Below are 60,948 nucleotides of genomic sequence, written 5' to 3'. Positions count from 1 at the left end.
AGGTAACAGGGCTAGTGAGAGACGGGGCTTCGAAATGAACTCAGCTAGAGGTTTTGAAGGGTAGGCCAGTCCGTCGCCCATCCACACTGCCTCCAGTGTGGTCCAACAGGCGGGGGAGGACAGGCCCGCGCCAAGGCCCTGGGCCCCTGAGCAGCAGGACAAATTCCCCACCCCCTCCGCGGTCCTTGATCTTTTTCCAACCACTTTCTCCCTGGAGACAGTGGGGGTGGGGCCTTGTTCCTAGTCGAATCTGTCCCGGGCCAGTGAAGACCGAGGAGGTGGCCCGAGTTGACGCCGCCACTGGCCCAGACCAGGACGAATAGGTTGAAGAGGCGGGACGCACCCATCCGTCCCAAACTCCGGCGGGAAGCGGGCTCTGGGCTCTAGGCGGAAGCCCGGGATGGGCGGAACCAAGGGGCTAGTAACCCTGTTGATTGGTCGCGGCAGCAGAGCTGTCTCTCTAGGATTGAGCCTTTTCCTTTCGAGAGGCGGAGCCGCGTGCCCCTTTCACCAATAGGATTCAGAGTATCCGCCTCCTACCGGTGCACTTCCGGCCGCGCTCCCCGCCCCTCACCGTCCGAGCAGCGGCTCCGAACGCCCAGCCCCGACGTACTCGGATCACTTCCGGGTTGTATTCCACGACCACGGGCCGCGATTGGGCGACTGTGGAAGGAGCACTTCCGGTGTCAGGTGCTTGGGTTCTTTGGCAGGAGCAGGAAGATGGGGCTCGGCGCCGCGGTCCGTGCTTGGTCCCTCTTGTGGCTGCTGCTGCCCTTGCTTGGCCTGGTCGGCGCCAGCGGTGCCCGCACCTTGGTGCTGCTGGACAACCTCAACCTGCGGGAGACGCATTCGCTTTTCTTCCGGAGCCTGAAGGGTGAGACTGGGGTCCGAGGGGGCGGCAGGTGAAAGTCTGGGGTCGGAAAGGTCCCCAAGCCCAAGGACATTGGCTGCTCTCCCTCCCGCTCGTTTTCCATGAGCTGGCTGTCCAGGTCTGACCTGCCTCTAGTGGGGCGGGAGGGTGGGGGCGGAGAACGGTCATGATCTGTGCAGCGGTGGTTTCCCTTTGCGTCCCCGTCTGCCTCAGCTCGCTGTTTTCTTCTCCAGATCGGGGCTTTGTACTCACATTCAAGACCGCAGATGACCCCAGCCTGTCCCTCATTAAGTACGGGGAGTTCCTCTATGACAATCTCATCATCTTCTCCCCTTCGGTAGAAGGTAAGGGCTGCCGGTCGCTCCCAGAACTGGGATTCGAGGCCCAGGACTGATTTATCCCTTTCTTCAGGATCTTGGGCATGTTCTGGGATGGGGTGAGTCGCCAGCCCTGGGCGCTGCTGCCAACAGAGAAGAGGAAAATGTTTACTTCTAATCTGGGCTTAGGAGAGGACATCTTCTTTCCAAAAGACACAGCTGAGGATTGTGGGATCAAGTGTTGTTGCAGACCATAGAACTCCGGGCTCGGGATTCCCTGGCGGTCTGGTGGTGAGGACTCTGTGCACTTTCACGGCCGAGGGTGCGGGTTCAATCCCTGGTCGGGGAACTAAGAGCCCACAAGACGCCTGGTGAGGCCAAAAAAACCCCCCCAAAACCCCTCCTGGCTCTGCTACTTAGGGAAGGGAGTTTTCTCTGTTAAAGGGCCTGATAAGAAAGATGGACACTCCCCCCCCCCCCCCCCACGCCATTGGGTTTGCCTGTGTGGAAAGAGGAAATGGCGTGCTATAAATATGGTTTGCTGTTAAGGGGCACTGATGGTAGTTGATCCTAAGAATTCAGATGGAGTCATAGTTAGGCTGAAAAGAACCTTTAGTGATTACCTAGTCTTACCCCCTGTTTGAGGCTGGGTGGATATGTCCAGGGCTTAGCAGAAGGCTGGTTGTTGATCAGAATGAACATCTTCACTAAATTTTCCAATTGACATTCCTGTGATAGAGAGCTTACTATCTTATGAGGCAACCCACTCCACCACTGGACAACTCTGTTAAGAAGTTCTTATATTAAACTGGAATTTGTCTCCCACTTCCTTCTTTGTTTATTTGGGGGCAGGGAGGGAAAGGGTTTCTGATACTCCCCAGGGCCTTAGAGAATAGGCCTAGTGCTTATTTTGCTTACAGACATAGCCTTCACATAATCAGGGCCCATTCAGTTGTTTCTTCTCCAGACTAAATATCCCCAGTTCCTTTGGCTGTTTCCCTTTTGTCGTGCTTTTGTGAGCATCCCAGTCATTCTCTTCTTTAGTGGCTTCAGTTTATCTTTTTCTCAGAGGACACAAGTTGTCCCTGTCTGGGGTAAGACAGTACTGCCATCTCTTCCTTCAGCTGATGAAGCTTAGGAAGGCTTTCACTTCACTGGCATCGACTTTATTCTCTGTGGTTTGTGTGAGACGGGGTTCTGCCAAATCCCTGACGTATTTTCCCCAAGTTCCCTTTACTTATCGAGCTGCCCCCACCTCCCCTGCAGCATGTGCCTTTGGAATTGGCTTTTTGGAGGCAAGTGTAGTTGAACCAGTTAAAATCTTCAAGTCACTAGGCAGGCGAATGGAGCCTTTAGCAGATAATTGGCATTTGCCAGGTTGCTGCGGTGGTGGAACTCTGAGATTGGAGCCTGCCCTTGAGGAGTTTTTCAGTCTGTCTGTGAGGAAGTAAAAGTAAATAAAAATAAGGACTTGAAAGGAGTTACCAAACCACGTGTTGGGATGTCCAAGATGGAGTGGAGAGGCCGCCCAGGTTGTGCTCAGGAGTGTCTCTGAGAGGCAGGGAAGCAGTGCCAGGTAGATTGGGAGGAGGCTGAGGTAGGCTGCTGTTGGTGGGAGAAACGGCAGAGCCTAAAAAACTGCTTCACAGATCGCAGTCAATTCCATTCTCCCTTCATGATTTTTACCATTTTCCATGTCATTTGTGCTAATAAAGTTTTTCTTCAAATTGACCTGCTTTAAAAAAAAACAACACTAAAACACCAGTTTAAAAGGAAACTAGTAATGAACCCATTATCACCACTGCAAATGGAAAGCCAGTGCCATCATTTGCAGTCAGTAGCGGGTACCTGTAAATAGAATGAATGCAGTGCCGTCAAGTTCTAGCTGATTCTCAGTCTGCTGAAGGCTTTGGGCCCGAGATGTCCTCTTAAAAGAGGAGGTGAGCTAGTTTAGAGAAGCGTTAAGACCAGTATTGGACTGTGACCATTCTCTTTGATCGAGAAGGCTGGAAAAATAATTGGAAGGGGAACAATGTCTCTGAGACGCAGTGCTATTTGAAGCCCTGCCCCACATCTGTTGTCACCCTGTCTGCCCTGCAGGGTGGGGAACGTTGTCGTAGGAAACCCTCCTGGGCGCCCGGGGAGGAGGCTACCGTGCTGTGCGCTGGGTTCAGGGTAAGAGTTTGGCCCCCACTCTGAGGGCCCTCCTGTGCTACCACCGTGGTCCCCTTAGGTGTGAGGACGCCGGCCTGGTTTCTGTCTCCATGTGGAGATCAGTGGGTTCCTTGCCCTCTCTGGGATCCGGAAGCTCCCAAGGCACATGCAGTAATGGCTACAGGAGAAGGATCCTTCGCACATCCTCTGCACCCAGGAAACACTGGGTTGTTTTACAGATGGGGAAATGGGCTCAGAAAGGTGAAGGGATTGCCTGGATCTAAGCCCGGGTATCTCAATTTCATAGCCTGTGTTACTATGCTAGAGTTTCAACGGCAACACTCTTGACGTTTTGGGCTGGACAATTCTGTGTTGTGGGTGCTGTCCCGGGCCCCTACGCATCAGACAGCAGTAGCCTCCTTCCCCCTCGTGACGAGAAACATCTCCGAGCATTGCTCTGAGCAGCACAGTCGCCTTGCTTGGGAACCACTGTGCTGCACCACGAAGCTGTCTTTGTGCTGTCTGCGGATCTGCCTGGCCTCTCTGGAGGAGGGTGGATGGGGCTTAGCGTGCTGTGAGGGGTTGAGTCTGCACACACAAGATGTTCCGTCTATGCGTGACGGAAAGGCACGACGCTTTTAGTTTTTTCTCCTGAAAATTACCCCTTAGAAAAGAGGGCCGTTCTCCTATTCAGATCTTCACAAAGTTATGTCGTGGACTCATTTCTAACTGCCCGGTGGATGTAATGGACAGACTTCTGTGTCCAGTCCCAGTAAATGGTACCTGCAACCTTCCAGTTGCTCAGGCCAGAAATCTTGGGGGGTTGTCCTTAGTGCCTCTCTCCCTCTCACACCCCACATCAGGCTTGGCCTTCAGAATGCAGGTGTAGGCCCATGCCTCCTCCCCATTTCCCCTCACCACCTCCCCCTCCACCCCTGTGGTCCAGTCACCACCCTTCACCGCCTGGGTGATCGCAGTGGCCTCCTAACCCATGACTCTGCTTCCACCCTCACCCCCTGTACCCGATTCCCCACCTAGCTGCCAGAACCATCCTTTAAAGATACAAACAGATTACGTTGGTCTCCTGCTCAAAGCCCTCCAGTGGCTCCTCCACGTGGCCATTGTCGTCACGGGGCCTACAGAGCCTGCAGGAACCGGCCTGCTCTGCTGCTTCTCGCCGCTTTGCTCTCTCCAGTGGAGACCTGCTCCCCGCCTCGGGGACCTTGCCCCTGTCCTTCTCGATGCCTGGGATGCTCGCGCCCGCATCTGCCCAGCTCGCTCTCGCACCTGCTCAAAGGCACTGTGCTTTCCCAAGGGCTTCCCTGATCAGCGTGCACGTATTACAGCCCCTCTCCCCCCTTTATTTTTCTTCTCAGCACACAGGAAATAATTTTCATGTAATGGATAAGTGAATTACTAAGCACTCCCGCCATTACTTTATGTTGAACGTCAGGGCGCACTTCGGGGAAGACTCAGGAGCCTGCGGTAGCCCCACTCAGTGCTAGTTCTGGATGCTTGCGGCTGTCCCAGCTGATTGACCAGAAAGGGTGTGCTCTCACAATTACAGGTGCTGGAAATTAGTGCACCTTTTTGGTGATCACTTTAAAACAGTATGTGAAGTGGTCCTGTTATGGCCGTCCTGGATCTAAATCTGTAGGATTAATAGGGAAAAAACCTCTCATGTCAGGCAAAGGAGTCCTAGTGTCAAGTGACAGCATCATCCTCAAATTCAAAAGGGCTGTTTCTCAGATGGCTTAGACGGAAGTGAAGTTGATGGGCCCTGGAAAACTGTTAGGTGACCCCAGAAGTGGCTCAGGTGAAGACAAAGATACTGATGTGAAAGGCGCAGGTGATAAGTTTGAATGAAATTGTTTCATGAGATGTGAGTGGGAAAATGCGACATTTCTAGATGAATAGTTTATGTGTGACTTGAAATATGTATGACTAACTTGACAGCTATAATTGGTAGGTGTTTGATTATTTCATTCATACTTCTAAAGGTTTATGAATTTGAGTCATTATTTTTGGCTCTTCACACTGGGGAAGCTGGGAGAATTGCCCTGTGTCGGGGTGTGCATGGGAAAGGTCCCTCTCGTTTTGGGCCTCCAGAGGGTGCTATCCTGTGATTGACTGCGGCTGGTCTGCGGGCCACCTTCCCCGCCCAGATGTCAGAGGAGCAGTTAGAGGAACCTTCTGGGTCACGAGTCTGGTGATTCTTTCAGATTTCGGGGGAAATATCAACGTGGAGACCATCAGTACCTTTATCGACGGTGGAGGCCGTGTCCTGGTAGCTGCCAGCTCAGACATTGGTAAGTCTGACCTGGGGAGTTCTGGTGTTTTCCACCATTTCTCCAGGGAGCTTAGAAAGCTTTACAAATGGAAGCTGACAAATTGGCGCTCACAGGGGAGCCTCAACCAGGGAGGGAGTGAAGGAACGCCAGTGCCATCTGGCCCCTCCTGTGCTTTCCTGTGACCAGAGCCCATGAGATGAGAAGTGGGTCCTTTTAAGGACTGGGGTCCCTGTTTGTTTGTTTTTCCCTTCTTCTGTTTTTGTCTTTTTCCTTTGTTTCTTTCGTGTTGTTTTGGTGGCTCTTCTCTTACGAAAAGAAGGCAAGAGGGGAGGTTTGACAGATTATTTTTGTGTTTCTTACATCGGACATTTTCAAAGATACGTAGAAGCAGGGAGAGGAGAGTTCCAGTGTTCCGAATCCCATGTACTTACCACCCAGCTGCACCAGTGAACACCACTGACCAGTCTTGTTTCATTCCTTCCAGTGTCGATAGGTTTTTAAAACCATATTGGGTGGGGTTCTTGGTGGGGCAATGATGAGGAAGAGAGAAACCTCGTAAGCCCAGGCTCATCCAGATCAAGTTCGCCCATGCCAGTTACTTCGCTTCCAAGGAGGTTTTTGCGCAGAACCAAGGTCACTGTGCTTGCGGAGGGACAGGGCCAGGTGGTGGCACTTGTCAGTTCAGGCTCCGACTCGCACAGGCAGAACACCGTGCTGTTGCCCAGGGGTCCAGTGGGCGCTGCGCCCAGCCTGCTGAAGCTGCAGGGCCCCGGGGCTGACTGGTAGAGAGCGGCTCGTGAGGACGCTAGGACGAGGGGCACTGCTTAGCCCAGGGCCCGCCTTAGGGTCGGTCAGGCATCTCTTGGGTCTGTACTGCAGGTGACCCTCTTCGAGAGCTGGGCAGTGAGTGTGGGATTGAATTTGACGAGGAGAAAACAGCTGTCATCGACCATCACAACTATGACATCTCAGACCTTGGCCAGGTAATCAGGCCTGTCACCTTCCAGGTTTCAGGGCCTAATAGCAAAATTCAGCCTAGAAACCGGGAGGGCATCCGGAGAGGCTCCGTGGCTTGGGGCGCCTTTTCCTGACCCCCATCTTCCCTCTGCCCCTGCAGCATACGCTCGTCGTGGCCGACACGGAGAACCTGCTCAAGGCCCCGACCATCGTGGGGAAGTCGTCTCTGAATCCTGTCCTCTTTCGAGGTGTCGGGTGAGTGAGCAGCGAGAGGCCCGCAGAAACCCCGGGGGAGGAAGGGATCGCTTTCTTTTGTCAGGAAACCGGCCCAAGCTTGTGACTCTTGGGGGCCTTTCCTTCCCCAGAGGATGTGGGTGAGGTGAATATGTGACGTTAAGAGTTAGGCTCCGTTGTGACAGCAGGAGGAGTGCTAGGGGATTGGCTGTTAGAAAGTAGGGTTAATTCTTAGGAAGAAATGGCTCCTGGAGGGCCCCAGGTCCTTTGGGCTGAGTCCCTGGGGTCCGGGCTGGCCCTTCTCTTGTCCTTCTCCAGGATGGTGGCCGACCCGGACAATCCTCTGGTGCTGGACATCCTGACGGGCGCTTCCACCTCCTACTCCTTCTTCCCCGATAAACCCATCACCCAGGTAAGGGGCCTTCGCCGCCGTGAGGCCTCCCGGCCCTGGGCCTGGTAGCAGAGCACTTTTTGTTTGAAAACGAGAAGCAAGGAGAGCACCCTTCTCTGAGGCAATGAAATGAGAAGTTGGTGGGAGGGGGACGAGGGCAGCCACAGCGGGGTAGCGGGGTGGGTCTCAGCTTCTGCCCTCAGCTGGGGCCCAGGCTGGCCCCTCGCCCTGGCTCTCCTAGCTGACGGCCTCGTGTCGTTCCCAGTACCCCCATGCCGTGGGGAAGAACACCCTCCTCATCGCGGGGCTGCAGGCCAGGAACAACGCCCGGGTCATCTTCAGCGGCTCCCTCGACTTCTTCAGCGACGCCTTCTTCAACTCGGCGGTGCAGAAGGCTGCGCCCGGCTCCCAGAGGTAGATGCAGGGGGTGCTTAGGGGTGAGGTCTGGGCGGTAGGTCTGCGTGGATGGGGAAGAAGGAGGCTTTTAGCTAGGAGTGTCAGAGGCTACGTTATCTTCAGGTGCTTTAAAATTATTCGAAGACTTTATATTGTTGATGTTGGCAGTCCAGACTTTTCAGGATAGTGATGGCTTCTCTGGAGATGTTTCAGTAATTGTGTATTTATTGTGCAGGTGACACCCAAAGCAACACCTCACACCTATCCTTCTGTGCTCCTGTTCACCAGCATCCCTAGATGTGTATGGCCTCTAGGCAGAAATTGGCTGTGTATGGTTTATCTTGGTGGATAGTGGTTGGTTTACCAGGCACCCCTGGAAGGAAGCTGGTCCCAGCGCTCCAGCCTCTCCTGTTTCCCCTTCTGCAGGTATTCCCAGACAGGCAACTATGAGCTAGCTGTGGCCCTTTCCCGCTGGGTGTTCAAGGAGGAGGGTGTCCTACGTGTGGGGCCTGTGTCCCATCATCGGGTGGGCGAGACAGCCCCACCCAACGCCTACACTGTCACTGACCTAGTGGTAAGAGCTCCTTGGAGCGGGAGGGCCCCCGGGTTTTGGCCAAGTTGATTCCGGTCAAAAGCACTTACTGAACATTTCTGTGTTGGGCCTGAGGGGCCTAAACAAGGCTGAATAAATTCATCTTCACTGTAAGAAAGTCAGTTGAGGTGCGGAGAGCCTGCCTAGTAAACCCATACCCTAACAGGTGGCCTTTGGAGGAGGTGTGCTTTTGCTGTGCGAATGCAGAGGTGGGAGGGGCTTTGCTGATTCACTCTGCTAGGAGCGGAATTCACATGAGAAACCACATTTGAGTTGGGTCTTGAGGATGAATCCGTCAGGAAGAGAAGTAGGGAAAGGCGAGAGCAGTGAATATGGAAGCAGGGATGCCCAGGAGTGCCCGGTGCTTTCGGGAAGGGCGGTGTTTGGGTGCGGGCTTCCACGGGCTTGTAAAGGGGTGCAGGTACGAGTCAGGGGGGTGAGCCGGCTGGGTGGCGTCCTCCATCACTGTCCAGGGGCGGTGGGTGGGGCTTGCCCGGGTTTTCAGAACGCCTGGTGGTTCCTGCCAGACTCACTGGGGATTCAGTGCAGCTGAGGGCTGGGGGCGTCCCCCAGTCCCCGGCCACCCCGGCCAACCAGCCTCTCCCCTCAGGAGTACAGCATCGTGATTGAGCAGCTCTCAGACGGCAAATGGGTCCCCTTTGACGGTGATGACATCCAGCTGGAGTTTGTCCGCATTGATCCTTTTGTGAGGACCTTCTTGAAGAGGAAAGGTGAGTGCAATTCTTGCAAGAGAGAACTCTGGGAAGCCTGTCCCTGCCTCGGGCCGGCTCTCGTGCAGCCGACAGACACTGTGGGAAGCCCCTCCTGGTTACGTGTCTCGGCTCTTCCCCAGCTGGCAAGTACAGCGTCCAGTTCAAGTTGCCTGACGTGTACGGCGTGTTCCAGTTCAAAGTGGATTACAACCGGCTAGGCTACACGCACTTGTACTCCTCCACTCAGGTAAGCCAGCTTGCAGCCCCGTCCCCAGCCAGCGCCTGCCCCACCTGGGCCTCCGCGTGGCCAGGGCCTGCCACCTCTGTTGTGTCGCAGGTGTCGGTGCGGCCCCTGCAGCACACGCAGTACGAGCGCTTCATCCCCTCGGCCTATCCCTACTACGCTAGCGCCTTCTCCATGATGGTGGGGCTCTTCATCTTCAGCGTCGTCTTCTTACACATGAAGGAGAAGGAGAAGTCTGACTGAGGGGCCGGCGCCCCAGACTCCTTCCAGCAGACGTGGAGGGTTTTTATAGGACTGCTTTTTCTCCCCTTTATGGTGGGTCTTTTTGGGGGGTTTTGTTTTTTTTAAAGCCACGGACAGTGGCACAGCTTACCTCAGCGGGAGATGGAACATTGAGTACCAAGGGGTGGGGGGGGGTTAGGGAATAATTTCTGAGTTTTTCCACCTTGAATGCTAAGTGTGTTTTCACATGTGAAGTCAACTCTCATTTCTAAAATAAAGAGAAACATCGCCCTCAAACTTCATCTGGCCCCCGTTGTGCTTTGCTGATGGTGTGGGTGCTGCTGAGAAATGACTGGATACAAAACAGTAAGTGGCCTTTTTTAGTTTTGCTGAAGACTGGAAATGACAGAGCTTCTAAACGTCAAGGGATAAAATAAGGTTAATAAAGGCCAGTAGGGAAATCACTGAAATTGGAAATCTAGGAAGTCAACAGTGCTTGACTTTATAACAGAATTATAGAACTGCTTGGTTGAAAAGAACCTTAAATTATGTTCACCTTGCTTTAGGCAATAGTTGTGTTCCTAAAAAGCATGTGTAAAGTTGTATGTAAAATCCCTTCCCCGTCATTGATCGTTTCTTGTCTTTGTGGCATAAGAATCACTCTTAGAGCCAAGTATTCAGTTCCAGGCACATACACGTTCTGCAGTTGTAAATATGCATTTAATTCTTCACAATTCCTGTAAGAAACACTAGTCAGAAGGGGAGAATTAGCGAGTTTAAAACACTGTACTGTTAATTCCCATTTCATCAGTCATGTTAGCTCCGCTAGACTCAATTCAGTAGCTGGACGAGCTCCGTGGCGATGCTTCCTCCAGAGCACCCTCAGAGCTGTTCCAGGACGCGTGACTGAAGTGCAGAGGCTCCCACATCTCAGGCCTCACTTCAGCGTTTTTCACTCTGATACCTGCATACCCTGACCTGTGCGAACGTTTGCCTTAGCGCAGGTAACACGCAGACTCTAACGTGGAACGCAGGTCTGACCCGCCTCAGCTCGGCCTCACCTGCTCGGTCACTACCTTTTCAGAGGTCTGTGAAGACAGGACACGAGCTTAAGGTGGGACTTTTTGGTCAGCAGCTTACACCCGAGTAGCCCCTCGCCTGGTACAGCGGGCTCATTCCTTTGGATTTGTACGCAAGAGCTAGTCACATATTTAGCGCTGATACACAAAGGGGCCTGGGGATTAGCCAGCGTTTCTTTTTAGCGTTAGTTAGGCCCTCTGAATTCGTCTAGACGAGGGGTTGGCAAACTTGGCCTGTGGGTCAGTCTGGCCTGCTGCCTGTTTTTTGTAGGCCTGCAAGCTAAGAACAGTTTTTACGTTTAAGTGGTTGGAAACAATTGAGACTATTTAGTGACACGTGAAATCCAAATCTCAGTGTCCCTAAATGAAGCTTTATTGGGAAGCCGCCACACTGACTTGCTTACGTATTTAAGGCTGCCTTTGCGCTGCAATGGCAGAGTTGAGTAGCTGCAACAGCCTGAGTACTGGCCCTCTACAGACAAAGTTTGCCGACCTCTATCCAGACCAGTTTCTTCATTTTAGAGGTAAGAGAACTTCAGTCCACACAGGTTATATGATGCATCAAAATCACACTGCTTGAGCGCGTCAGCAGCTAGACTGTGAACTCGAGCTGTTCCTTCCGCTTGCCAAACCCGAGGCCTTCTCTCTGGCTGACTGGCCCACCCTGCACCATCTTTTCTCCTGACCGACTCCCACACCCCTCACCTAGGAGCCCCTCCCTCAGCATTCACAGACCATCATGACACAGATACTGGAAGTTCTTTTAGTAATTCATTCACCAGCTCCATCAGCTATCACAGCGCCGCTCTCCACGAGCAGAGGAGGAGGGCTGCCTGACTCAGCGCTTCATACTCCAGGTTGGCCAGGAATAACATCTTCATTCTTGTTTCCACACAGTTCTTCTCTGCAAGCCTGTTGGCCAGCAGAGTGGCGGCTGACTGTTGGAGGAGCCAGCCAATCATCTTGTCTGGTTTCAGGTCCTTCAGGGCTAGAGTACGTTCACCCCAGAGGCTTAAATGAAGCAGGTTAGCAGCGACTCGGGCAGATGGCCTCTGTAACAGGAAGGGAAGCTGATGCTTAGAACCTGTGACAAAGTCTTCACCCACAGCCTGCTTTGTTAATGCATCCTCGTTGCAGGGCCGTCCCTTCTCTGACCCCGAGCAAATTCTTCTCCACCCTTCTCTCTCCTACAATGCCCTGCACTCACCTGACAGACACACACTCCTGGCTTTTCCATGGGTACAAATTGGTGGGGGGCGGGGGGCAGTGTGCATTGCTGGAAGAGCCTCCCCACCCTGGAAGGCCCAGGAGCCATGTCTGGGGTGAGGGGAGTTGTCACGACTTAATGACGGGCAGCAGCGAGCACCTACCGTGACCGTGACAGCCTGCCGCACACGGTGAGGGGTAAGTGGTAGGACAGGAGTTTGAGCCCTGGTCTGTCCAGGCTGTTGCCACTAAACATGCCACCTCAACCGGACCTGCCACTCCAATCCAGGTTTCAAATATGTTAGCCTTTGTAGTAATTTCACAATGTCCAGATCTCTTAGGAGACGTCATCACATCTGTCTGATTAGATCTCAGCTGCTTCTTTAAGCTACATCTTCATTAAACATTTCTTAAAACTGCATCTCTTTCCCTCTGAGTAACTTTAAGCAACTAAAACCAAGAGGAGTTGAACTGCTGGAATCCTGACTAATTTGGTGGCCAGCTCCCGTACTCCTATCTATACACAAGTCTCCTATACTTGGCCTTTACCTTTGTAAGACAGAGGAGCCGCCTGTCACTCTAGTGCTTGCCCAACCCTGACCTTTACTCTGGAACACGAACTGAGGTTTCCATCCACACAATCCCTGTAAACCTGGGGATGGCCTCACCTTGCTGGCGTCTCGCTGGAGCAGCGACCTCACCAGCTGTCTCGCCTCCGGAGGCACCGACTCGGGCAGTGCTGGCAGCTGAGCTTCTTGGTAACTGCGGCTTTCAAGGCGGGCCCTGCCCTGGCCGTAAAAGGGATTGGGGAGCCCGAAGATTTCGTAGGCGAGCGCTCCCACCGCCCAGGCATCAGCCTTGCTGTAGTCGATCACTGCCCGGGGGCCAGGGCAGGCTGTGGACACCTGCTCAGAAAGCAACCGGTGAGCACTCATGCTGCTGGTACTCCTAAACTATTCATGCTCCTGCACAGCACCCAACTCACAGAGTAATCTGAACTCTGTCCCAGGGAAACTAGAACCTGAGGGAACTGTAGCTCAGATGCAGGAGAATCTGCTCAGCTCTGCTTTGGGCTGACAAAACGCACATCTCCTGGAACATCAGATCCAGATTTAAGCAAAGAGGCAGGGAAGGGACTTCTGATACATTGTGGGTCAGAGAAGATGAAAGTGTTGAGTAAACAGGAAACCTGGTGGGAGAGGCTCTGCTGATGGCACCCGACACGCTCAGCAGGACTCACCTCAGGGGCCATCAGGCAGCCATTTCCACCACGGTCCACATACCAACTGGTGAAAGGCAACTGCAGGCCGACACGCTCATCAGCCAGGCAGCAGCCGAAGTCTGTGATCACCAACCAGGGGCAGCCGTCTGCAGACGGACAGGCAGAGGTGAGTGGCCGAGTCTCCCCCACCAACCCCCCCCACTGCCCGAGGTCCTATGTTTCCACTAAAGCCACCCTTTGGATGTGGGTACGAGGGGCTCACAGGGACTCCGTGTTGACCCAGGAGCACAGGCCAGCAAGGCCTGGACAGCTGCCCACTCGCCGGAGAGCTGAGCGGGGCCAGCCACACAAGTACAGATGTGCCTCTAGGAAATCAAGACCCCCACGCAAAGAACGGGATAAAATTTGTCCCAATCTAAATAATCTAGTAATTGGAGCTCTCCCAAGATCGAAGGAGCAGCTCTTGTTTTACTGATCAGGTGGTGCTGGCTCAAATGACCGCCAAGAGCCTTTGAACTTGAAACCTCAAATCCAAACCTAAAAAATAGGTGCGTTATGAATTATTTGTAAAAGGATTCATACAGACTTCCTTTAAAAAGCCAGTTCCCCTAGAACTGCATATTTAATTATCTCAAATCTTCTAGTTCAAAATTGACCAGCGGTATGGCTCTTTTACAGGATCCCCAGGCAAGTGACCATCCAGCTTCACTTGAGTGCTTCCAGTGACGGGGAGCTCACTGCCAGGGGCAGCTGGGCTGACATTCAAGTAGTGCTCACTGTTTGAAAATTCTTTCTTATATTAAGCTAAAGTCTACCTCTCTTTCACTTTATTCAAGAAAATGTCCACCACTGAGGTTTCTGTTCTGTTAGCGGACAACCGAAAGGAACCTGGGAACCGTTAACCACCACTCCACGGGTCCTACACAGAGAACAAAAACCTCCATCTTGAAGGAGGGAGTGCTCATCTCTTGTGTACAGAGCTAAGACATAACAACTTAGAACATAAAAATCAAAAAAGACCCAAAGGCTCCTAAACGTCCCCAGACCTAAAGTCCAGTGTGCCCTGGACTGCCTGGAGGTGCAGCGGGGCAACTACCTGCGTCTGGCTCCACAAGGACGTTGTCGGATTTCAGGTCTCTGTGTGCGACGCCCTGCTGCACCAGGTGAGCCACCCCTTCCAGGAGCTGCAGAGTCATCACGGTGGCCAGGCGGGGGCTCGGGCTGTTCCCATGAAGATACTGGCGCAGGGTACAGGAGTAGCTGGCAGAGAGGGCAACAGGGCCTCGGCTACTGTGCACCAAGGATCCCGAGCACCTTATTTCCTATTAGCGTGATGGCCTTTCCTCTTCTTTTTTTTTTTTTTAATTTTATTTATTTATCTTTTATTTATTTATTTTTGGCTGTGTTGGATCTTTGTTGCTGCACACGGGCTTTCTCTAGAGAAAGAGAAATGAAGGCAAGCGGGGGCTACTCTTCATTGCAGTGCATGGGTCTCATTGTGGTGGCCTCTCGCTGCAGAGTACAGGCTCTAGGTGTGCGGGCTTCAGTAGTTGTGGCTCGCAGGCTCTAAAGCGTAAGCTCAGTAGTTGTGGCTCACGGGCTCTAGAGCTCAGGCTCGGTAGCTGTGGCACACGGGCTTAGTTGCTCCGTGGCACGTGGGATCTTCCCGGACCAGGGCTCGAACCCATGTCCCCTGCATTGGCAGGCAGATTCTTAACCTCTGGGCCACCAGGGGAGCCCCTCCTCTTCTTCCTGAACATTTTGATTTCCTTTTTCCCCAAGTATCCTTTCTGTTCCCACCCACCATCTTGAAATTAGGAAGTAAGAGCTGGGGCCTCACTATTAAAAGTAACAGTACAGATGCTTGTTTCCTTAAAAACCCATACGGCAATGCCAGGGGTGCAGGGACGGAGGAAGGAGAACAGTTTATGTTAAGAAACCAGGTGAGGTAAGCATAGAGGGGGCAACAGCCAAAGGTACTAACAGCACTAGGGGAAAAGTATGTTCTGACTCAACACGTGTTTCTGTTTTCATGAAAAGTTGTCCTAAAGGGACAACTGGCCTCCCAGAGGGCGGGGATCCCTCTTCCCTGCAACCCCAGGCTCCAGGCATGCTGCTCACTACAGGGCCTGCCACACCCGACACTTACTTCTTCATCACAAGGAAGAGTGTCCGCCCGTGGCCCAGGCCTTCGGGGTGAAGGCGCGGGGGCAGCACGTCAGGGTAGTCGAGCAGGGCCCCTGGCAGCAGTGGCACAGACGACGTGAAGGCGCGGAAGACGCGGATGACGTTGGGGTGTGCGGCCAGTTGCTTGGGACCCCCCTTGGATCTTCTTTTTCAGCCAAGTGGGACAAACATGAGGCCAGTAGCAGATATGACACTTGGAAATATAACAGTCTAAGGCCTCATTCAATACCGACATGCATTTATGCGCCCAGCTAGCTCCTCGTATCAACTCTGCCCCAGGTGCAGAGCCTGGTTTTGGAAGGGAAACCCACAATGACTCATTGCATTCAGTGACTCCACCAGTCCGTCCACTGTCCATCCATCCCAGGTGGCAGAACACAGTGGAGGGAGGAGACCCTGGAATCAGACTGCCTCGGATTGAATCCCACCCCTGCCACTCCAAGTCCTTGGCCAAGTTGCTTAACTTCTCTGGGCTCAGTCTCAAATGCAAAAGGGGGATAAGGTGGTAACATACCTCAAGAAGTTGTTAATGCTTGTAAAGGACCTAGAATCTCCTCGATTCCAAGTTCTAGCATAACACTTGGCATGGAGTATGAGCCCAATAAACCTTTGAGTGAATGGATACACATGCAGTTCATAGTAGAGATGTCACCTGCTGCCATGCCCACACCTACCGCTCAGACACAATGGCCACGTTTGGGATTGCATGAGCAGGGCTGCAAAACCACCTGCCCCTGGCTCAGAGCTGCTGGGACTAAGGGTGAGCACCTACCCCAAGGGCAACAAGCCTGCAGTCATGTCTGAGGCCCAGTGGCTGGCAGGAAAAGGGGAGAGTCTCTCTTTGTGGAGTGAGTGAGTGAAGAAACGTGGCAGTACCCGGGCAGTCAGCAATGGAGCTGATGCGGTTACAGAGCAGGACCCTACGGGGCCTTTCCCCGTATCCTCTGCTTTAGCTCCTCTCCAAAGTACCTGGATAACAGTATCTGATGCACATTCCTGAGCTGTTTTACAGATGTGACAACCCCCCACCAAATGGAAGGTGCTAACTACTTGATGACCACGGGCTCATGGCCCCCAGACCTACTGGCGCCTAAGCATTGATAATGTTAACCCCTGTGACACCACCCTGTCACCTCACCATCAACCAGTCAGAGAACTGTGCACGAGCCGATCACATACCCTGTGACCCCCTTCCCTTCGCCTCCCCTGGCCTTTAAAAACGCTTTGCTGAAACCCTTGGGGGAGTTCGGGGGTGTTTTGGGCATGAGCCACCCTTCTTGCATGGCCCTGCAATAAATCTCTCTGCTCCAAACTCCGATGTTTCAGTATTGTTTGCCCTCACTGTGCTTTGGGCACATGAACTTGAGGCCTGAGGGAAGCCAGAGGTGTAGCCATGGGTAGGAAATAAGGACGCTGGGTGGCAGAGGAGGAGGATGGAGCAGAAGCCCAGAGACATCAAGACAACACAGAGAGTTCGACACATGCTCTGTCTTCAGAGCTGCCTCAGTTCCGAGCTTTGAAGCCGGTCCACCATGTGGCCTCGTACAGCTCCTCTGGACTCCACCCAAATGGGCCCCTGTCCTAGGCGATCAAAGGAATCAAAGCATTGTTCCTAGCCTGGGGCCATTAGGGCCAGTGGGAGAGTCAGGATCACAGCACAAGGCTGTCAGTGCCACAGTGGGAAAGCGCTGCCTGGCTGTCACGAGAGCCCAGAGGAGGCGTGTAGCTGTGCTGGGGAGACTCGTGTGTGTTTGTGTGTGTATATAGAACTGGAGCAGGACCGGAGTGTGTGTGTGTGTGTGTGTGTGTGTGCGTGCGTGTGTGTGGGGTGTGTGTGTGTGTCTAACTGCACACACAAGAGGCCTGTGTGCATCTGGTAAGGGCATATGAATTCACCACGGTGGAGCATAGGGTGTGAACGGGAGAAGATCAGAAATCAGGTGGGAGAAGCAGCCCCAGGAGCAGATCACAAGGGCTGAGTCTGAGGTCCCTAGAGGAGCAAGGCTAGGAAGAAATCCACCCAGTGCTCTCAGGGTCTTGGAGTCTTTCTCCTGAGAGTTGATGTCATCAGTACTTTAGGTAACAGACCTTCTACCATATTCATCTAATCATTCCGCAGACATTCACTGAGCTGTTGGCTGTACACAGTAAACAAACATAAAAGCCCTGCCCTCAGAGAGCTTTCAGTGCAGCCACAGAGACGATGAATAAATAAGACAAAGACATCTACGATTTAAGGACAGATGGAGATAAATGCTGTGAAAAAACTAAAGTGGGTAGAATACTGGAGAGTGACAGGTCTGCACGGCAGCGCCATGTCAGCTGGCTGACGCTTCCACCACAAAAGGAAGCACCAGAGGATAAAGTTAGACCCTAGGAACCAGCTGACACCCACCCTTCCCTACAAAGGAATCCGGAGAAGAGGAGGCCAGGGCTAAGCCCACCAAGCAGCTACTTCCCTAGGCCTGCACCGACCGTCAGTCACACTAGAGCCTTCCAAGCCCTGGAAGGGGTCTTCCACGTATGTTTCCTTAAGTCCCCATTTCCACCTTCTTGCTTCTGATCTACAGACGAACCCTCTAGTAAGTCACCAAAAATGCAGCGGGCCACCTCTTCCTGGGGGTCTGCAAATACTAAAGGGAGCACAGCGTCTCCTCTGGCACAAGTATTATCTTTTACAACCTGTGGGTTTGCAAAGCCAAGGTGAGCTTCGGCTGCCATCCAGACTCTTCCCTCTGTGGAGGGAGCCTCTTTTCCTACTTCTCTGCCTAGCTAATGGCTATCCATCTTCCAAGAGGCAGAACAAACTGTCCCTTCAAGAGGCCTTTCTGAATGGCCCCGAACCCCTGCAACACACGCACCTCTGGGCTCCCTCAGCACCTGAGCGTACGCTATTCTAGCACTTACCACGCTAGACTCTGCTCCCGACTTCTCAGGCTCCTCTGTCACATGGAGAACAGGCCATTAAAAAAAAACTCTTGGCACTATCGGGTCACGGCAGCTGTTCGTGAAGTAAGCGTTGCCTCCGCTGGGGACAGAGTTCGATTTGTTTCCACCTGGGCATTACTTAGGCATCAGAAACCAGATCCATTTCCCATGGTTCTGAACTGGGCAGCTTTGGACGGCCTTCTCTCCCTACTCCAGCGTGAGTCGGCCACCTGCATCTTCCACCAGAGTCGGACCGTCTACAGTCTTTCCCAATTATCCACCAACTGAAAATCCATCACTGGCTACATCATTCAGTGAGAATTTATTATCTACTGTGTGTCGTGTCAGACACTGTGCTGAGCGGTGAGGGCACAGGTGGGGATTCTGCTCTGTGTGGTGGGCAGATGGGTGCTTACCTGTGAGCAACTGCTCCATACTCCCCGGCCAAGGCCACTCGACTGGCTGGGACGAGCTCCTGGCTCATTGTGCTAAAGATGGCTTCGCTGGATGAGCCCGCCTGGAACACATCCGTAATGGATCCAGGGTTACACAGGCCCAAGCAAGTCCAGGCCCTCCTTATAACCTGGACCAGGACAGCTACTGCCTAGAATTGGTTTTGACCTTCAAGCTAAGATAACCTCTCTGAAGTGGGAGGCCAAGTTGAGTGTCTCCTGGGAGAGAGAGGGCAGAGATGCCATCCATGCCAACCCAGAGGACGCTCCCCACGCCTCACACTCTTTGACAGCTCAGGTGCCCACGGCAGGAGGAGGTGTCAAGATGATCAAGGCAGGGGCCCTCCTTCCTGCCATAGGTGCCTCCGGTCACCACCAGGCTCAAACCTGACCACCGAGCACTAACGCTCACCCTCGCAGGCTCCCTTCAGCAGACAGGCCCAGCCCGACAAGCCCCTGCTGGATAAACTCGTGCCGAATCACAGAACAGCCCTCTTCATCACCCAGTAAAAAACACAAAACAAGGAAAAGCACCTTATTTCCCTCATTTCATTATGAACAGCTCTCAGGACTTGTGAAACCTGTCAAGAATCCTTTAAGAATCAAGTCTTTTAGCTTTTGTGAATGCATTTGCTGTCGTGCCCCAACCAGTGGGAGTTTTGATACTAAGACTGGATGTTTCCTAGGTCGAGGACTTGGCTACTTGTTAGCTATCAGCCCAGCGTGGACGTATAGTCTAATAACCTCCATTCCCCAGATCGAAACCTGAACCTGCATCCTTCAGTGTCCAGCATGAGCTGTGTGGCTGTGTCCCACCTTAGCCTCGGACAGATGCTCTGGGCAGGAGGAAACGCATCAGGTCTTGATGAATTTCCTGACCTCTCCTCCCACCCCCCCCCCCATGTAATGGCAAGATAAATTACTCTAAATGGACAGAAGTCTTTGTTTTCAGGTGGGAAAAATACTCAATTTCCCAAAGTGTCGAGTTCTGCAAGAGTTGAGAGCAGAGAGGCGACAAGCCAGCCTTGGGTCTGCAGGGGCGGTGGGAGGCGTGCGGCCCCTCGTGCCCAGCGTGGCAGGCCAGGGAGAGAGAGGCCTTTGCAGACTGCAGCCCTGAAATCAACTGATCGGCCTGGACACTTTAGGAACTTGGTACTCAGTGTGGCTCACGGCCCAGCAGCATGGGCATCGCCTGGGGGCTCGTTAGTGGCGGGGGTCAGGTGGGAGTCTCAGGCTCCACCCCGCAGCAGCTGCCCACGATCTATCTGCCTTCTAACCTGACCCCAGGTGATGCGTGGACATATTACAGTCTGAGACATGCTGCTTCAGACTCTTGTGCAAGAGCGTGAGGCACCTGTACTGTGGAGAATCTGTGTTGTTTCCTATCTACTGCCTGGGAAAAGCGCCGTGAGGTTCCCCCAAGATGGGCATTTTGAGAAACGCCGACTTTAAAGATGGAAGGCCCCACTCTTACCGAGATGTTCCACATCATCTTGATGGCCAAGGGAAAGGCAGGGGCCAGTGGGGCTTGCTCCTCTTCTCCTCGTGGAATGATCTCTGGGCCTCTCCCTGGAAGAAGCCCGATACTCCCTGCCACCTGCTGGTTCTGGGGCAACACAGGCATGGTGGCCTCATAGACAGCGGCACTGCAGCCCTTGCCAATGGACTTCCCGATCAGATACTCCTCCAGCCGGAAACCCTGCCAGCGTCTAGCGTCCAATGGGTCAGGGAGCAGCTTGTTTTTCTGGGTGAAAACTGCCTGTGAAGAAAAAAAGCAAGCACCGTGAGCCAGGGAGCCCAGAAAGGCTTCAGTGAAGGGATGCGGAGGTACAGTGAGGCGAGCTCTTCACTGACAAGACCAAGAGCCAATAAAAACACAACCAAGTTGGGTTTCACTGCTCGTCCTGGGCTCAGGCCATCCTGCTTTCTCTCTCATTACTCAGAGTAATTTTTCTCGAAGTGTCACTTCACTGCAGTCACCGAGACAGCCCAACACAGAACATGAATTAGTTAAGAGGTCAGAACTCTCAAATTCTGCAACGGGCACATCACTCCTTTGCTGCCTGTCAAGCTCCCAGCACAAGCTTGGGGGTTTCTGATTATGGAGACGGCTCCTTCTGCAAAGACCTCGGCAGGCAGGTATTGGACGGTTACCAAGAACTGTGTATGGGCAGAAGCATGTGGTCAGCAGCCACCCCTCCCACTTGGGAATGAGCTCAGGCTGCTTTTGCAGGCCAGGGGGTAAAATAAGGGGGCTCCCTGGAGCCGAGTCATCAGGGCCTGTTGTTGGGCTGCAGCCCACAGGCCTGCAAGCCTTGTATCTGCCCAGCCTTGAGACGACTGAAGAAAGAGCCTGGAGACAGTGACAAAGGCATCAATGGTTTATTGGACGGGGTATCTTACACGTCTGCAGCATAAGGTCCTGGAGCAACATCCCAACGTGTGTGGCAGACAGTAGGCAGGACATGGCAGCAATCTTCACTAATCTTCACTAGTCGCGGGAGAAGGAGGCTACCATTTATAGGGAAATTGGTATCAGGTTGGCTCATCAGTTACCAGGGAAACCGGCGGCTGGGGCACGTCCCTCACAGCCCCTCACGTTAATGACCATCAAGAGGACAGATGTTTCCCTTTAATAAACTAGCAGGTGGAGCTGTTTTGGCCTAAGGCTTAGAACAATCACTAGCTGGGGCAGGGGGCGAGCACCTTCCCGTGAGTAGGATGTAAGTGAAGCAGGGACTGGTCCAGCAGGGGATGTACAGAGAGCAAGAGGACGGCCATCTTGAGTGGCCTGACCATACATCTGTCTTCCTGTCTCTACCTCTTAGGAATCTGGTGGGCCATTCTGTTTGCAGAAAGGAAACAAGAATACAAGAGTTCGAAGGGACATAGATGGAAATGCAGGTGCTGTGGGGATGCACTGGGATCGAGGCTATTTCCCCCAAATCGGGGTTCTTGCCTACTCCAGGCAGGTGACATCATTTCTGCAGTCACCCAAACTCTGCCTTCCCCCTCAAATCCCATCTGACCTGCTGACCCCTCCCTCTTCATGGTTAGTCACTCAGCTCCAGACTCTCCCACTCACGTCCTCCCTTCACCTGCTTCTGAGCCGGATGAAACCACACTGCTTTCACGTGTCACTCATCAGGTTCAAGAACCTGATAGGTTATTCGGTACCTTGTCCTGGTACTTCCTACATGGGAAAATTGTTCTGCAGGCTGGTCTGCACTGTCCGTGCTGGTCTCTCACATGCCTCTCCCTGAACCTTTGCTCAAACTATTCCCCTCCCCCGCCCCCTATTTCTATTGTCTTCACTCTACCTGCTCATCCTTACTCATCCATCAAGTCCCAACTCAAGCTCCTGCTTCCCCTATAACCAGTCCTGACAGCCAGCCCACAGCAACCTTTCCTCCTGGAGGATTCCTAAAGCACTGAGAACCTATGAGCTAACACACCTCGTATGATAACTTCTAATGTTTTTTAAAAACGAAAGTCTGTCTTGCCTTGCCAACTAGTTTCCAAACTCTGTGGAGTGGAAGCAATATCTCGTAGAGTAATCCTTTAGCAACCATGGTTTTGAGAATGAGATACATGTTTTAAAATTTTTAATTTTGAAATAATTATACACTCACAGGAAGCAGCAAAAAAAAAAAAAGTACAAAATGTCCTGTGTACCCTTCACCCAGTTTCCCACAAGTGACATCTTATAAAAAGCACTAGTACAAAGCCCAGGAAAGTGACAACATACACTACTGTTAACTAGACTACAGACCTTACTCAGTTTTCACTTTTTCTTTTTTGGCCGCGCGCAAGTGGATTCTTAGTTCCCCGACTAGGGATGGAACACGCGCCCTCTGCAGTGGATGCGCGGAGTCTTAACCACTGGACCACCAGGGAAGTCCCTCACCATCTTTTCTGACCTGCATTCTTTCATGTGTGCACGCGTGCGCACGTGTAACTCTATGCAATTTCATCCCCCGTACAGACACATGCAATCGCCACCACAACAAGACAGCGTGTTCCGTCGCCACAGACTCCTCTGTGCCACCTCTTTGTATTTGGGCCACCCCCACCCGTCCCAGTCCCCTGGCAACCAGTGATCTGTTCTCCACCTCCACAGTTTTGTCATTTCAAGACTGTTATATAAATAGAATCGCACAGGATGTAACCTTTTGGAACTGACTTTTTTTCACTAAGCATAATGCCCTTGAGGTTCATTTAGGTTGTTACCTATCGATGGCTGACTCCTTGTTATTGCTTAGTATTCCACTGTATGGCTGTACCAGGGTTTGTTTAACAATTCACCTGCCGAAGGATGTTTGGGTTTTTAATATTTTGCTATTATGAATGATGCTGCCGTGAACATCTGTGTTTAAAAATTATTCTTAAGAATTGTGGTAAAATACACATAATTGGCCATTTTAACCATTTTAAGTGTGCAGTTCAGTGGCACTAAGTACAGTCACACTGTTGTGTAGCCATCACCACCATCCATCTCCAGAACTTTCTTCATCTTGCAAAACTGAAATTCTATACCAATAAACAGTGACTCCCCAGCCCCTCTCCCCAGCCCTTGTTCGCTTTCCATCTCTATGAATTTGACTAAATACCTAGTATAAGTGGAGCCATACAGTACTTGTCTTTTTGTGCCTGGCTTATATCACTTAGCATAATGTCCTCAAGCTCCTCCACGGTGTTGCATGTGTCAGAATTTCCTCTCTTTTTAAGGCTGAATAATATTCCATTGTATGTATATAGCACATTTTGCTTATTTTTCACCCACTGATGGACACTTGGGTTGCTTCCATCTTTTGACTACTCTGAATAATGCTATGAACGTAGGTGTATGAGTATCTGTTCAAGTCCCTGCTTTCAGTTCTTTTGAATATATACTCAGAAGTGGAATTGCCGGGATATGGTAACTCTACTTTTAATTTTTTGGGGGAACTGCCATACTGTTTTCCATAGCAGCTACTCATGTACAGGTTTTTGTGTGAACATAAGTTTTCACTTCTCTGGGTAAATGCCCAAGGCTGCAATGGCTGGGTCCTACAACGAATACATGTTTAGCTTTGTAAGAAACAGCCGACTATTTTCCAGAGTGGCTGCACCATTTTATATTCTCACCATTGGTCCAGTTTCTCTGCATCCTCACAGGCATTTGCTACTATCACTAAATTTAAAATTTTAGCTGTTCTAATAAGTATGCAGAGATATCACATTGTATTTTTAACCTGCATTTCCCTAGTGGCTAGTGATGTTGAACATCTTTTCATATGCTTATTTGGCATCTGTATCTCCTCTTGGTGAAATATATATTCATGTCTTTTGCCTATTTTATATAGGCTTTTTTTTTTCCCCCCAAATGCTTTCCAAATGCATCTAAAGGCACTGGTCAGTGTTCTACCCCAGTATGACACCATACAGAATTTTAGCACTAGAGTTGCCAGATCTGGTGATTTTCTTTCAAAAGAAGCCAAATGTCCGAATTTTTAAAATTAATTGGCAACTAATCAAAAATTTTAAGTCACAGAAAGGTGAAGTGTGAGGAAAGGACATGGAGGATGGTAAGCTTAGGGGGTCAAGCTCCTCGGTTTAAAAACAGCCTCCCTAATTTTAAGTAGGATTTGTCAAGTTGGCCAACCTTGGCTTCTGCCAGTTGAACTGCAGCAAAAGACAAGTACAGAGGCTGGGGACTAGGTCAGGTGTCACCTGTAGCCCCAAAGGGGACAGCGCAAATGTGAGACACTCTGGTGATGAGTAACACGAACTGGGCTGAAAACCAGGAAACATGGGAGACACTGCTTGGTTTTCAACCAGCTGTGTCCTTGGGCAAGTCACCCCACCTTCCATGACCTCAGCGCTAAGCTGTGAAATGCAGGGGCTGTACTAACTCAGTGTTTCCAAACCCCAGGAAGAACGACCTCCCTGGAAGAGGAGGGGATCCTGCCAGCAGATGGCCTTCAGACTTGAACTCAACAATGGTTCTTCCTTGGGTGTCCAGCCTGCCCACCTACCCTGCAGATTTTGGACTTGCCAGCCTCCAGAACGGCAGAGCCAATTCCTTCAAATAAATCTCCCTTTTTATAAACACATCCTATTGGCTCTGTTTCTCTGAAGAAATACAGATTTTGGTTGAGCAGAAACAGAATTCTCTGAGCTATTTAAAACATTTAAAAAGCCCAAGAACCTCTGTGTCTCTAGTCACCTCTGATAACTCTATGCAGGTTAACTAAAACCCATTAGGTCTGCTGTTTTCTCCTGCTATTCTTGCTTTTTACTGTGGCTTCAATTATGTCACTAATTGGCTAAACTGGATGCAGCCTGGCTGGCACAGTGGTTTAAGGGCACAGGCTCTGGAAAGTCAGACTTGGGGCACTGCCCTTTATTAGCTGTGTGACTTCAGCAAGTTACTTCACCTTTCACCTCTCTGAGTATGTTTCCCCATGCATAAATTGTGGATGACAGGCACCTCAGGAATAGAAGTGTTATTATGATTTAGTTGTCCTTAAATTTTAGAAAACTTATGGAAAGTCATTGGCCTCGGTGCAAGAGGAGCTATAATTAACATATCTTTTAAAACATGCTGAGGAAGGGAAGACAGTAAAACAAAAGTGAGGTCCTGGCCGAGTACGAGGAGATCAGTAACAAAGAAAATGAGCCTTAACCAATGACTGCCCAGAAATTCCAGCTCCAAGATAAACCTTGAGGGGCTTCCCTGGTGGCGCAGTGGTTGAGAATCTGCCTGCCGATGCAGAGGACACGGGTTCGAGCCCTGGTCTGGGAAGATCCCACATGCCGCGGAGCAACTGGGCCCGTGAGCCACAACTACTGAGCCTGCGCGTCTGGAGCTTGTGCTCCACAACAAGAGAGGCCGCGATAGTGAGAGGCCCGCGCACCGCGATGAAGAGTGGCCCCCGCTCGCCACAACTAGAGAAAGCCCGCGAAAAGAAACGAAGACCCACCACAGCCAAGAAGAAATAAATAAAATTTTTTAAAAAAGCAGAGTGTGTTAAATATTACAATTAAATCTTAAAAAAAAAGATAAATCTTGACCCAGGGCCCCAAATCAGTACATGCCTCCCAGCCCCGCCCCTCACCACACCCACACGCTTAGCCCACGCGCTTAGCCCCGCCCCCCAACCTGACTCCCGCCCGCCTCTGCTCCGGCCCCAGCTTCGGCCCCCGCCCGCAGCCAGAGCTCACCTGGATCTCCTCACAGGCCGAGGCCGCCCGACGGCCCTCCGCTTGCTTCTCCTCTATGAGACCCAGACCCAGCCCGAAGGCCAGAAAGACGGCCCGGCCGCAAGGGCCCGCGCCGCCCCGGGGCCGCCCCACGAACTGCCTCTGGAGCCGCGCCGCCAGCCCGGCCACCGACTGGCGGAAGAAGCGGTAGCGGCCGGGAAGCCCGAGCCCGAGCCTGCGCGGCTCCGCGCCGGGTCCCGCGGCCTGGCCCGGGCGCTCCCCGCGACCCCAGCCCGCCGCGGGGCCCGGCCGCTCCGGTCGCCCCCAGCCGTAGGTCGGGCCAGGCTTGGCCGTGAAGCGCAGTAGCAGCGCTCGGCCCAGCTGCAGGCCCCGGCCCAGCGCCTGTCGCACCGCCATGGCTCCGCAGCCAGGTCTTCCCGGCGCCGCAGGCGTCGGTGACGCCGGACAAAACAACAAACTTCGGGGGCGGCGCCTCTGCGCAGGCGCGGTCGCTAATGGGCGGGGCCACCACTCTGGCGGTTTCCTGGCTGGGCGCGCGAGGGCGCTGGTTAGTTTCTTGCGCTTTTGTACCCAGGGTTTAGGAGTCGCGTGTCAGGGTGGTCCTCAGTGTGAACATCGCTGGTTCTGGGCAAAATCGAATAATTAAGAAGGGAAACATATTTATTATCATCCACCGTGCCAGACTCTTTACATTTGTTAATTTTCCCACCAATGAGATAGGAATGTCATTTTTATAGATACGAAAACAGGCATGGAGAGGGCAGTGAGGGACCCAGGTCGTATGTGTCAGAGCTGAGGTTAAAGTTCACGTTGCCCTGATTGTTGGGTCCTTGTCTCCCAATGCCCTTAGGCTCCTTTCAACAAGCCCACGGTCTCTGCTGGCTTCTTAGGACTCCAAGAGAAATCGCACCCAAAGGCCACATTTTTCAGATTAGTGAACTGAGTCCCCGAGACGTGGAGCGACTTGCCCAATGTCGCACAGCTTGTTAGTGGCAGAGCCCTGTTACCCAAAGCTGCTGTTAGAAATGGCCGATAAAGGGATTAGTACTGATTTCTTTTTTCTTGCCTTTTTTTAAATGGGAATTTTCAAACACACAATATTGGAATAGTATATTGAACCCCATGTACCCATTACCCAGCTTCAACAATTCTCAACAACTGGCCGTTATTTTATTCATCTATGCATACCTTCCTATGCCCCATTCCCCCAACTTTAAAATAAATCCCAGACATCGTATTGTAATGACTTTATATTGTAAATACCTAAATATCTATTGCTAAGTGATAACTCTTTTAAAGAAAGCATAAACAATATTATTATCACCTCTGAAAATATTAACATTAGCTCCATAATATCATTTACTATCCAGTCAATATTCAGATTTCCCTGCTGTTTTGTCTTATTTTACAGTTATTCAAACTGGGATCCAGACAAGGCCTACATGATTTATTTGGTCAGTGGGTTATTGTTTAACAAGGGACTATGCCTTCCCCAGGCTAAGGAGGTATATTTTGTGGTGCTGCCATTTTAAAAACGTTGCTGTAATCATGGCTACCTCTATTCTCTTTACCCCTAAGGATAGTTGTAGGTAAGAGGCCCTGGAAGAGATGTAGAATGTTTTTGTAGGTGTAGCCCTGTATCTCTGTGTGTGACAGGTGAGCTTCAGGGCAAGGAGACATTTGTCTGGCCTGAGACCCACCTCAGCATTGCTTGGGTAGAAAGGCACAGCCTAATCCATTTATTTTTGGGCTCATTTGCAACATTCAGCACAGCTCTGGTTCTGTGCTGTATAGTAAGTAGGGATAGGAGTAAATACGAATAATAAGGCAACTGCAAAAAGATCCATCTTTGAATTGGTGAATTTAAACATATTGAAATATATATATATATATATAAATATATATATATATATATATATATATATAAAGTGGGGAGCTGGTAATTTTACTTTTTATTTTATGTATGCATTTACCTATAGAAATGCATACATAGTTTCCCCAAGAATGTTTATAGCAACACTATTCCATATAGTGTAAAACTAGAAACAACTCAAATGGCCATCTACAGTAGACTGGATAAATTGTGGTATATTCACCCAATGGAATACTAAACAGCCATAAAAGTGTCTACAGCTGTAGGCAACAACATGGATATATGTTATAAATATACTGATCAGTTAAAGAAGGCAAACATAAAAAGCAATAAATATTACGTGATTCCATTTATATAAAGCTCAAAGGCCGACAAAATTAATCTACAGTGTTAGAGGCCAGGATAGTGGTTGCCCTTGGAAGGGTAGTTGCTGGAAGGAGACTTGAAGAGGCTTTTGGAATGCTGGTGATGTTTTCTTTCCTAATCCGGGTATGCTCATGTCATGAAAATTCACCTAGATGTACACTTTGATTTGTGCAATTTTCTGTGTGTAATATTTCTGTAAGCATTTTACATAAAGCTTTTTAACATAAAGCGTTTTTGAAAAATTCAGTCTATCTTGTCCCTCTCCCCTTCCCTCTTCCCACTGGTAACCACTAGTTTGTTCTCTAAATCTGCAACTCTGTTTCTTTCTTGTTATATTCACTAGTTTGTTTTATTTTTTTAGATTCCACATATAAGTGATATCATACAGTATTTGTCTTTCTCTGTGTGACTTATTTCACTAAGCATCATATACCCTCCAAGTCCATCCATGTTGCTGAAAATGGCAACATTTCATTCTTTTTTTTTCGGTAGAGTAGTATTCCATTGTATATACATACCACATATTCTTTATCCATTCTTCTGTTGACAGACACTTAGGGGTAGGGGATTAAGAGGCACAAGCTATTATGTATAAAATAAATAAGCAAAAAGGGTATATTGTACAACACAGGGAATATAGACAATATTCTGTAATAACTATAAACTGAATATAACCTTTAAAAATTGTGACTCACTATGTAGTACAACTTATATAATATTGTACATCAACTATACTGCAATAAAAAATTTAAAAAATAGACACAAAATAAGAAAAGGTGGAAGCAAATTTAAAAAATAAAATAAAATAAAGCATTTTGAGGGAATTCCCTGGCAGTCCAGCGGTTAGCACTCTGAGATTTCACTGCCGAGGGTCCGTATTCAATCCCTGGTCGGGGAACTAAGATCCCGCAAGCCGCATGGCACGGCATGGCCAAAAAAAAAAATTCAGTCTAACTCATTCATGTTCTCAAATTTTTTTGAAAAATGAACTTAATTTGAATAGTGTGATAAAGTTCACAGAATTTACTTAATTGTCATTGCACTCTGGTTTCAAACAACAAATACATTTTAATAATGAGCTTTGTTGTATCATAGGCCTTGAGTTGAACTTTGCTCTGCTGTAGCACACATCTCAGTCAGCGTTTTCCTGAACGAACAAAGGATGGGACTTTCCACTGTTTATGGCCAGCCAACATTAGGGAGCATCTTCACTTTGATTCTTCTGATGATGGTGTGATAGAAAAGGCAGGACACCAAGAGAGAGCAAGCAAAAGGCTTCACACTCCTTCCTTCCTGCTTAAATATGAAATTAAGAGACATGTAAATAGCAGGTGTTGCTGGAGGGATCTTCAATTATCTGAAGAGTTCTGGTCCCAAGCTTGCTTGGCCATGGTGTGGACCCCTGGCTGGAGACAGGTGGCCAACTGTTTCAGCAGTTTGTGTGTTCTGATCTCTCCTATGGGGAGAAATGGCAGGCTCCTTGTCATATGCAATCATATTTATTTGGGAGAGACATAAATAAATAAGTAGATGAATTTCCTTCCAACTTATTTATAGAGGCACATGGAAATCAGATATTATCTTTAATTTTTTGATCAATCTCAGAGAATTTTAAATTACAATTTTAAAATGTTCCGTTGAAATTGTCCTTTGGAGAAAGGTAAGGAAGAGAAGGTTGGAGAAACTTCACACTCCAGTGACTGCAGGCTCAACCATGGAAACTTAGTCCGTTGGGGCAAAGATCTCCTTTAAAGTTTAAATCTACCCATCTGTTGTGTGTCATTATCATTACAGCTCTTTAATGTTTACTGAGAAGGAACAAGAAGTTCTCTGAGATATTTAATATTTTAACGAAAAGAATTTTCTTTACTCTCCTAGGAATGTAACCTTTTACCATAAGGCTTGTAATGACTATGCAGCTTGTAAGACATTCACTAAAGGGACATTGCATTGATGTTTCTGAGTTAAAGAGTGCAGTTGTTATTGGCCTTTGGGTTTGTTTCCCTAAGCAGCAAATAAACCTGCTGAACCTGTGATGCTTAATCTACCCACGTGTAGAAATGGAATGTCCAGGCTCGTATTAATTAACCGTCCATTGTAGACAGTGCAGTTTCTTGTTCAACAGAGAGCACTGGACTCATTCATTTCTCCTTCTGTAGAAAAATCTAAGGTGCTTGTGACACGTCTAAACCAAGCACAGCGTGAAGCTCAATTCTTCAGCAGACCTCTGTATAGAAAGGGCAAGCAAAACAAAACAAAACAGAATAAAAAACAAAAGAAAGGGCAAGCAAGTGGATTTCTACACAGAGAAGCTTCCAGCAGGGATCACAGGGTTCCATGCTCTCCCTTCTCAGGGTAGAGATACAGCCTTATTGTGTGGGCCCCAGGGGCTGCCTTTCGTAGGGATCACGGCCCTGATTCCACTGTCCTCATCTGTCCTCCTGAGAAGGAAGTCTTCCATGGTGGTACCATGTCTCAGGTCTCAGGGGAATCATCCTGAGGTTCTCCCATAATGGTATCCCACGCAGGTGAATTCAGGGATACGGCATATGCTTTTCTGCTCAAATATCTGTTTATACTGCAGATTTAATATTCTGTCTGGGAGTAGTCTCGTTCATTCAGAGAATATTTGTTAAACATCCAAGGCAGCCTTTACTATGCTCAGCCACAAGAATCGGAGGAGAATGGGAGGGGCTGCTGGAGAGGCCACAGGATCCTTTTCCGGTACACACTCTGCTCTGCGGCATCCTGTGTCTTCATTGTACCCTTTTCCCTCCAGGCAGCAAGACTGTATGTATAGTTTTGATAAAGTGCATAATATTCCTAAGAAGCATCATTTAACCTTCCCCCAAAGGACATGGGGGCAAAAAAGGCTGATGCTTATATAAAAATGGAAAAAGGCAAGACTTAAAAAAGAGAACTGTTGAGGGCTGTTTGACCTTCCCTCGTGGACGATGTCCTTTGGCACCATTTCAATGCTCTTTGTCTCCTCTTGGCAGGAGACAGACACGTTTTCCCAGGGCAGCGACATCTTTTATCCACAGACCATTTCAGAAATGTTATCTGTGAATTCCCAGCAGAGGTGGAAGGGGTTTTTGCTAAAACTGTTGACAGAGCAAAGCTGCTGCCCGATCAAAATCCAGCTACTTGGAACTCCTGGGCTGTAGCTTTTAGAGGTTAGAATCCGACAACGGTGGGCAGAGAGTGAGATTTCATTGGGAAGAAGTGTCTCTGTTTTGCCTGGGCAAGGTGGATGCAAATGTGGTGGTGATGGGTGGTGGAGGTGTGGTGTTGTTGAGACATTCAGACAGTCTGTGGTTTATGCAGTCCAGTAAGTTTGCTGCCCTGCGGTGATTATTCAAAGTGCAAATATGGCTATGTCACCTGCTGCTTAAAATCCTTCACAGGCTCTTTGCCCTTGCCCATTGCTCTCAGGATGAAGCCTAAGCTCCTTAGCCTGGCAGAGAAGGTGCTTCACTCTTTGGCCCTAGCATCTTTCTTGCCGTCCCCCTTCCCTGCCCTTTGTGGTCCAGCAATACCGAATTACTTGCAGTTGTCCCAAGCATCATGCTGATCCCTTTGTCTTAATTTACCTCTTTGAAAGAATCCCCATTCATACTTGAGGTCACCTCCTCCAGGAAGCCTTCTTTGACCTTTCCTAGACTGGGCTAGATGCCCCTACTCTGTCTCCCCTTCTAAACATTCAGTTCTGTAATGACAGGGATTGTGATTTTTAAACCTTAGATCCCCTAGCACCCAGCATGGGGCCTGCTAGATCTCCAGCCCTCCCAAGGGGGTGGAGAGAGGAAAGGGCTGGGCTATCTTTCAAACTCAAAATCACATGACTCACTCCACCTTCCCAGGGGTGAGCCAGAGGAGAAACCAGAAGGAAACAACAGGAATGTCAAATAGCTCAATCCCCGCCCACAACAGAATCAACTGCTGAGTTTGCTCTCTAGAATTTACACTACATTATTGCTAAATGAACCTCCTTTCTACAAGCTTCTTTCTTTTATTCTTTCTGTTTTTTTTTTAAATTAAAAAGTCTTTTAAATAAAAGTAATATGCATCCTTGGTTTAAAAAAACACTAATAGTATATAGAGATGGGCTCATCATGAAAAGCAAAGGTCTCCTGTTCCAACTCCCTCTGAGCCCAGAGGCATGCTATTCTACTCCTTTGGCTATTCCTTCTATGATTTCCTTCAGTTCTCTACTATCTCCTGATTTGGCAGACTGAGCTATTTAAGGCTCAAAGCTGACCATGTCACCCCACCCCACCCCGTCTGACACTGATAGATGCCCTTTGGAATAAGGTCAACTCCTTAACAGGGCCAAGCAGGCCTGCTTCTTCTGGTCCTCCTGCCGCCCTTACCCACTTTTCTGTTTTCTTCTTTTTTCCTGTCTATGTACATTTTCAATTTTTACATCTTTAGAGTGACACCCCCTCCTCCCCCCCAACCATGGCTTTGTGGAATTCCCTCCCCTTGACTGTGGGCTGGACTTTAGTGACTTCTTCTAAGGAATAGAATTTGGCAAAAGTGATGGGATGTCACCTTCATGGTTAGGTTACCAAAAGACTCCAGCATCTGTCTTGCTCCCTCTTTTGCTCTCTTGCTTGCTTCTTCTGAGGGAAGCCAGCTGCTGTGTTGTAAAGTGCCCTGTAGAGAGGTCCAAGTGACAAGGAACTAAATGGTAACAGCAACAGCCCATAGGAATCCTGCCAACAACCACACCTGTGAGCTCTGAAGTGGATCCTTCCCCAGTCAAGCCTTTGGATGAGCCTGCAGCCCCAGCTGACACCTTAACTACAGCCTTGTATGAAACCTTGAGATGACCTAGATTAGCCCAGAGTCCTGACCTGCAGGAACTGTGTGATAATAAATTTTTGTTGTCCCAAGCTGCTAAATTTTGGCATAATTTGTTACACAGCAATAGGTAACTAACACAATCATTATGCCATTTTTTTTCCTGTTCAGTCATAGAACAGGAAACAGGTTTTTAATTGCCCCTCGCTTAACTTCCCCTTCCCATACCCCCTCAAAAACTATTAACAGACTAGGTGTTCCTTCCACGTCTGTTTCTGTGCTCATATAATTGTATAAAAAATACTGTGTGTGTGTGAGACTTATTAGGCCATTCCATTATTTATTCTTTTTTTTTTTTTTTTTTTTTTAAAAAAAAATAAAAAAAAAAAAAGCACAGGCTCCGGACGCGCAGGCTCAGCGGCCATGGCTCACGGGCCCTGCCGCTCCGCGGCGTGTGTGATCTTCCCGGACTGGGGCACGAACCCGCGTCCCCTGCATCGGCAGGCGGATTCTCAACCACTGCGCCACCAGGGAAGCCCCCATTATTTATTCTTGAACAGCATTTTCTGGCTTCATTTCTGACACAGGTACCCAAAGTACCCCTGGCATCCATCAATCATAGTTGTGCCCTCTTCCCTCCCAAAAGGAAATCCTAAAGAACCTTGTAGTTTACATAAGCAATTAGCAGCAGCTGGCAAGAGCCACAGAAATATACATGCTTCCATTGGAATATGTCCATGGGAATCTGGGACTCAGCTTTAGGGTCCTAAAAAACACAGACAGCCCTGAACAATAGAGCACATGCTGCTCTGAAATCACAGCCCTCAGAGCAGTGGGACTGCAAAATGAAAGTGCTTTTATTTTAAACAAACTTCCCAGCTTCTCTGCAGCCAAATGAGTGTCACTCTTCCAAGGGGACATTGTTCAAATAATTTCTGGAATCCTTCTTTGCAAATTGCCTTCCCCAGTCTGTTTCCATGAAGTATAAGAACACTGGGCTTCGTCCTCCAGACAGTCCTCATTCTTTGACCCTCCCCAAACCGCATTCCCTAATGGGCTGACCCTTCTTGTGCCCTGGCTGAAATATCCCCTCCTCAGGGCTGCTCTGCCCATTCTCAGGCAAGCTCCACTCCTCCTGTGACTTGCCCCTGGAGCACTTTCTTCCCCTTGGGTGGCCCTTGTCATGAAGTACTAGAATCATTAAATGTCGTTTGCCACAGCTAGACAGAACCCTGTGAGGGCAGGGATTTTATGTCTTATTTACTATTGTATCCCCAGGGTCAGGTCCCAGCCCTGCAACACAGTAGGCCCTCAATAAACAATTGTTAAATGAATGTAAAAGCCTGTTTGCAAAACTCAAATCCATCATCAGAGGACCCAAATTTGTCAACCTTAATAAAAGGAACAGCTGGCATGTATCAAGAGCTTACTGAGGACCCAGCACTGGGCTCTCAATAGGGCATTATTTCCTTTGATCCACACGACAATGCTGTATGCTGGGAACTGTCATCCCTGATTTACAGACGAGGAAATTGAGACTCAGAGCAATGAAATCGCTTGCCCAAAGCCACAAGGTTTGGAGGCTGTTCAACTCTGAAGTTCAAACTTTTAACCATTGTGCTATACCATTTTTTTCTTGTTAAATAGAAAAAAAAATGTTTTGGAAATTTAAAAAATACAGACATGTACAAAGGAAAAAAACCACTAATCTAGACTCGCATCAAGCAGAAGTTTAACTGATGTTAACATCTTGGCCTATTTTCTTTCACCTTCCTTTCTTCTTTTTCTTTCTCCACTCCTCTTTATTGAGAACATTCAGAGGAGTGTGCTGGAGGCCGCAGCAGCCACTTCTAAAGAAAGGCAGGATGGTAGCAGGTAGGTCTGGGTGTGTAATGGAAAAGCCAGTCTTAACGGGCAGTAACCCCTGCAGATGCTCTGATCTCAGTAGAAAGGACTCCCAGGGAAGGGGTGAATTACCTGTCCACTTCCTGTGTCCCCAGCAACTTGCTTGCCTGGGAAAGAGGAAAATCTATACCCTATTCGTACCCCAGCCACCAAAGCTCACCCCAAGGCCAACTCCTCCAGGGAGGACACCCAGAGCTGTCAGTCCCCTTTACAGGGCCAGCCTAGCTCCTTCCCTTATTCAGCCCTCACCTCCCTAATTGTACCAACAGACAGTCCCCTCCCTGACCCTCCTCACTCCCCAGAAGGCAGCATGCCCCCCGCAACTATGCCCACCCTGCACTTGGTACCCGCCTGGACCACAGTGTGTATTTCTCTGCATTAGTCCTGTTTACACCTCTCTCTCCCCATCAGACGGCAAGTTTCTCAAGGGCAGAGACTGTTTCTTATACATCTTTCCCTCTGCAGTATTTGGCATATAAAAGAGACTCAGTAAATAAGGGCAGCCAGACATCAGCTGTGGGAGAATGGGAAAAACATTCAGAGTCAGACAGACCTGGTTCCAACTCCAGATCTGCCACATCCCAGCGCGTGGCGAGGAGCAGGCACTGTTTCTAGACCATAGTGGGAGTTACAGGACCTGGATTCTGGTTTGAATTTTGCTGCAGTCCTAAAGCAAGTTACTCAACCAGGGCCCTCATCTGTAAGAAGGGGGAGATAGCTACTTCGCCGAGTTGTCAAGTACTTTAAATACAAAATAATCCACACAAAAGTACTTGACACAGAGTAGGTCCTCATAGAGACATTTGCTCTGCTGTCTAGACAAACTCATGCCTCCTCCTTTATACGTGGGGGTGACAGCATCCAGTGCCCGGGTCTAACTGAGCCCAGAACGACTTTAGGAACGGCCGTTGGCAGTAAGATCCAGCCCAGCGGCCTCCCATCTGGAGAAGGCAGGGGCAGGAAGCCCAAAAACTCTCCACACCAGCTACACAGGTCCAAGGTGCCTGTTTCCTCTCCCAGAAGAAAGAATCCAGGTCTTTCTATAAAGACGAATCACCCTGCCCCTCCTAAGAGCTACAGCAAGGATTGAGACAACAAAACGTGCTCTCCCGAATCAGTATGTTCTGTAATGTTTATAATTAGAGAAGTCGCTCAGAGCAGGATAGAACCTCAGATAGGATAGAACCAAGCAGGATAGCACAGACTTGGCAGGACGGAAGAGAGGGACGGGGGGGCTCTGAGTCCTAGGGAGGACCAGGAGGGTTGCAAGGAGGGGCTGTAGGCCCAGGCTGGAGGGAAACCCTGTATCACTTCAGTAGAAACCCCAGTGCTTGAGTGTAATTTGGAAAAGTCATCTCTGCCCAGCGCCTGTGGGGTTGGGGACCACTAGGCAGGCGTCCCCAGGTCTGTGAGTACATCTTCATGAAGATCTCTGGGTGGCTGTCCCCTTAAGCACGTGTGGGAACCCAGGGTCTCCCAGGCGGTGGGTGTTCCCCGTCCCTCACTGGATCTTCTGCAGGTCCTCGGGCCCAAAGGAGGCAGGCAGCAGCTCCTGGACTGTCCTGACAACGTACGTGCCATCCGGCTTGGTCATGTAGACAGCCCAGTCAGTGCCAAACTGGAAGAGACAAAGCCAGTGTGAGGGAAGCAGTGTGGCCAAGGGGTGAGGGCTGAGGGCTGACCTGGGTTTGAATCTGGCTCTACCTCTTACTGTCTAACATGCGTCTCTGTACCTCGGTGTTCTCACCTGTAAAATGGGAATGACAATAAACATACCTGGTGCATAGAGGGAGGAGCCCATGAAAGATGGCACATTAAGCAGTTAGCACAGTGCTTGCACGTTGCTAATGGGCGATCAATGCTCCGTTCTCTGATTAAGGACTCACCCAGGGCTTTACAAGAACAATATCTAACCGCTGGGGCCAGATCCCCTCCTGCTGTGAAAAAGAACAACTAATATCTGCTTCCCTTAGAGACTCTCCGTAAGTCCTGACAGCCAGGAGAGGTGGCATGCCTGCCTCATCACACACCCGACATGGAACATGCAGGATTTCGCCATCTACCCTTTGAGGGAAGGGGATAGTATCCCCATTTTACTGATGAGGAAACTGAGGTTTTGCAGGGTAACGTCAGGAAAGCAGAGTTTTAGCCCAAATCTCTGTCCCCATCTTTCTCTTACATGCTGGCTGTGTGATGTGGGGCAAATGATCAAACTCTTTGGGTCTCTGTGTGTCTTGATCTGTGAAGTGGTTTTAGAGACAAAAGACTTATTAGGCAGGAAGATAGGTGTCCTAGGTGGAGAGTTAAATCAGCTGTGGTGTAATGGAGAGAGTCCTGGAGTTGGAGTCAACAGCCCGAGGCTCTGCCTGGCCAGTGCTGAGTCCTGGAGGTGCCTGCAAGCAGTGTCTGGCGCATAGTAAATACTCCATCAATGGAAGCCATTCCTACTGATGACCCGTGCTTCCTAGTGACCGCTCAGCTTTGCCGTCTGCTGTTCACGCTTCAGTCTGAATCACCAACTTATTACCAGGCACAATCCGTCTCTGGCTTTTTATTTTATTTTACTTTATTACTATCTTTTTAAAGTTTAATTTTATTTATTTTTTATACAGCAGGTTCTTATTAGTTATCCATTTTATACATATTAGTGTATACATGCCAGTCCCAATCTCCCAATTCATCCCCCCCACCCCAACCACCCCCGCCACTTTCCCCCCTTGGTGTCCATACGTTTGTTCTCTACATCTGTGTCTCTATTTCTGCCCTGCAAACCGGTTCCTCTGTACCATATTTCTAGGTTCCACATATATGCGTTAATATACGATATTTGTTTTTCTCTTTCTGACTTCCTTCACTCTATGACAGTCTCTAGATCCATCCGTGTCTCTACAAATGACCCAATTTCTTTCCTTTTTCTGGCTTTTTAAAATTAATGTTTTAAGGAAGGAAATTTTTCTGCTTGGCGGGCTCTGCCTGAGGGTATGGGTGTGAATTGAGTGGAGGTGAGTTTAAGCACCACCAGGCCCCTGGCCCCCAAGCTTCAGCTCTTATTATTTGCATCTTGGTTTCAGCTTTGCCTCTCCCTCCTTCAGCTTTTCCATTCCCCTTCTCTCGTCTGCCAGCATCTAATCTGTTTGGAGAAAACAGCAATGAGCAATTAGACTGAGGCGGGGCCTCGGGAGTCAGGGAGCTGGCATTCTGGTGTGCTTTCCTTATGTGGCCTTGGACATGCCATGGTGCTGGGCAGCCGTTTGTGCCCCTCTAACAGGAGATGAAGTGCCTACTGTGAATTCAGTGCCTTCGTGGTGGCATTTTTCATCTGGATTTGGGACATCAGTTCTGCTAATTGTGCCTGATTTGCAGTCCTGGCAAGAAGCAGAAGGAGGACGGAGATATTTGCATGTTCGAGAGATGCTTTGAAACCCCCAAGGCACAGAAGCAAAACTGAAGGAAGCCCCACTTCCCCCCATTTCAGACAGTTCCCAGAGCAGAAGCCCCCACGGAATAAGCAGGTCCTATGCTGCAAAGCATCATTATATCTCCACTGGGGCCGAAAATAATTTGTTCCATTTATAGGACCGTAAAGGCAGGGAGGCTTCCGCGGGGAGCGTGGGCTTTGCAGTCAGCCTGAACTGCGGTGAATGCCAGCTCGCCACTGACCGGCTGCATGTCCTTCAGCAGGTCATTTCACTTCTCCGAGAAATGGGGGTAATGACCCACACGTCTCTCCAGGTGGGGGGGGTGGAGATTAAATGAGATGCTGTATTTACAGGGGCCAATGACGTCACATCAGAGCCCAAGGGCGTGGGGATTCTTTAAACTGGTGACTTTAGCCTCTGGGGACTCTGGAGGACACAGGCCCCTTTGTGAGTCCACCAAAGCCACGGGCATCCCCCCTCCCCCAACGTACGTTTACACATCAAAGACTTCACTGAGCCCAGATTCAGAAGCCACGGCCAGATCCACCCCTTTGTTTTTAGGATTGAAGAAACTGAAGTCTTCCACCAAGAAGATCTTTGTAAAAAGTACATCAGATCCTTTAAGTTCCCTCTTAAAAACAACCAGTGAATTCCCTTTATTCTTTTCTTCCCCCAACTTTTGTTTCAATGTCATAAAATCATTTTAACCATTTTTAAGTGTATGATTCAGTTCTCTTTATTCTTGGAATAAAACATACCCTCCATTCACAGCCTACTGCGTGATTGGCCCCTGCCCACCCCTCTGACTTCACCTCCTATCACCACGCACCCCAACCCCTGCCCCCGTGTTCTAGCCTCTTTGTCCTTCATACGACTCATCCAACTCACCAAGTATATGGGCGTTAAACTTGCTGCTTCCTCTGCCTGGAAATCTCTAGGCCTTGGTCTGCCTCATCTTTTCTCATTATTTATATCTCTGCTCAAATGCCGTCTTCCAAGAGAGGCCCTTCCTGGCCATCTAAAGCAGGGGGTTGGCAAACTTTTTTCCATAAAGGGCCAGGTAGTCAACAGTTTAGGCCTTGCGGGCCATAAGGTCCATGTTGTAACTCCTCATCTCTCCTGTGGTAGGACCAAAGCAGCCAGAGACAACGTGTGAGTGAGTGGGCGTGCCTGCGTGCCAATAAAACTTTATTTACAATGACAAGCAGCAGTCTGGATTTGCCCCTGGGCTGTAGTTTGCTGCTCTGACACTGACCTAGACTCAGCTGCCCCTTCTGTCACTCTCGACTCCTTTTTTCTGCATTCTTTTCTCTGTAGCCCTCATCCCTCTCAGAAACTCTACTGTTGATTTATTTTGCTCCTTGTTTGTCTGTCTCCTGCACTAGACTATAAAGTCTGTGAGTGCCGGGCCTGGCCTGTCTTTTCACTGCTGTCTCCTCAGAGCAAGGTCAACGCCCAGCACAGAGCAGACACTCAGTAAGTATTTGTTGAATGAAAGAATAATTTCCAGTGATTCACGCAAGCTTGGGAAGGCCTTAGGAATCAGCCAACTCAGCAAACAGGACAGTTGCTGTGTCTCCTCGCTGGCAGCTTGGCTCAGCTCCCAAGGCCTGGGGAAGAGCAGGGAGGCATCCGTTCCAGAAAGAAAGGGAAGCTGCTTACCTCTCTCATGACCTGCCGGCAGGCCCCACATGGGGAGATAAAATCATCTTGCAAGTCACTGCGGAAGCAGAGAATCAAACACAGATCAGTCTCTTCGGAGGCCAGAGGACAATTGCTAAAATTCAGGCCCCAAGTCCTGCCCTCCTCCAGATTAAGTCAAATCCCACCAGGCAGTTCCTGGCTCACAGGTGTGCTGCGTCCTAGAGGCTGAGAAGAAGCACACAGAGCTTTCCGCACTTGCAAGAGGCAAGGCCACAGGCAGGACCATTACTTTCATCAGTGAGTTCAGTAAACGTTTAGTGAGCACTTACTCTCACCAACGCCACAGGGACACAAAGGTTAAGGAGAATTTGTCTCTGGCCTTCAGGAGACTGCTCAGCCCAGTGGGTGACATAGAAAACTAGATGAGTTATCATTTCAAACAAAATGCAGTAAGAATGCATGGTAACTAGGAGACCCTCCCTGACTAGGGAGGGAGAGAGAATATTTTATGGTGGAGGTGGCATTTGGCCCGGTCCTTGGAGGAAGTGTAGAGTCCATACGTCACCATTAGTGAGCACCTGCTCTGCCCCAAGCTCTCTACCAGGCACTCGATAGACATTATTTCATTTAATTCTCAGTATAACCTGAGTGTCAGAATGACCCTTTTACCTTCAAGAACATATATTCAGTGAGATGAAGTAACAGAGTGCTACTCTGAAGCTCTGGGGTTTTCTGTGTTGCAGGCAAGGGATGTAGTATGTGCAAAGGCCCTGAGACATATGTGAGTCAATGAGAAAACTGGGTTCCCTGTATCGGAGAAAGTCAGAGAAGAGAAGCCTACAGCCAAGGGGTTGTCTCTGAGAGTGAAGGCAACTGAAGGCAGTCCTCCAGCCCTGAGCAGGACAAAGGATGGTGTTTAAAGAAAGAGTAAACTGTAAGAGCCTCCAAGCCTGATGAAGCACCAGAGGTTAAGCCGGTGGCCACCATCACCCTTGCTCTTCTGAGACCCACAGCTCTGTGATACGTCTGGACGATTACAGGACTTAAAATTTGGTTCTCGATCAGTTCTTCCTTTTGCTAACTACATGTGACTTTGACCAAGTCATTTTAACCCATGCAAGGGTCATTTCTTTGCCTATAAAATGTGGGGAATAATGTCATCCACTTTGTAGGAATGCTTAGAAGATAAAATGAGATCAGGTGTGCAAAGGCCTTGGTAAACTTTAGAATGCTATACACACACTGTTATCGCCTCTGCTAATCACTGGCACTCTTCCTTCACATATATAAGCTCTGTCATAATTTTAGTACCTTGTCATATACAGTTTTATTACATACTGTGTGCTTTATGTACTATTGTATAATTAATTTGCCTTATTGTGTATTAACAATAATTATCATATTGTTTAATAGGTGCCTAGAATGTGCCAGGCATCCTCCGAAGTACTTTATAGTCATTATCACATGTTAATCGACGGACGTTTATTTATTGAGCACCTACTATGTGCCAGGCACTGTCAGTGCTGGGGATACAGCAGTGAACAAACCAGGCAAAATTCACCGTTCTCAGGAGCTTTTGACTAGTGAGATGAGCCAGATAACCAACCAACCAATCAACCAACCAGTCAATCATGTATCAAGTGGAGACAGAGACAGATGCTATGCATTGAATAAAGCAGCTGAGGGGAGAGAGAGTGGAGGGGTGCTGTTTTATTTAATCCCCACGACAACTCCCTTTTACATGTGGAGGTCCAGTCAAAGGAAGCTTCTGCTCATGGAAAGGTGGGTCCTCTCTGAACACACTCTCAGCTTCAGAGTGATCCCATGGGAACGTGAGAGGGTGGGGACCCCTGCCCAGGATGCACCCTGAGCCAGATTAACCCATCTGGTTTCCAGGTGACCGATGTTGCAGCCAGAGCCTCTCATAAGCTCTTTGGAGGCTGGACTCTGTTATTTTTTATTTCATTGCACACATGTTGGCTCAGAGTTTGCTCTATGATAGGCAAGCATGGGAGGGAGCAACAAAGACCAATCAGAGAATCCCTGACTTCAAGGACCTTGCCATCTGGAAGGGAGATAAAATCTGTGTGCCAATGTCATAACTACAGGCAGACTGTGGTTAGGGTTACGGGAGAGGTGTTCTAAGTGAAATTCAGCCTCCCTTCCATGGCCTAGAAGGCCCTGTATGATCTGGCCCCTACCAAGCTCACCATTTCCTTTCCCAATCTTGTGACATGCATGGCTAACTGCCCAAGGGACAGCCCCTTGGAGAGGGTGACCTGCATTGGGGTTTTCAAGGTGGGGTATGAACATGCATTCGACTGGAATGTTGGATTTGGTCTCAGGTTCAACCACCAAAAGTCACAAGATGGTACATCCTGGCAGACAGCCCAATAATAATTACACTTACACTGCACTTCTCTGGGCCAGGCACTGTGCTAAGGGCCATATGTATATTAACTCATTTAACCCCTTATAACCTTATAAGACAGGAGCTATGTAGGTACTCTTACCATCTACGTGTTAAAGGTCATGAAAGGTGAAGTGACCTGCCCAAGGTCACAGAGCTGGTAACCAGGATTTGAACCCAGGATCTGTCTACTCTGCCTTTGGTAGTTCTGCAGCTTGCAGAAGTAATAATGATAATGTTAAAACAATAGTTTTAATTTATTGCACACCCCGAGTCCTCCCAACAGCCCAATGGGTAGGCATCACTCTCCACTTTACAGAAGAGCTGGCCTCAGATTGTTGAAGCAATGTGCCCAAGGTCAGTAGTGGAGAAGGATTTGAAACCAGGTCTCGTTAACCCGGGAGCCTGGCCTCCTAAGCATTACTCAACGTTCCAGCCAAGAGAAAGAATGAAAAGCTTGGGAGAAGCATCCCAGAAGGTCCTGGGTGCACGGGGACCTTTTCTCCTCCCTTTCCCTTTCTCCCTCTCCGCTGCCCTTTGCCTCTTCCACCTTGTGCCGGGTGTTGACAGTTTCCTGTGGTTTGTGCTGACCTTAGTCACACACTGAGGCCAGCTTATCAGACTTGACAGGCTGGAAACCTATCGACTTTGATGATGACAGCTAGGACCCCAGTGGGGCAAGCTTCTCTCTCTGTCAGCAAAATCCCACCCGAGCTGAGCACTTTCCACTTTACAGATCTCGAGGGGGCTCTCTGAGACGATTCACACTCATCATCGTTAACAAGGGAGCTGGCGCCTCGCATTCACCCTCTAAATCCACACTCTCAATTTAACAAATCATTAGTGCAGTAATGACTGCTTTTCTGGCTCGGGAATGCTGGCGCAGGCAGAGTACCTGGAGAGGAGCTGTTGGGTGCTGGAAAAATGCGTTTTTTGTGTAAACAAGGACATTTGCTAATCATCACTAACGAAACTCAGTCATGCTTTTTAAGAGTAGATAATGACCAAGAGAAAAAGCATTTCATCCGGAACATTCTAAACAGAGCAGGGCCACCTTGCCATTATCCTTTTGTTGACTTTTCCCCAGAATATCATTATTTTCTTGGATCAGGTTTGAAATTGAGTTACCCCCACCCTCTTTTTATAAAGTGTAATTCACATCCTGATCTCTGTTCGTCCGCACAAAATGTTCCCAGGGCGGCCTCATCTATTCCTCCCAAAGCCAGAGGGAAGCCAGGACAGACGTTGGTCACAGGGAGAGCTCTTGGAAGCTGGGGCCCTTCTCCAGAAGTGCATCCTTGACTTCCGTTACTCAGGGAAGAAAACCTTCAATAATGTGGACCACCTTGGGGGCCAGAATGAGGCCAAATTTAGGATCTTATAGAAGAAATGGGGGGACTTCCCTGGTGTCACAATGGTTAAGACTCCACTCTCTCAATGCAGGGGGCCTGGGTTCGATCCCTGGTCAGGGAACTAGATCCCACACACATGCCACAACTAAGAGTTCGCACGCTGCAACTAAGGGGCCCGCCTGCCACAACTAAGACCTGGCTCAACCAAATAAAAACACATAAATAAATAAATATTTAAAAAAAATTAAAAAGAAATGGGGGCTGGTTTCTGTCACACAGACGCCATAGGCCTTGCTCTCAGCCCCTACATTTCCGCCAGAAAGGTCCTGCATCTCCACCACAGTGAAGAGATCATTCACACCTAGTCCATGACCCATGCACCCGGATGTCCCTAAAGACCGACACTTGGTCAGCCTTGCAGTCTCTTTCCGGGTGGATTCAAAACTTCCCAAGTTATTTTCCTTGCACCGTTATCTTGCTACGAGAACTCTCTCTCATAGACAATGCAACAGTACACAGAGAAGCAATTCGTCATTAAATCAGAAGCATAATGGGGACCAAATAAATAAAAGAGCCCATTCACATGCTTTGAATCCTGAAGCCACTGAGTCTGGGTCCAGGGCCAGTAAGAACTCAACGAATTCCCTTTGAGGGCACACACGTGGGAGCTTGGATAATTATGCCTGGGACCTGGAGAGAGAGTTAATAAGTGCTCTTGTTCAGCCAGAACCTGGGCTGGAATCTCATCAGTTTAGACCATAGCCTGGGTTTGCCTGGGTGTCACCCCACCAGCTTGTCCTTTTATCCTGGTTCTTGCACCTAGAGGTGATTGATGCCAAGTGAAGGAGCTGGCACAGTGAAGGACGGATCTCAGTATCAGCTCAAGGAGAGCAGGGAAGAAGGTTTCCTTTCCTGGCACAGCATGGCACAGTGGAACGAGCCCTGGAGTCAGACTCTAGATATGTATCTGTCTCGGCTTCGCCACTAATTCCTAGGAAGGTTGCTCATCATCTCTGGGTCTCAGTTTCTTCAACTGTAAAATGGGTATAGTGGCCAGGCAAGTCTATACCAGGTGATTTTTAGGTCCCTCTAGCTTTGTTTCTATGCTGCCTTCCTATTGTATCTTACAGGGATTCTGTTGTGTTTTGCGCTGTTATTAGAACAAGAGCGCGCCTGCCTTTGTCTTAGAGTTGTCTTGCTTGTTTACCTGCTCTTCAGGCTCACCAAGGGCAGAGTCCATTTCTTATTTATCTTCTACCCTCAGCACTCAGCCCAGCCCTACAGTGCCCCACACCATAGGAAGCGCAGCATAAACGCATGTTAGACGAATGAATGAATGGATGAATAACTGGTGTGTGGTGGATGTTGGCTGAATAGATGAATGAATATTGCTGTGAGCAGCCTTTCCCACTCACCTGGAGATAGCGATTGCCCTGAACTCTTTGTACCCTTCTGAGATGGCCTTCTGGATGGCGGTTCGTTCAGCACAGACGCCCAGTGGGTAGCAGGCATTTTCTATGTTGCACCCTGAGAAGAGAGGAGAGACCAGTGCTATTTGCAGCAGAGCCACTTCCTGTTGCATGTGTAGAGTAAGAGGCTTACCCCATTCCAGTGCTGGGAGGGACCCGCTACTAGGAACAAGGTGCGGGCAAGGAGAGGGCAACTTGACCAGAAGCGTTGGGAGACTCCGTGACCCACTGGTGCAGTGGTTTTTCCCAAGAACCTCCCACTCTCATCACTTATCTGATGCCTGCGTTTCGAAGCACAGCCTGGAAGCAGCGACAGCATCACAGGGCAGATTAACTCAGCCTCATCTCCCCATCAGAGGTCAGGTCAGGGCCAAGGGAGATGCCAAGGCTTAAGAAGATGAGCAGAGCCCCCCACCCTGGGTCTCAGAGACAGAAGCCACAGGGTGGGGTGCGGTGGTGATCCTGATTCAAAGATTGCACCTGAGTAAAACAATTTTTTTTAAAAAATAATTTTTGGCCATGCAGCGTGGCACGGCATGTGGGATCGTGATTCCCCGACCAGGGACTGAACTTGTGGCCCCTGCAGTGGAAGCGTGGAGTCTTAACCACTGGCCCGACGGCCAGGGAAGTCTCCAAAAGTTTTGGTGTGGATACCAGCCGTCAGAGTTCAACCAGGGTTCTCTGTGAGTTGTATTGCAAAACAAAACTGTCAAAACCAACAAACTAACGAACAAAAGCTCTCAAGCTTTGCAAAAGATGTTTGTGATTGCACAAAGGGATTCCACCCCAGGGGTGTTCTCTGGAGTGTTCCTGGGGGCAATGGGCAAGGGCTGCTCCCAGGTGACAAAGCACTGGCATAGCCAGATTGGCTGACTAACAGACTCTGCATTTTCAGGGAGGTGAGGCCATGAACCAATGGCCACAGGAGCTGGGCTTTCCCCTGACCATCAGGCTGTCATATTCAGTATGTCACTCTTCATAGCTTGCCTTCTCCCTGAGGCAGGATATTCATTGTTCCCCAGTATTCATTTTCTCCTTCTTCCTTTAAGAAATACAAGTGATTCCCATTCCCATACGGCTGATCACATGGCCACGCAGAGACTATATTTCCCAGCCTCCCTTGCAGCAGAGTACGGCCATGTGACTAAGTTTTGGCTAATGGGATGTGGCCCAAAGTGAGGTAGGAAACTTCTGGATCACTTCTTTTGTAAAGAGACTGCTTGCCCTTTACTTCCTTTCTTTTCCCCTCCATAGGCTGGGTGGGGGCGGGACGGCTTTGACCACGTGCTTTATATTCACAGGGATGGAGAAGCAACAGCACAGAAGGAACCTGGGACCCTGGCCAACTCCTGGAACAGAGCTGAGTTGCCTACTTGCCCTGGACCAGCTGCCTACTCTGAATCATCATGTGAGAGAAAAAGAGAATTCTGTCAGGTATGAGTCATTGTATTTGGGGATATTTTTATTTATTTATTTATTTATGGCTGTGTTGGCTCTTCGTTTCTGTGCGAGGGCTGTCTCTAGTTGCGGCAAGCGGGGGCCACTCATTGCGGTGCGTGGGCCTCTCACTAATGCGGCCTCTCTTGTTGCGGAGCACAGGCTCCAGACGCACAGGCTCAGTAATTGTGGCTCACGGGGCTAGTTGCTCCGCGGCATGTGGGATCTTCCCAGACCAGGGCTCGAACCCGTGTCCCCTGCATTGGCAGGCAGATTCTCAACCACTGTGCCACCGGGGAAGCCCTTGGGATATTTTTGTTACAGTAATTTAACCTGTATCTAACCAAAACAGAAATGTGTGCTAAAAATAAGATGTAGCTTTGACCAAAAAAAAAAAAAAAAAAAACGAAAAATCAAAAATATGTGGTCTTGACTTAGCAGTTGGGCAATAATGTGAAAGAAAATACAGATGTGGCAAGATGGAAAGCTGACGGTCCTCGCTACTCTGCGGCAGGTTATTTGGTAAAACCCCACCCTGCAATAACCTGGAAGGCAAACCATGGTACACACTCTTAGGACTTTTCTACCTAGCAATGTGAATCAGCCCTGTGGCAAAGATCTGATTCAGGCTGTCATTTCCACCCAGTCATTGTTTCAGGTGCCTCAAGGTAGCCACCATTAAAATGAGGCAGCAGGGCTGGGCTGGGCAGGGAAGCCAGTTAGTAAAAAAGGGAGTTGGCGGGCTTAAGAACTATTGCACAGAAAGGATTCTTCGGGTGTGCTACTCCTGTATGAAAGTGGAAGCAAACAGACCAGAAGGTTTCTAAGTTTTTGATAGATTTGGAAAGCCAGAGAAACCAAAAGTCTGGCCTACAAAAGCCTGGGATTGTTCCATTCCTAAAGAAATCTGGGGCCCCCAAGACTCCACCATCAGCAGTAAGTTGAGAGAGCTGTGTGCCCCCAAGGAGAGCATTCTCTCTGACACCCACTTCAGAGGTAAGGCTGAGGAGGATAAGGTCGAGGAAGAAGCTCCCAGAGGGCAAAGCCAGGGGCCCCACTGGGCAGTGGACAAGGGGGTCACCCCCAGGGCAGAAAGGGGAGGCAAGGTGTACCCCGGGGCAGGGAGTTTTCACACTTCTTGCCCAGCAGGTCTGATAACTGCACGGACTGGTGGCCAACAGGTGTTCTGTCTTCCTAATGGGAGATTTGATGACTGTTAGCCTTTCCTGCTCCACATCGTGTATGGCCAGTGTGGGTGTGAAGTGGGAGGCAGATGATTATTTTTTAGTTTTCAGGCCACTGGATTAGCAAGGCCACACCCGACCTGAGAAGGTGGGCTGTGCACCACCAAGGGATCCTGCTTTTAGAGCGGGATGCAGTGACTGGGTGGACGTTGGGTTGTCACCCTCAGAAAGTTTATAAGTGGGTCCTACGTGTGGGAAGAAAGATGTACGGATACTTACAGGCCACAGGGGGTCTTGTGGCCAAGACTAATTGTTCCCAGTGTTCACACTCTCAATAGAATCCATTGGAGATCAGTTGGGCACATGTCGACCCAGCTGGAGACCATGTTTCCCAGCCCCCCTAGAAGCTTGGGGTAGTCCTATAGGGTTAGCCAATGGGATGTGAGTGGAAGTGTTGGGTGAAACCTGACGCACACTGGGCCAATCAGAGTTGAGCACCTGACCCACACTAGGCCAATCAGAGTTCTCCTCCATGAGGGACCATCCGTCCCTCTCTAACACCAGGAGCTGGGCCTGGGCCCAGCTAGTTTCCCTTCTTTATGGAGAACACCAATAGGAGGCAATGAAATGGACACTCAGATGAGAGATGGTGGGAAAAGAGTCCGGCCTCCTGATGCCAGCTGCCCTTGAAGCCCAGAAACACTCCAGCTCTGCCACCATTTAGTTATAGGAACCAATGCACCCTCCTTTTGCCTAAAATAGTTTAAAAAAATAGTATTCCTATCATTTGCAACCCTGCAGAAATCAGTTAATACAGTTGGGATACAGGACAGGGAGCCATCAGGGAGCTGCAACCATGGAAGGAGTGGTTGATATTCATCGACTGCCTACTTTGGCAAAGCATTTGTTCATATTCACATGTGAGTTACTGTAGCCTGGGTAAGTGGCCCCTAAATGCTCAGGCTCTCTGCTAGGTCAGTGAAAGTTAAATGAATAAATGAATGAGTCTTTCTTGCTCCCTACCCAGTATCCCCAGACAGGTTCCTGATGCCTGCTGGAAATGGCTTCCTTTAAACATACCCTTGCCTGCTCAGACCTGCCTGCCCCTCCCACCTTTGCCAACCTGTGACCTTGCTGCATTTGACTTCTGCCTCTCCCAGAAGCAGAAGAGCTGATCCCCGCTCCACTTCCCGTCTAGCAACCCTCCCACCCCTGCCTCATCCCTGCCTCAGGGACACTTTTCCCATTAGACGTGACTCACATAAATCTTGGGTTTTGCTGATGTGATGTTAAAACAAATGGCCGGACTGCAAAGGGCCCGGCCTCTCAGGATGATTGCCTGTGTCTGCTTTGGAAGTTCACAGTGACCTCATGTAGAAAACTCTTCCTTCACTGTGTGTAAAAACTTCAACGGGCCACTTAAGGAGAGGGAGAGTTTGTTCTAGAAGGGAGTGCCCTCACATACCCTACTGTTCAAATAGACTTTTGTAGAAAGATCCGGTAGGTTTTGTTCTGCCCTGGGACCCTTTGCCCTCCTGGCTCTGAGAATTTGGGAAACGGACTGAACCTCCTTGAGGCTCAGGGTGCTCATCTGTAAAATGAAGATGACAGCACCTTCCTCGCAGGCCTCTAGCGAGAATGAGTTGAGATCGCGCGTGTAAAGCAATGAGCACAAAGCCTGGCACAGAGTACGTGTTCAGCAGCTGGAGCTGCTGGGTTTTTTTTTTTTTTGTGGTTCGCGGGCCTCTCACTGTTGTGGCCTCTCCCATTGTGGAGCGCAGGCTCCGGACACGCAGGCTCAGTGGCCATGGCTCACGGGCCCAGCCACTCTGCGGCATGTGGGATCTTCCCGGACCGGGGCACGAACCCGTGTCCCCTGCATCGGCAGGCGGACTCTCAACCACTGCGCCACCAGGGAAGTCCTGGAGCTGCTGTTCTTAATTGCATGAAAGTCAAGGCTTTGGTGGTGGAAGGCCTGTATGACTGAGCTTCTGTTCCTTCCAGACAAGGTGTCACAGTGGCCCTGTCTCTGTTCTTCAGGCAACTTTGAAATTCTTTCCATGACTACAAGGCCCTCGTACTCTGGTGCCAACCTGCCTACCTCCTGGACCTCAACTCCTTTTGCTATCCAGCTGTTCCCCAAGTATATACCTGCCACAGGGCCTTTGCACCGGCTGTTCTAACTGCCTGGAACTCTCCTCCCCCTATAAGCACATGGCTCACTCTACCCAGGTCTCTGCTCAAACGTCATCTCCTTGGAGAAGCCTTCCCTGATCACTCTATCTAAAATTGTTTCCTCCCCCCTCACCTCCCACCCTCTTAATCCATTTATCCTGTTTTAACACTTCACACTTTCCTGAAATGAATGTCTTTAATATCTAATTCCCCCACTATCCCCCAAGTAAAAATTCCTGAGGGCAGGGACTTTGTCTATATTGTACATTGCTGTATGCCCAGGGCCTGGAACAGCCAGTGTGCCCAGGGCCTAAAACAGTGAGGCCAGCGAGGCTCTCAGTTACTTATTATCGAAAGAGTGGAATTTCCCCCTTTAGTGCTAAATCTCTGAGATACAAAGGAATAACTGTATGTGGGGCCTCTAGCAAATTCAAGTGTAATTTCCAAGTCTCGCTTCTAAAAAAACAGAAAAAAAGAGGAGGAGGAAGGGAGGAAGGAAACCCATAAACTGTTGATCCTGAAAGGCCAGACAATTTTGTTTTGCTTCCCTAAAGCCCAGGGCACAAAACGTCATCTATACAGGCAAACCAACTCCATTCCCTGCGTTCCCTTCACTGACTCTGAAACACACAGGAGAGACGGGCTGGGACGGCACCAAGTTAGAAATCCATAATTATAAGATTGGACCAGAAATAACACTATGATGATAGTGCTGTTATTACTCATTGCTTTGTTTTAATCTTTTCTTTTATTGCTCTCCTTTTATCTGCCAGGCACTCAGGGAACACTTCATCTGCATTCTGTTGTTAACCTTTTTAACAACTCTGTAAGGCGGATCCTATTCTAACCCCATTTTACAGAGCGTAAATCTGAGGTGGGGGTCAGGGAGTCAACTCACATCCTGGCATGACAGATACAAAGAAGTGTCTTTCTCTGTGGCATTTCAGTGAGGCCATGTTCTGAGGAGGTTTGTTGCTTAAGGCAGGGCTGGAGTCGGATGTCATCGAGACATCAGCCAGGGAAGAAATTCACGAGGAGGTGACTGGGACCCAGTCCCCCAGAGAAGAGAGCACTGCCGGAGAGCACGTCCCCCTCTCTGCGTCCGCTCTGCCTCCGAGGGATCTTAAGATTCGAGCGGGGGTTCATCACGCTCAAGCAAGTGGGCCTCGGCACCTTCTGGAGGGCTTCTTAAAGATTTCTCAGCTCCACCCCTGGAGCTCCTGCTTTAGTGGTTCTGGGTTGGAGCCCGTTAACTAGCACTTCTAACAAGTTCCCAGGAGGTGCTGAGGCTGTGGGTCTGGGACCACACGTGGGAATCACTGGACTAGAGAACTGTCACGTTCGCGTGCTTGAAGAAATACTCCACTCTCTCCATGTTCCTGCCTCTGCTGCAAGTGCAACGCACAGTTTCACGAATGGATCCTATTCCAACTCAGCTATAGAGACGAGGGATTTTAGTGAAGCTCATCTTTGTAATAAGCTGCTTTCGAGTGACAGTGCAGAGGACCAGTGGATGAAGCTGGGGTGGGGGGCACAGCGGGAGCGAGGCGTGGAGGGTGGGCAGGGCTGTAAGGAGAGGAAGCTGGTGAGGGAAGCCTGCTCTGACTCACCTAGAAGTGCTATGGGTGGGGCTGGGAGCCTGCGTTGGGTCAAACGCTATGGAGCGGGACCATATAGAGCTCCAAAGGGTGGTCCTGGGGGAGAAAGGGAGCACAGGGAGGGAATCAGGGGCTCGTCGGGGGAAGACAGATGAAGGATTAGGTTTAAAGGTTGAGCCAAGAAGAGCTGAATTCAGCAATTAACGAGGATGTCCTTAAACGTTTTTTTTGGTTTGTTTTTTAACATGGTTTTTTCCTCGCAAATTAATTACACGTGATCCAGAAAAGTGCTCCTCTGCCTCCCCGCCAAATGTCAATGAAACATATGGAGTGCTGCAATCCCTCTGCGGAAAGGGAGAGACAGACCACCACCCCAAGAGCACGAGCTGAAGGAGAGAAACTCCCCCATCCCTTGGTTGATGCCCGCAGGGTGGTCCTCCATGAGTCTCCTCCACGCCCTCCCACCCGGCAATCCACCATCGCTGGCTGGGGGCCCCAGGCTGACTTCGTCCCCCCAGCCCCCTTGTGACCCATCTTAACTCTTCTCTCTGTGTCCTCACTGCCCCTTCCCCCAGCATCTCTTTCTTCTCCGGTGAGCTCCTCCTCTCTCTTTCGCTCTCCCCACAGCAGTGACAGAAGGTAATTGTTGTAGTTATTAACTACCATCCTGGTGGCCCAGCTGCGAGGGGCACAGGGCCCTGGCCGGGGTCAGGGGTAATAGAAGAAATAAGATCATCATTATGAGATTGTGACAGCAAAGCTCTCAGACTTGCTTTTGAATTGGACAGAACACCAGCTGCCTCTGAGGGTGCAAACTCCACGGAGGCTCGTCTTTTGTTCAGCTGGAGACAGTTACAGAACTGGGCAGACTTGGCCGGCTACGAGTTGTAAACTCAGTGTCTAAGTTCAGCTGTGCCCTCTCTGCCTCCTAATCGTCTCTAATTCACCCCCTGATGCCCTATCAGGTTTCCTCTGGTTGTTCAAAGTCCCTCCTTTCCAAGCCCTGCCTCACTGCCATCTACCCTCCCTTTCCTTCTAAGTAAGGAGATCCAGGGATTCTGGTAAATGCCCTCCATCTGTCCCCCCTCCTCAGCACAGCTCTCTCTGCCCCCTTCTGTGTATCCACATATCCTCACGCAGCGAGGGGCAGCAGGAAAAGCAAGGAATTTGGAAGCAGATAAATCTGACCCTCAGTTATCTCATTCATGAAATGTGCGTTGGCTCTTGGTTTGGTCTGCTTGGCACCTCCGCAGTCCTTCTTGTGGTAATAGACCCACTCACCCTGCACTGAGAAGGAATATGTGTGTGAATCAGCTGGCCCCATCACGCGACCCCATCACGACAACCGTGATTGGCCCAGGGATGTGCATGTGATTGGAGATGGACCAATCAGAGCCCTTCCCTGGAATTTTTCCATCTCGAGCTAGTGGGGAAGAGTTCTTTCCTCTTTGCTTTTTAAGGCTATAAGAATGTAAACTAGAGATGCCTGCACTCATGTTCCCTGATGCCTGGAGAAAGCCCACCTTTAGGATAAGAGAAAGAAACCAGCATCCAGAAGGCTAAAGAAGAGCATGGTGGCATTAGAGTTCCTGGATCCAGCTGTCCCTGAGGCAAGATCTACCCTTGCCCATTGTGGTTCTGGTTGGTTTCTGGCATTGGCAACTCAAAGTGCTCTGACTAATGCATGTGACACTTATTGTCTCCTCTCATGTGGTGGCTGTGAGATTACAAAAGATCTTTCATAGAAGTGCTTAGAGAATGCTAAATCCATTGCAGTTATTAATATGGCTGTGGGTCCCTGCCCACCATGCCCCCAGCACAATCCAGCTCTGTCTCATCCTTTCCCTGGTCTCCATGGCTGGAAATCCTAGAACCATGTTCCTTTCCTTTATTCTAATACTGCCCACCCTAGACCCAGTCCATTAGTCCTGTATAATCCCTCTCAGATCTTTCCTCCTTCTTCGTCCCGTCTGCCGCTGTCCTAGGCCAAACCACTCATTCACGCATTCAACGAACCTTAACTATAGGCCGGGCAACATGTTGTCAGTGAGTAAGACAGACACTGTCCCCCTGATGCTCTTTCCTCTGCCCCAGTCTTCCTCGAGTACCTGCCAGCCTCATTGTCCTCAAACCCCACTTTCCTGTGACTCTTCTCGGCTCCCTACTTGCTACCTCATCAAATCTCAGTGTCTCTACCTGGCCTTCAGAAGTGCTCCGCAATCTGCCTGCAAATCATCACCACCCCCCCATGAACAGTAGAAGCAGCCGCCATTCGTGATATTCTTATTTGGGTCCAGAAACTGTGCTAAGCACTTCAGCTCCTTTAAAGGCATTAGCTCGTTTAAAACCTCACGACCGGGGGTGAAATTCAACATCTTTAATGACTAATGCAGCCCAGGCACCAACAATCAGGGAGGACCGCCAGGCCAGAAGCACCAGCTTTGTCCACAGCCGTCCTGAAAGGCCGGTGTTGTGATCTTCGGTTTACAGATGTGCAAGCTGAGACTCAGGAGGGTGAAGGGTCTTGCCCAGGGTCACACAGCTGAGAAACAGCAATGCCAGGATGCAAACCCAGGGGCCTTTAACTCCTCCAGGGCCTGTACCCCATCCCATAAGAACTCCATAAGTGCCCACCGCATAACCCTTTTCCCGGTGACATCAGGTCCTTCCCTGCCCTTTAAATAGGCCACACCTCTGCTCACTTCATCCATTCTCTCCTACAATCATTGGTTGAGGCTCCCACTTTGAGCCATGGCCTGTGCAAGAGGAGGGGACCTCCGTGGGGGGCAGGGACTGTCATTTCTGCTCACAGTGGTATCTCCAGCACCTGGTACATCACCTAGTAATTGGCGCTCGGCAAATATTTGTTGAATAAACAAATCAATGCAAGGATGGGGAGGGCCCCTCTCTGTACACCATCGGAGGGGACATGGAAGCGCTGGAAGGAATCAATGGCTGATTGCGTGTTCAAGGCCCTGAGACATGGGGTTGGTGTGGATTGCAACGTTGTTTGAGGTGGTGGTTAATGTTTAATGCTCATCTGAGCCCCCGGGCCAGGACTGAATTTCCACGTGACACTCAGAGATTCTTTGTTCCCCACAGGAAAGCAAACTTGGGAGTCAGGGGAGCTCTGGGTTCCCATCTCAGCTTGTGATCTTGGGCATTTAACCTCTCTGAGCCTCAGTTTAACCTCTCTGAGCCTCAGTTTCCTTCTCTGCAAAGGGCCGATATAATAACTGCCTTGAAAGACTGGAAAGGTTAGATGGATAACGTTGAGTCACGGTCCTTTCACAGGGTAGCACACGCTCAAGGTGCTGAAAGATGTTTAAGACCCAGGTGACTCGTGAAACCAGAAAGAACCACAAAAGACAAGAGATAAGATGAACATCAAGGGGCCACTATAGCGGGGGAGGTGTGGCTCCCAGCCAGACTCGCAGCTGAGCAGCGGTGGAGGCAGGGGCTCACACCTGGCCCGGGGAATGCTGGGGGTGTGGGTGTGGGTGGGGTTACCAATGAGAGGCACACAAGTGAGCCTCCGGTCCTTTAGCTGCTGTGCAGGCGGAAGGGGGATTCCTGGCAGCAGGGCTGGGGCTTCCCATCTATCACTCTGGGCCAATTCTCATCTGCCCTGGGGGCAGGGCGATTGTGGGAATGGGAGGGGGGAGGGGCACGGCTTCCCGGCCACCTCCACGCCCCGTTCCCCACTGTCCTAAAAGAGGATGTCCCTAAGCTTAGCAAAAACAAGTCTGAATTTCTGTTCAAGTGAGCTTTTCTATAAAAACAACAAACCAAAGAAAAGGAGCTTAGGAACAGATTAGTGCCAACTCAGATTCCTGTCCCTCCCTCCCCAGGCCGGCACTCAGGGCTGGTTACCCAAACTCTGACTGCCTTCTTTCCCTTAAGACCCTCTGTAAGGCCCACACCCCACTAAGGAGTAACCCCTGGATTCCTCGATTTCACCCCCAGCCATCCCCCTGGATGGTAGGTGACAGGAAGAAAGCAGGGCTTGAGGGACCCTAGCACTGGTCACAGCAACCTGTGTGACCTTGAGCAAGTCATGTCACCTCCGGACCTCAGTTTCTTCATTGAAAAAATGGGCATAACACCTGGCTCAGCGCGTGGGTGGTGAGGACTTGCCTGTAGCAGTGGAAGCCTTTGTAGGGTGCCAGACGTAGAGGAGGGCTCAGAAAGTGTTAACCTTCTCCCTCCCAGCTCAGGGACTGCAGATGCTCTGCGTTTATGCATCCCTTTCCTGCTTCCCCTTCCCACTTCCTTCCCCATCTCTCCTCAGCTTCCCAGTCCTCCAAGAACGGAAAGCCACTGGATTTGAGCCGAATATTCATCCTCACTGTCTGGGACAGAAGGCAGGGCAGGGGTGAGTGGCAGAGTTACAGGAGCGGCCCAGGGAAGAGGGGAGAGAGTGCCCCTCCTTCCGCCCTTCCTTCTTGTCCTCCTCTGGCCTCCCACCCAGGCTGCCACGAAGGGGGACCCCCAAGGCACCGCCCTTACCAGAGAAGATCCTCCCGTCCCCGGTGAGGAGGGCGGCCCCCACGGGGAAGCGACTGTAGGGGCAGTAGGCGGACTTCTTGGCCTCCCGGCAGGAGAGCAGCAGCCGCTGGACGTGCTCGGGCTCCAGGGCGGGGCTGGGACTCTTCTGGGCCATGTCGGTCCCCTGGGGCCCGCGGAGGAGTGGAAGGGGAACTCCCAGCCAGTGTGGGCTGGGCCCCACCGCGACAGCAGCTCCTCCCCCGGGGTGTGTCCCTGCCTAGAGTCTCCCAGGTGCGTGCCTCTGGGGATGCTGGGCGGGGCCAGGTGAGGGAGAGGAGCCCCCCTTGGTTTGGGGACAGAAGGTGTGGTATGTGTCCCAGTGTGGAAGGATGCCACTGTGTCCACGTGTGCTTCACGCTCTCCCTTGGGGACCACTCCCACTGCTGACAGACTGATGGGTGAGAGGGTCAGGGGATGGGTGCTACTGTGATCTCAGCTGGAGCGAACCTCTGAGATCATCTACTCAGGACGCCTCACTTTTTGTTGTTGTTGCTGGCAAATAGACATTGGGCTGCTGGTAAAAGAAATGAGTTTGCATCCTGGCTCCACTACTTCCCATATGTACAACTGTTGGCAGGTGACGTGTCTTTCTGAGGCAGTTTCCTCATCAGTACAGTGGGGATAGTGACCATCTCTGTCCTGCATTCTAGGATTACAGAACAACTCGAGCTTTGGAGTTTAGTAGACCCTAGTTTGAATTCCAGTTCTGCCATTTATTAGCTGTATGACTTTGGGAAGTTAATACCACCTCTCTAAGCCTCAGTTTTCTCATCTGTAAAATGGGTGCACTAACAGTATCATGTAGCATTTGTAATGAGGATTGAATGAGATACAATTTGTTACAGTGAGCATGGTTGGAGGATCCCATGACGTCATGATGTAAGCATCCTTTGTGACTCCATGCAAATGGGGTTTTTGTCATTAAGTGACCTGGCCAAGATTACATAGGAAGGGCAGAATACCAGTTAGGGCACCCAGAGGCATCCAAATGTCCCCAGACCCACAGCAAACAGGAGTGAATCTGCAGCTTCTCTTAGGGCTTAAATGGGTGGTGTGGGGAAAGGGAAAGGGAGGGGAGGTGGGAAATGCAGCAGCAGCTCCATGCCCTGCACGCTGACATCTCTGGGCTCTGCAGTGTAGCATCTTTGTGTCCTGAGCCTGGAGCTCTCAGCCACGTGGAGACACAGGCAAACACCCAGCTGTAGAGTCTCCCCTTCGCCTTCCCTCCCTTCCCTCCTTCAGATTCCCCACACCTCCTTTCCACACATTTGGCCCTCAGAGAAGCAGCTGGTTCCCTCCCCCTCTGTCGCACTCTCCTCCTGGATTTATACCTTCGGCATCTAGTTCAGTTTCCGGGATCTGAGGCAGGGCTGGTGGAGGAAGCAGCGAGAGGGCTCTCCTGCCTCTTCTAACCCTGTACAGCCCAGGCACCCCAAAGGCCCTTCCCCCAAGGCTCGAGGAAAGAAAGCAAAGGATGTCCTGGGACCATGTGCACCCACTTGACATGGGAATAATTCTAAAGCTTTTGGTGGCCAAGTAGCATCACAATTGGGAAAAGACTTACGGTGCCCTGCTGGCCTGCCAGGCCTGTTAAGAGGCCTGACTAAGCAACCCTGCATCTGTCCCCTGCCCTGTCTTGACTCACCCCAGCTCAGCTCAGCCCAGCCCTGCCCAGGCCAGGGGCTGGACTCCTTGGCTCCATGGTACCAAGAGGACATGGACGACCTCCAGGCTACTGATGGCCCTTGGCGCCTTCAAAGCTCTTTACCTACCCATGCCGTAAAGGGGGACAGTGACCATTACAAACCCAGCTGTGTGGAGCCTGAGAGCCAGCAGCAGCTCTAGAATTCCTTATAGAGGGGGCTTGGGGTGGTCATCTGGATAGAAGGAGAGGGTAGGCCTGGAAACTTGGTTAGAGCTAAGTTATAGATCAACTACAGATAAATATGTATATAAAAACATTTTTTTTTTGGCTTGCAGGATCTTAGTTTCCCAACCAGGGATCGAACCTGGGGCCCCGGCTATGAAAGCTCTGAGTCCCAACCACTGGACCACCAGGGAGTTCCCAAGATGAACAATATTAATGGCATTTTCTAAACATGCTTTAATCTCCACTTCACATAAAATTAAGAAAACTTAATTGCCCAGATCAAAGAATAGGAATATCGAAGAAGATGTTTTGAGTGACAATGGAGATTATCAAGGTCCCCAAAGCCTAGCCAACCTCCACCCCCAGGCCTTTGCTCAGTGAGAAAAGCCACCCAGAGTCCCCATGTTAGAGTTCAAATACCATTCACTCACTTATTCATTCAATAAACAGTTACTCATGATCATAGCTAACTCTTTTTTTAAAAAAATAAATTTATTTATTTACTTATTTTTGGCTGTGTTGGGTCTTCATTACTGCGTGCGGGCTTTCTCTAGTTGCAGCGAGCAGGGGCTACTCTTTGTAGCGGTGCAGGGGCTTCTCACTGCGGTGGCTTCTCTTGTTGTGGAGCACGGGCTCTAGGCGCGCGGGCTTCAGTAGTTGAGGCGCACGGGCTTAGTTGCTCCGTGGCATGTGGGATCTTCCTAGACCCGTGTCCCCTGCATTGGCAGGGGGGGTTCTTAACCACTGCGCCACCAGGGAAGTCCCCATAGCTAAGTCTATATGTGAGTGGGACTTGTTTTGGACTCTACTATGTTCCATCGGTGAATTTTTTCACTCTTACACCCATACCATACCTGTCTTTATTATAACTTTATAATAAGTATTGATTTCTGGAGGCCAAATACCCTCACCTCCCCCCACCCCCGCCTGCCACTTGAGCCTTTGCTCTTCTCTGTGCATTTTATAATGAAGTTTTCAATATCCACTGAAAACCTTCTTATCTGGCCTCTGAAGGAATTTGTAAAATGTTGGAGTAATCTATTTGACTTTTTGGAAGAATTTTCTTGTAAAACCATCCTGAACCTCATGTTTTCTTTTAAGAAAAAAATTTAAACGATCAATTGAATTTCTTTAAATATTATAGAGCTATTTGAGTTTTCTATTGCTTCTTGAGTCAGTTTTAGTAAACTAGTTGTGTGTGTTTTTTTAAAGGGTTAGGGCCACTGTAGTGAAAGCCCAGAATCCTAACCACTAGGCCACCAGGGAACTCCCCTATAAAACTTTTCAAGATAATGTTTTAAATGCTTAGAATTATAAAGCAAGCCAGTTGTATTGAAATACAGTTATCAGAATAGTTAAAATATTTGTTTCCTTTTAAATTAGTGCATTAAATAACAAGCTCTAACAGTAAGCCTAATAACTACTGTGATTTTGAAGTCATGATAGGAGTAAAATGTATTTTGGAATACTGCAATAAAGTGATGTGAAAATATTTATGAGTTACATTGGTGGCAAAGTCACAGGTACTGTAATATTTCTGTGATTTGTTGTCTACCTTTATGAATGATGGGAAGGCTAAACTGTAGTTAGAAGTTAGTAAAATTAAAGGCATATTTTTTTACTTCTAAGTTCATGGGCTCCCTGAATTCTATCCAATGACTCAGTGGGAGTCCATGGGCCCTACAATAAGAGCCCTTGCCTCATTTTTTAATCTTTTCTTCCTTTGCTGTGAGTCTGTTATAAATGACGTATTATTGGCTTTAAAAATATTTCTTCTAAAAGTCTCTGTCTTTTGGTCCGATACTTAATCCATTTACACTTACTGTAATTATTGTTATATTTTAGATTTTCCCTGCCATCGTTTTTTTTTTAATAGATCTTTATTGGAGTATAATTGCTTCACAATACCGTGTTAGTTTCTGTTGTACAACAAAGTGAATCAGCCACATGCATACATATGTCCCCATATCCCCTCCCTCTTGAGCCTCCCTCCCACCCTCCCTATCCCACCTCTCTAGGTCATCACAAAGCAAGGAGCTGATCTCCCTGTGCTATGCTGCTGCTTTCCACTAGCTAACTATTTTACATTCAGTAGTGTATATATGTCGATGCTATTCTCACTTCGCCCCAGCTTCCCCCTCCCACCCTGTGTCCTCGAGTCCATCCTCTATGTCTATATCTTTATTCCTGCCCTGCAACTAGGTTTATCAGTAACATTTTTTTTTTTTAGATTCCATATATGTGTTAGCATACAGTATTTGTTTTTCTCTTTCTGACTTACTTCACTCTGTATGACAGACTCTATGTCCATCCACCTCACTACAAATAGCTCAATTTCATTTCTTTTTATGGCTGAGGAATATTTCATTGTATATATGTGCCACATCTTCTTTATCCATTCATCTGTCGATGGACATTTAGATTGGTTCCATGTCCTGGCTATTGTAAATAGTGCTGCAGTGAACACTGTGGTACATCTCTCTTTTTGAATTATGGTTTTCTCAGTGTATATGCCCAGTAGTGGGATTGTTGGGTCATATGGTAGTTCTATTTCTAGTTCTTTAAGGAACTGTTTTCCATAGTGGTTGTATCAATTTACATTTCCACCAACAGTGCAGGAGGGTTCCCTTTTCACCACACCCTTTCCAGCATTTATTGTTTCTAGATTTTTTGATAATGGCCATTCTGACCATTGTGAGGTGATATCACATTGTAGTTTTGACTTGCATTTCTCTAATAATTAGTGATGTTGAGCATCTTTTCATGTGCCTCTTTGTCATCTGTATGTCTTCCTTGGTGAAATGTCTGTTTAGGCCTTCTGCCCATTTTTTAACTGGATTGTCTGTCTTTTTGATATTGAACTCCAATGGCTGTTTGTATATTTTGGAGATTAATCCTTTGTCTGTTGTTTCATTTGCAAATATTTCCTCCCATTCTGAGGGTTGTCTTTTTGTCTTGTTTATGGTTTCCTTTGGTGTGCAAAAGCTTTTAAGTTTAATTAAGTCCCATTTGTTTATTTTTGTTTTTATTTCTGTTACTCTAGGAGGTGAGTCAAAAAAGATCTTGCTGTGGTTTATGTCAAACAGTGTTTTTCCTATGTTTTGCCCTAAGAGTTTTATAGTGTCTGGTCTTACATTTAAGTCTTTAATCCATTTGGAGTTTATTTTTGTGTATGGTGTTAGGGAGTGTTCTAATTTCATTCTTTCACATGTAGCTGTCCAGTTTTCCTA

General features: G+C 49.4%; 3 protein-coding genes and 1 long non-coding RNA gene across 6 annotated transcripts; 2 read left to right on the top strand and 2 right to left on the bottom strand.

Moving 5' to 3' along the window:
• The first annotated feature begins 681 nt into the window (after positions 1 to 681).
• DDOST (dolichyl-diphosphooligosaccharide--protein glycosyltransferase non-catalytic subunit) lies at positions 682 to 9,676 on the top strand. Its single transcript, XM_060015547.1, has 11 exons — positions 682 to 874; positions 1,105 to 1,215; positions 5,565 to 5,651; positions 6,513 to 6,616; positions 6,751 to 6,845; positions 7,143 to 7,236; positions 7,481 to 7,629; positions 8,038 to 8,185; positions 8,814 to 8,934; positions 9,057 to 9,163; positions 9,254 to 9,676. Exons 1-11 carry the CDS (start codon positions 721 to 723, stop codon positions 9,401 to 9,403), a joined length of 1,320 nt encoding a protein of 439 aa, XP_059871530.1. The 5' UTR covers positions 682 to 720; the 3' UTR covers positions 9,404 to 9,676.
• Positions 9,677 to 10,080: 404 nt separating this feature from the next.
• On the bottom strand, positions 10,081 to 26,098 carry PINK1 (PTEN induced kinase 1). 2 transcript variants are annotated; one of them, XM_060015530.1, is made up of 8 exons: positions 25,663 to 26,098; positions 19,931 to 20,215; positions 18,421 to 18,521; positions 15,039 to 15,221; positions 13,986 to 14,149; positions 12,908 to 13,035; positions 12,336 to 12,572; positions 10,081 to 11,513 (listed from the first exon to the last, which is right to left on the bottom strand). In XM_060015530.1, the coding sequence occupies exons 1-8, from the start codon at positions 26,056 to 26,058 to the stop codon at positions 11,256 to 11,258; spliced, it is 1,752 nt and encodes a 583-aa protein (XP_059871513.1). In that variant the 5' UTR covers positions 26,059 to 26,098; the 3' UTR covers positions 10,081 to 11,255. The 2 variants fall into 2 exon arrangements, with proteins under 2 accessions (XP_059871513.1, XP_059871521.1); XM_060015538.1 differs by having other exon boundaries at positions 15,039 to 15,218.
• Positions 26,099 to 35,726: 9,628 nt separating this feature from the next.
• CDA (cytidine deaminase) lies at positions 35,727 to 56,048 on the bottom strand. Of its 2 annotated transcripts, none has more exons than XM_060015506.1 (4): positions 55,810 to 56,033; positions 44,853 to 44,964; positions 39,694 to 39,751; positions 35,727 to 36,230 (listed from the first exon to the last, which is right to left on the bottom strand). In XM_060015506.1, exons 1-4 carry the CDS (start codon positions 55,961 to 55,963, stop codon positions 36,114 to 36,116), a joined length of 441 nt encoding a protein of 146 aa, XP_059871489.1. In that variant the 5' UTR covers positions 55,964 to 56,033; the 3' UTR covers positions 35,727 to 36,113. The 2 variants fall into 2 exon arrangements, with proteins under 2 accessions (XP_059871489.1, XP_059871496.1); XM_060015513.1 differs by lacking the exon at positions 35,727 to 36,230 and adding an exon at positions 37,330 to 37,742 and having other exon boundaries at positions 55,810 to 56,048.
• Positions 44,971 to 58,179, top strand: LOC132427991 (uncharacterized). Its single transcript, XR_009520050.1, has 3 exons — positions 44,971 to 46,340; positions 55,592 to 55,675; positions 57,829 to 58,179. It is a non-coding gene; the product is annotated as an uncharacterized lncRNA (long non-coding RNA).
• Positions 58,180 to 60,948: the final 2,769 nt, after the last annotated feature.

Source organism: Delphinus delphis, chromosome 1 (genome assembly GCF_949987515.2).
Source record: "Delphinus delphis chromosome 1, mDelDel1.2, whole genome shotgun sequence".
In the NCBI taxonomy this organism is placed as follows: Eukaryota; Metazoa; Chordata; class Mammalia; order Artiodactyla; family Delphinidae; genus Delphinus; species Delphinus delphis.
This window is presented reverse-complemented; position numbering and strand designations above follow the sequence as displayed.

What these genes read in the sequence shown, in the direction of transcription:
- PINK1 (XM_060015530.1), bottom strand. Translation starts at nt 26,058, where the DNA reads ATGGCGGTGCGACAGGCGCTGGGCCGGGGCCTGCAGCTGGGCCGAGCG. An exon ending in CTCTTCCTTGTGATGAAGAA is followed by an intron (nt 14,150 to 15,038) that starts GTAAGTGTCGGG and finishes CCTCTCTGCCAG; the next exon opens with CTACTCCTGTACCCTGCGCC. An exon ending in TCCAGCGAGACGCCAGCAAG is followed by an intron (nt 11,514 to 12,335) that starts GTGAGGCCATCC and finishes TTCCTGTTACAG; the next exon opens with AGGCCATCTGCCCGAGTCGC.
- DDOST (XM_060015547.1), top strand. Translation starts at nt 721, where the DNA reads ATGGGGCTCGGCGCCGCGGTCCGTGCTTGGTCCCTCTTGTGGCTGCTG. An exon ending in CCGATAAACCCATCACCCAG is followed by an intron (nt 7,237 to 7,480) that starts GTAAGGGGCCTT and finishes TGTCGTTCCCAG; the next exon opens with TACCCCCATGCCGTGGGGAA. An exon ending in ACACTGTCACTGACCTAGTG is followed by an intron (nt 8,186 to 8,813) that starts GTAAGAGCTCCT and finishes CTCTCCCCTCAG; the next exon opens with GAGTACAGCATCGTGATTGA.
- CDA (XM_060015506.1), bottom strand. Translation starts at nt 55,963, where the DNA reads ATGGCCCAGAAGAGTCCCAGCCCCGCCCTGGAGCCCGAGCACGTCCAG. An exon ending in GGACGGGAGGATCTTCTCTG is followed by an intron (nt 44,965 to 55,809) that starts GTAAGGGCGGTG and finishes CTCTCTTCTCAG; the next exon opens with GGTGCAACATAGAAAATGCC. An exon ending in GCCGGCAGGTCATGAGAGAG is followed by an intron (nt 36,231 to 39,693) that starts GTAAGCAGCTTC and finishes TGTCTCTTCCAG; the next exon opens with TTTGGCACTGACTGGGCTGT.